The sequence below is a fragment of the Rhinichthys klamathensis genome, unplaced genomic scaffold (genome assembly GCF_029890125.1).
Source record: "Rhinichthys klamathensis goyatoka isolate OS25496 unplaced genomic scaffold, OSU_Roscu_1.1 h1tg000019l_1, whole genome shotgun sequence".
In the NCBI taxonomy this organism is placed as follows: Eukaryota; Metazoa; Chordata; class Actinopteri; order Cypriniformes; family Leuciscidae; genus Rhinichthys; species Rhinichthys klamathensis.
This window is the reverse complement of record NW_026606570.1, coordinates 5,459,987-5,531,097: the sequence shown is the minus strand read 5'-3', so window position 1 is coordinate 5,531,097 and position 71,111 is coordinate 5,459,987. Positions and strand designations below refer to the sequence as shown.

Here is a 71,111-nt window from a genome sequence, read left to right as displayed (position 1 = left end):
CAGAGAGATTCACGCTCGCGCATAATATTAATGTACTTTCGCGCTACAATAATGCGCTCTCGACATTGGACAGGATAATAACGCCATATTTGACACGGTCAAGACCATAAGTCATACAAATTACTTTGAATGAGTTGTCTTTTTGTTATATGGGTTTGTCAACCTTTGACAAAATGCCATAATGTACATCTGCTTGATAGTAATATTAACTTCTTCCCTTGACCCCGGGCCGTGTATCACCTCTGATATCTCAGAATAACTTTGTTTGTACAAGTGTGCCCTCTGCTGTTCAACTAATTATTTTCTTACACCCATATGTGTCTGATGCTTAATGCCATTCCCACCTCCAAATATTCTATGCAGGGCGATAGGGGACCAGATGGACCAGTTGGAGAAAAAGGAGTAATGGGAATGAAGGTAAAATGTTCAGCAATGGTTCTTATAGAGCTTAGTTACTGTGTGATATCCTACAGGGATGAGTTTGATTACATATTCTTAAACTATTGTTATTAATAGACACCTTGTTTTTGGTCCAATGACATGGAGGTGCACAATTTCACAATTCTTTATAAACACAATTAGAAGCTGCATATGATTATTTTGATATTGATCTTTACTGGCAAATTAATTTTTAGATTTTGAAACATTTAGTTTAGTAATTGTTAGCAATCTTACTCTCATGGGTTTGTCATACTTTGTTAACTTCAAAAAGTATATCTGGCTGTGCATGATACAGCTGTACGAAGTAAAATAGTGCATGTTGAACACAGCATTGTGATGCTATGCTGTTTCAAGATGAAGAAACTGACTTCTGCCATGCTGGCATGCACTGCATTTTCCCTACCACAGAACAAAACAACATATGAAACACATCTAAATCGTCAGCACAACATTTTTATCAACCTTTCAATGATGGAAACAGTGTGCATTGAAGGTTTATCCAAAACATTTCCAAAATACTTGGTTTTGGTTTAATCAAACAGAATAAAGAAGGATCATTTTATTTGTTTCTCAGTGTGTTGCATTGGAAAATAGTTGGTGACTGTTTTGGATTCTGTCCCTTTTTTGCAGGGTCCTGAAGGCCCACCAGGAAAACAAGGTTTCAATGGACAAATGGTAAAATTACAGGTTTTATTTGATTTATTTTGAAACTGTCAGTTTGATATCATTGCATACTGGACAAAGTTTAAGGTTAGCTGATGCTTAGCTCTTCAGAAAGCAAAACAGATCATGAAAGACCAATAAAACATTTCACAGAAGATCTAGTTTTGCTGACAATGTTCTTATAGGAAAGATGGTCATGCAGGTGGTATAGTGTTTAAGTGGAGCACTGAGATTCTCTCTTGTGTATTAGGGTAAAATTGGTGAAACTGGTGAAACAGGACCAACTGGATTTACAGTAAGTAAATGAAGTAACTGATATCCTTATTAGCATACATTTTTTTAAATGTTCACAAAACTCATCCATTTCTAGGGTATTCAAGGACAAACTGGACCTCCTGGAGCAAAAGGCATCTTAGGAGAACCTGTAAGTACATCTGCAAAAAGGAGTAATTCTGTCATAATCTCTCTTTTTTAGTGAAACACAAAAGAAGCAATGCTGAAGAATGTGCTGGTTGCTCTTTTCCATATAATGAATTGAGACTTTGGCTGTCAAGCTCCAAAACACCAAAAAAAAGCTCCAAAAAAAGCACCATAAAACAGTCAATTCCAAGTCTTCTAAAGCTATACAGTAACTTTGTGTAAGAAACTGAACATGTTCCCCTTCGCTGTTCAGATCAATTTACAAATGGTGCCTTCACATGCTATATGACATGTCAGGTTTGATGATGTCATTGTATTGTGACAACTAATGGCAGCATGTATTGTATTCTCAAGTGAAACAGGATTTTCAACAAGAAAAAAAATGTAGAAAAGAACGTCTCAGGTTACGACTGTAACTGAGAACAGGGAACGAGACACTGCGTCGAATGACGCTTTGGGGAACGCCGTCTGACAGGTGTCTGAAATCACAATCAAATCACGGCAATCACATTGACCGGCGACAGCCCGTGAATCATTCATGTGAATGATTAACATGCGACCTGGAAGTATAAAAGGGCGCCTTGCAAACATGACAATATCCTTTTGTCTGAAGGGACTGTTTGGTAGGCAGGCCCCGAGGCATGGCAAGGAGACGCAGTGTCTCGTTCCCTGTTCTCAGGTAGCATAGGTTACAGTCGTAACCTGAGATGTTCCCTTTCGAAAGGGAACTCGCACTGCGTTGAATGACGCTTTGGGGAACGATATACCCACGCCACCATGCTAAGGGGAGTGCATGCCCATTGGCAGTGACAACTGTCCGAACCAGCAATTCAATGAAATGTTAGAACCACTCACCCTCAGGTCACACTGGGCTGTCAGTGACAGCATTCCCTACGGTCATACCCCAAGATATAAGCCTTGCAGGAAAACCTCCATAAACATGGTTAAATGAAAGGCCTACCTGGGCCTGCTCAGGCCCTGGAACCACAGCTTCCAGTTAAAAGGGGTCCCTTCTTGGGAATGTGGCTAGGGAACCCGAAGGAACCCCAGCCAATCAATATTTAGGGAAACGTACTCACCCCGAAATGCCACCAGGACGGCCTGACCTGGCGTCAGTTACAGCCTGCCCGCAGCGCGTTCCATAACACCAACCAGCTCAGCATACACGGGGCAGGGTGGCTGAGAAGAAACAGGATATATCCTATTATCACCACCCTCATCAGCCATCTCCTGTTTGTCCGGGAGAGCACTCGCTGCCGGACTAAGTTTTCCTTTTTTTTTTTTTTTTTTTTTTTTTTTAAACTTCATCATCCATTTGCAGCTTACCCTCGTCAGCCGCCGCATCGTCCGAGAGGATGACACCCCTTTCAAGGCGATCGGCGCGCTTCATCTGGGAACCTGACATCCAGACGCTGAACCCTCTTCTCTCGAGAAGAGGGACAGACGAGAGCGGAGCGTTCACAAAGAAAAATGCTCACAATTTGTACAGGCAGTTCCCTCGAGAACTGCCTGTGCGCGGTCTTCCTTCCCAGACAGAAAAGTGCACAGTTCGTGTGTGTCACCCGGCTTCAGATATCTTGAGCACAGGTCTGCACACTTCTGAAAGCATTTCATAATTACCTGATTTTCAAAGCGGTTACAGACAAAACAGTCCCTGAAGACGAAAAGGATGTTGTCATGTTTGCAAGGCGCCCTTTTATACTTCCAGGTCGCATGCTAATCATTCACATTAATGATTCACGGGCTGTCGCCGGTCAATGTAATTGCTGTGATTTGATTGTGATTTCAGATGCCTGTCATAGTAATAGAATTTAAAATAACCGTTTTCTTTTTAAATATATTTTTTAAAAATAATTCCTGTGATGGCAAAGCTGTATTTTCAGCAGCCATTACTTCAGAGTCACATGATCCTTCAGAAATCATTCTAATATGCTGATTTGGTGCTCAATAAATTATTCTTATTATTATCAATGTGGAAAACAGTTTGTGAAAACCGTGATGCTTTTTTCAGGATTCTATGATGAATAGAAATTCAAAAAGAATGGCATTTATATGAAATCTAAATCTTTTGTACCATTATAAATGTAATTTTTGATAAATTTAATGCCAAATCTTACTGACCCAAATCTTTTGAATGGCAGTTTTTATATATGTCTTCTGTCTCCTAATAGGGTCCTCAAGGGTCACCTGGAGTATTAGGTCCATTGGGTGAGACTGGAGCAGTGGTAAGATTCTTTATATAATCTACAGATATGTGTCGATGTGTTTTATGGTGTTGCAACACGTTCTTACTCACAACTTGTCACATATTGATGCTTGGTCAGGACCCTTCGGCTTCACTATTTGACGCGCAGGGTACTCCATTGTTTTCAATGAGAAACCTTCTGCCATAGACGCTATACACAGCCACAGATTCAAAAATTGCCGCCTGAAGAAACGTAATATCAGCTTTGATAGTAAAATTGCATTGGCTTGTTCAACTTGCGCAGACCGATCGGCGGCTGACTTGAAGCAGTGCTTGCCGGTTAGAAATTTTGTCCGACTTGAGACAGCGCCGATGCTACGTAACTGTGACGTATGCCATTAAAGTACTGCGAGAGCGATTCGAGTGCAGCCGGCTGTTTCATTCTGGACAGCTTCTCAAGAGTGGCTGCACGAGCTCTGATGACGACACAGCTGTTCCACGATTGGCCGGATTCACCGCTTGACGATCACGTGTTTCATGTTTATTCTCACACCTTCAGGTTTAGTCAAGTCAAGACATCTTCATTTATATAGCGCTTTTAACAATGGAGATTGTTTCAAAGCAGCTTTACAGAGATAAACATACAATTTACGGTAACAGAGATTGTTTTGGCTTTATAGCGATTTTTAGCGATTAATGTTATTTCCAGCTAAAGTTGGTTTTGATTGATTCACTTCCAGCAAAATTATCATTTGTTATTACATTAGGGGCCACTAAGACGACGGCGTTCTCTCTAAACAGACTTTAACCCTCTGGTGTTCTTCGGTCGTTTCCGACCGGAATTTTTTAAATAAAAAAATGTTCAAAATCGTAGCTTCATCGGAATGGTACGAAACTTGGTGACTTTTATGGTACTTAGTATATGAACACACAAAAAAATTGGGGACATGATTTGAAAAGTCTAAGTGGTCGTAAAAAAAATAGTCACACTCATGGCCTTCGGTCAAAAATGACCGGCCATAGGATATGAATGGGAAAATGGCAAAAATATGAAAATACAGAGGTTTTTTGTGCGTTCAATCTACAAATCAGCCACGATGCAGAAAAAAAGCATAACACAGTGAAGGGGTGAATCTCTAAAACATCAAGAGTGCAAAACAGACAAATACACTCACACACACACACACTTATACACACAAAAACACACGCACACACAAATGAACGTGTGTCATTGCAAAAGCTAATTTTGGGAAATGTGTGAAATAAAAGCAATTATTCATCAATGTAAGGAATAAAAAGCACACAGATATGAAAGCATGAGACTGTAAGCCATCAAGGTTGCAAAATAGACATGCTCACACACACACACACACAGACACAGACACACACACATAGGGAAATATGAGACTGGTGAAACTGTAACAGAGAAATGTGAGAATATGTGAAATCAAATCAATGAATCAAATAAAGGGGAGACATTGGGTCCAAAATGCAAAGGTCACACACTATGTCTCTCTCTCTTGAACACACGCACACACACACACACACACAGTGTAAGATCAAACGATGGAATTCTTAGTAACCTCCAGGCCTATTGCAGCACATATGTGCTCTTTTGATGTGTTTATTAGAGGTTGAATTCAAATCAAATACTGTCAAACTACCCATACTACTTCTGAATAGGATGTCTACTTCATAAATTGTATGAAAATTATGGAAATACATGGTTCAGATCACTCAAAACATATATGAAAATGGAGGCGCCCTTATATGGTCAGTAAGGAAGCTTGGCGTTCCATGCATCTAGTGAAAAAGTTTGGTATGCGCCAAAATAAAATCTTGACTGAAAGCTTATTTTTTGAGATATCAACCTAAAATTTGGAACACAACTTCTTAAGATTTTTGGCTTTCATTTTCTTGCAGTTTTAGAGTAAAATATATTTTATAATATATATATTTTATATAAAATATAAATAATAAAAAATTTACATTGTTCATTTTTATTAACTCAAACTTTCATAACTTTTTTTCTGTTTCACTTTCCATACCAACCATAGGTCTATATTCCAAAGCATTCTTGAATTACAACCATTTAAGTTTGGATAGTGATTTTCATGTCTATGCGAAAATAATATAATTTTTATTTTATTTTTTAAAAATAAAATAAAACAACCAAACAAACAAAAAACTTGACAAAAATAGTCTTTGAGAATCACTTATTATAAATTAAAATCCACAACCTGAAAAAAAATAGGCAAATATGTGCAAAAACAACTAGAATTCACAAGCCTTTCTACAGAGGCTGTAAATCCATCTAGTGGTTAAAATATGATATTGCATGATAATTATGCTCACTACATCCACCAGATGGCTCCAATGTGATTTAAAAAAATGTTTTCTATAGGCCAAGGATCCACTTTAACCTGAAATACAGCATTAATTAAAAAATAATAAAAATAATATATATATATAAATTTTCTATTATATTCAATGGGAAAAAATTGATCATAATTATTGCATAAATATTAATTATTTTCATAAAATTCTCTCAAAACACAAAAAAGAAAAAGAAAAAATATTATTGAACAAAAATAAATTTCATTGATTTTACTGAAAAAAAATAAAAATTGATTTCAGGGGTCCGGTCACTTTTGACCGCGAAGGTCTTGAGTGTGACTGGAAAACGAAGAACTCCAGAGGGTTAAACGCGAACCTGTGACCGGATGGCCGTCACATTTCACATTAAAAATGTATTCTATAGTTATATTCGTTTGAATATGTGTGCGCAGGTTTGTAATTTCCCTACAAACCATGCCTAAACAAACTACTTGTCTTGCCTATACATTAGATAAAGAATTTTGTTTTATTTTATCACTTCGGGGTATGCAAACCGGATTTTCAACAACGCTTAATCTGTAGAGTGGGAAAGGGATCCTCCATAGGGAGAGGATAGTTGACACTTCAGCACTGCATTGTCATCGGGTCCAGGCGAATCTCCTTCGTCAGATCTGGATACGGCCTGGATCCGGCAGGCTGCGGGAAAAACCTCGGGATAAACAAAGACACTAAAGTTAGCGTAGATGCCATTCTTCTTATGGTGTAACGAGTACATCTGGATTTAAGGGAAGTGTTCCCAGTTCCGGCTGACCTAATCTATGCAGCCTAACATTGAATTATAGAAGTCTATAATGTATTATGTGTATGCTAGGTCAAAGAGATGTGTTTTTAGTCTAGCTTTGAACTGACAGAGTGTGTCTGCTTCCCGGACAATGTTAGGAAGACTGTTCCAAAGTTTTGGTGCTAAATAGGAAAAGGATCTACCGCCAGCAGTCGATTTTGATATTCTAGGTATTATCAACTGGCCGGAATTTTGAGATCGCAATAGACGTGAAGGACTATAATGCTTTAAAAGCTCACTCAAGTACTGTGGAGCTAACCCATTTAGTGCTTTGTAAGTAATCAACAGTATTTTAAAATGTATACAATGTTTAATAGGCGGCCAATGCAGTGTTGACAGAACCGGGCTAATATGGTCATATTTCCTGGTTCTGGTTAGAACTCGAGCTGCTGCGTTTTGAACTAGCTGTAGTCTGTTTATTAAAGGTATTGTAGGTCGGAATTTTATAAAAAAAACTTTTTTCCAAATTTGTTTAAACTTTCTGTATATATCAATGCATAATTAAAATGTAAGTACTCTGATAAAAAGAGTATACAAATCGAGTGACTCTAGACCGTTTAATCTGCACTAAACACAGCTCATTATTTCCTTCCGGGACGAAACAAAGGATTTGCTTAGGCGACTGTCACTCTCTCGCAACCATGGCAACCACCCTTTTGCCACACAGGCCCTGCCCACTTGCACGTTTCCATTTGATTTGAGAAATTCAAGAGGCACGGAACCTAGGAATAGCAAAACAATGGCAGAGAAAGACCAATCATAATGCAGTTCGCGAAGGCAAACCTTAACCAGGCAAAAAAAGGAAGACAGTAACGTTACTAAAAAAGGTAATGAACAAAAAGTCTTTGGATAAACAACGAAATAAAACGCGTGTCAATATTGGCGTGGCTTCCCAGCGATGGCGAGAACTGAGAGACCTCAAGGGGCTGAAAAGTGACGCCTTGTGACGACCTCCTCTGCTTCGCCCTCGACCCCGGATCTGTCCTCGAGCTGACGATGCGGTACTTGTCTCTGGAGAGTGATTATCAGATAGTCCTCATCAGAGTCAACAATACTTTCATCATGGAAACTCTTACATGCAGAACACCGTACGGTATGTTATGAATGTTACACGAAATTCATCTTCATCACAGTGTAAATGATGGCAATGGAAAAACGTGTATCATGCAACCTGTTTTTAGCTTTGCCTTATAGATAACTAGCTCGTTAGCGAATCAATAAATATATATATTAAACTTTACCAATATCAATATGCTAGCTTGATAGTGAGTACTAAAATACATCTTATTTGTTTATCTTCATAATGATAAAGTTAGATTTTTTTATTACATGTGATTCTGACATGATGTCACTACATGCACTGCGCTCCTTCCTCTCCGCTCGTCTCAGGTAAATAATGCGTCTTCAGCTCACGGTCGGAGTCGCGCGTTCATGTGTTTTTGGGGCGTGGCTTTGGAAGGAGCCCAGAAGGGAGGGGGTGGAGTGAATGGAAATAATGAGCTGTCTTTAAAACAGTCGTGAGAGGTCTACAGACACTTGATTTTTATACTTTCTTTTTCAGAGTACTTAGATTTTTATTATGCATTGATATATACAGAAAGTTTAAACAAATTTGGAAAAAAGGTTTTTTATAAAATTCCTACCTACAATACCTTTAAGCGTGCCGGGCAACCACCCAGTAGAGCATTACAATAATCTAGTCTTGATGTCATGAACGCATGAACTAATTGTTCTGCATTTGTTAATGAGAGCATATGGCGTAATTTAGATATGTTTTTAAGATGGAAAAATGCAGTTTTAAAGATACTTGACACGTGACTTTAAAATGAAAGATTGGTATCAAAGAGCACACCCAGGTTCCTAACTGACGACGAAGACTTAACAGACTTAACAGAGCAGCGATCAAGTGTTAGACAGTATTCTAGGTTATTACGTGTGGAAGTTTTTTGTCCAATAATTAGAATCTCTGTTTTTTTTCAGAATTTAGTAGTAGGAAATTACTGGTCATCCAATTTTTTATATCAGCTATGCATTCCGTTAATTTTGTGAATTGGTAAGTTTCGTTTAGGGTTGGAGTGGGGTTAGTAGTTGCTCCACAATATAGAGTCAAACCAAAATGTATTCAGACACCTTGCTATCCTCACTTACATAAATTAAGTATAGTGTCCTGCATCCACTAGAAAAATATCAAAAATTATATCTGGTGTCTGAATAATTTTTGGTTTGACTGTAAAAGTAGCTTAAAAATATTTATAAAATCATGTCTGCTTTTACAAATGCAAAGAATTATGCGTGTTGATCTGACACATAAGGCAAACAACAGAAAGGAATGGAGTACCCTGTGTGTCGAAAAATGATGCTAAAGGGGTACCCTGTGCGTTAAAAATGTGACGCAGAGGGATCCTCACCAAGCGCCAAGTGACGAGTTGGGTGTGAGAACGTGTTGCTTTTATATTGTACTTCCAGCAGTGTTAAGTCAGTTTGTTATTTACTTCTCCAGCTGTGTTATTTCCCATTATGACCCTCTACCCTACTCTCTTTATGTTTTTTTTAAACAAACAATTATCATTATGCCCAAATTTTGCCAATGCCAAATTAGTTTTGGTTCCTGTAAACAATTGTTGTCCTTAAGTGGCATTAGACAACGCTTAGCTTAGCTTGGCTTGGCTTTGCTAATTAAAATACTGTTCCAGAAATAAGAAACAGATTTTGTCCCACATATGCGCCTTGTTTCTAATTACCTATCCATTATTCCCACATGTTTTGTTTGCTGTGAGGGATCAAAGACTGTAGCAAGATTCAGAAAGCTAAACGCTCAGCGTTCATTAGTTTCCTGGTTTGTGTGACAGGGTTTACCTGGGAAGGTTGGAGAGCAGGGCTTACCAGGTGAACCAGGAGAGAAGGTGAAATCCCCTGTTTTCTCATACATGGTACTTAATGCTGATTAGTGTGCTGTAGCCGCTGTGCAATGATGTCATGTCCAACATTTACCATAGTGAGGTTACTATGATCATATGCAGATGCAAGGAAAGGCCAGCAATAATACAGTCATACAGAGTGGCTGCAGAGTGTGACAGTGAAGAGAGGGCATCCTTTCTCCTTTATAGTTCTTGACTGCCCAAAAGTTATCGCTCTAGGCCAATCAAAGTATTTTCAACCATACATGGACCATTGTTTAGACTTTGTTCATTATATTCTACCCTTGAAGGCAGAGGCCCCCCTATCAAGCACTCAAAGGACAAGTTCGGTATTTTACACTTAAAGCCCTGTTTTAAGATCGTTTCTGGTGAAATAGAACGGTTAAGATTGAAATTTGGACACATGCTGCTGGCTCGAGAATTTTCGGTTTCTGTGGTTGCATACCCCCCCCCCCTACCTCCACAATGGTTGCATAGGTGCACTGGAACAATCCTTCCTAAAACGCATTAAACTTTAGTTTACAAAGACGTGAAACTCACCGAGTGGTCAAGGGTGTTCACTGATATGCTCACACAAAAATCGCTGCAAAAGATCTTCTCGACTTGGACAAAAAATACGATAAAGTGTAAAATACCGAACTTGTCCTTTAACACATATAATGGTCACATTCCTTATGGCAGAGGCTCTCGTCACCCACACATATAATGGTCATATCCATAAGATCAATAACTGTTCTTTGTTCTATTACATCAGCAGAGAAGCATGCGGTCACATGCAATCCTCGGAAAAATTATTACTGCCTTTCTAAGCAATTACATTAATATAGAAAAGTTAAACAGAGAAAATGCAAACATATAGTACAATGTTCAATAAGGATAACATTTAATAAAACATATACTGATGAAATTTCTTCCACAATAATCTCCCAGTATTGTTATAAAATGAATGATGTTAAAATGTCAATACTTGGTCACAAAATGGAGTAACTTTTTTCCACACTTTCTAGGGTGCAGTTGGATCTCCTGGGATTATTGGCGAGCAAGGCTTGATTGGAGCTCGAGTAGGTTTCTTCATTTTAGCTGCAAATGGCTTTATTCAGGAGAGATGCCATATTTAATTTAATAACACTTAAAATACATACATATTTCCAAAAAAATTTACAATATACAGAATAAAAAACATTCTTTATGAAAAAGAAGTGTGCTTAATTATGAAACAACAAAAATTCCAAGCCACTCATGTTGTTTGCCATACATATATATGTAAGATATGTCAGTGCAAGTTGCTTTCAGTTTTAATTAAAACAGCTGAAACATGCATTTTAGTCATGGACTAGGCTTAAGTCCTTAACCGGGGGCAAAAGTGTTTCGGCTTTGCACAGCCTTCTTCAGAATGCACATCCATTGTTCACACAAACATTCTTTAAACTATTAGCAATCAGTGGATCATCAAAACAGTTGGGTAACCAGTGGAAGTGGCTATAACCAGCCAACTCCTACACAACACATTACAGTAATTTGTGCTTAATTATATTGAATGTGCACTTCCAGTATACTTCAAATATTACAAGTATTTGTTTTTTAAACAGTACTTAATAGTACTAAAGTGTATTTAAAGAGAGTACACTGTTAAAATGTGCACTTTGTAATTTTACTGTACACTTATTTTGTGTTGGCATACTAAAGCACATGTAAGGTACTTGTGTAATTTACAAATGTATTTAAATACGTGAAGTTTCAATAGAAATGACACTTATACACTTAAGTATAATTAAGACACTTAAGTATATTTTAGTTTACCATGAATGCATGTCAGTATATGTATACAGCAGTACACTTTTACCATATTTCAAAGACAATTATAAAATTATATATAAATATGTACTTAAGTCCTACTTCAGTGGGTCAAAAAAACACTGTAAAGTTCAGCTAATTGCATTTAATTTCAATTAACATGCAATTAAGTGTAAAAAACAACAACTTTACATTCAGTTCATACTTAAGTATATTTTTAAGGTATATTATTTCCTTACTCGTACTCACATACTCTTTTTAAAAGGAGGATAAAGTGTACTTGTTTTTCACAAGGGATGGTTTATTAGATGCAACCTTGAAACTACACGTTTGTCCCTCACAGCATTGTTTTCATTTGTGTCAAGTTAAATGTGGCATCTACCCAGATTAAAGTCCATATCTGTCTCTTTAAAGTAGTACAGTGAATTTATTTAAACAAATCTCTCGTTTAGGGTGACCCTGGGCTTGATGGAGAGGCTGGTCTGAGCGGTCCTGATGGAGCTAAGGTCAGAAAACTGACAAATCTTTTTTTTTTTTTTTTGCATGATCACTTAATTAAGATGTCTGTAAACATTGTTTAGTTCTTTGCTTGGATAGATAATATTTTATTGACCCTAAGTATCAACAAGTGTTGTTGTCTCTAGGGTGAAAAGGGGGATATTGGAATGGAGGGAGAAACAGGTGAAAAAGGAGCCATCGGATTTAAAGGAACGGAAGGGCGTCCTGGAGATCCTGGCTTAATAGGCATCAAGGTGCTTGCTCTTTTCTATTTGGAAATATCAGATCATTTTGTTGAGATATTCATGTGCGCCTTACAGTGCTATTGTTTTTGCATATTTAGCGGTAAGAAAAAAAGTTATTGATTGTGGTATTTTGCTTGTTATTACAGTTTCCTCGATTTCTAACATACTACCAGTAACTGATTCATTTGGCACATTTCCCAAAGCATTCTTTCAGTTCTCAAAACAAAGAAATATTTCTCAAAACGCTCAGCACATTTCACCTGTTTCACACACATTCAAATTGTATTAATGATTTCTGAAAAACTACATAAGAATGGCCTCATTTTACACGGGTTTAACCATGTTCTTATTCATAAAACACAAACACATAATATAAATAACTCAAGTGTCACAATGTGAACTCAAATAGCACACATTTATCCATGAGTAAACATGAAGTAGCAAAACTACTTTTACTGTAGTGTAAATAGTCACTGAGCTGTAAGTCACTGAGCTGTAAGTCAGAACCCAGTAAGATGTTTTTGTTACAGTGTTATGAATTGATCTCACTAGTGTTCACTAGGCAGGAAGATAGTCTGTGTATTTGTTAGGTTTTGTGTCAAAAGAGAATATAATTTTTATATAATTATTATTTAAAAATATTTGATTTTGACCGAAAAGTTTGAGGTATGTTAGTTGGTGTATTCTTGAGATCGTGTTTATAGTTTAGGAATAGCAGTGTGTTAGCAATTGCTAAAACTGTAAATTCTGGGATGGAAAATTAAGCAAATCTAAGCCTGCTAAAAAAAAAATAGTTTACCACTAAATTAGATTGTTTTGAGAAGTCAGGCTGGTTTGGTTTGCAGGTTTTAGAGAAGTTTTGGTCACTTACGTATAGCTGGTCAGGCTGGGTTAGAGTTAGGTTAGGGTTAACCACCTTAGGCTGGTTTCAGCAGTTTCTCTGCAGGACTGGTATAAACCATTTCACTCTAGGTCACTTTATATTGCTGTACCACATGCTTTAAAGTTTTATTGAAGAAGTGATGTTGGATGACAGCAAAGACAAACTGCACATCCTTGTGGTTGTGCTGAATGATCAAACTCTTAGAGTTTGATCATTCACTCTAGAGATATTGCTCTATTCGTTTTTGCAGTTTGTCAACTCTGTAATGTTAATTGCAGGGCCCTGAGGGTAAACCTGGAAAAATTGGTGAGAGGGGAAAACCTGGAGAGAAGGTATTTTATGTTTGACATTTCAGTTTACATGGTTACCCATCAACACTCTCAGTACATATCATTAGATATCAGTGTGTGTTCTTCCAAATGTAGAGTATAAATGATGCTTAAATTCATTTCAGGGCAGCAAAGGTCACCAGGGTCACCTTGGCGAGACTGGACCAATGGGAGAGCAAGGTTCCATGGGTTTCATCGGGCCAAAAGGAAGCAGAGGAACTACTGGATTTATGGTACATACATTGTTGTTTTCAAAGGGCTGTCTTCTGCAAAATCATATTTTAATGTGCTACGTCAATGCCGCCAACCGAAACGGCATGAAAAGAGGAAGAGAGAAATAATTATAAATGCTTTTCTCTGAAAAAGCCTTGTCAGAGATATATTGTTTGATTTTAAACATCTCATATTACATCAACATACCACAGAAAATGCTAATATTTGTGTTTCGTTTTGGCAAGAATGCAATGTCTTATTTTGCTATCTGAAACTAACTCAGATCCCATGGCTATCATTTTCAGGGTGCTCCAGGAAAAATGGGTCAGCAAGGAGAACTGGGTTTAGTGGGATATGAAGTAAGTGTTATTTAACATAGACATGACTTATAAAACTTTATTTTACCTCAGCATAAAGGGCTACAAAGTCGAAACATCTGCTCTGCATCATGTGAAGTTCTTCTGAGTTAATAGGGCTTGTTAGAGCTAGTTGACTTGTCTTTGAGTGCTCAAATGGTTCCATACGTCACTTCTTTTCTTTAATTTTTACTTTAGGGTCATCAAGGACCACAAGGTCCAATGGGATCCCCAGGACCAAAAGGTGAAAAGGTAAAAAAAATCTAAAAAGATTTCGGTAACAGTTATAAGAAATCTTGGTAACACTTTATTTTAAGGTGCTTGTAATAAGCAGTAATTAACAGTTAATAAGACACTTATAAGACCTTATAAGATGCATATAAGATGCATATAAGCATTAACTACTTCATATAAGGGTTAATTAAAGGTCCAGGCCCTGAAGAGATCAGGGAAACTACTCCCTCTTGGGAAGGTCAATTTTTAAGGGACTGGGAGTTTGTGTTACCATTTATGTTTGTTCGGCTGTTCTAAAAGTGCAATGTATTGATACTTGAGAATTTTTTTTATTTTTATTTATTTATTTATTATAATTAGTTAATGCTTATATGCATCTTATAAGGTCTAATAAGTGTCTTATTAACTGTTAATTACTGCTTATTACAAGCACCTTAAAATAAAGTGTTACCAAGATTTCTTATAACTAGAAGCTAGTTTCAGAAGCCCAAGAAATCTAACAGATGATTTCTTTGTTTTGGATAATAAAAACAAACATTGTATTTTCCAAAAATCTAAATGGACTTTGGAGTATAACCTTCTTTTAAATCACCTTCCAGATTTTTATCAACTCTAATTTATTGATGTTGTTTTACCTTAGGACGACATACACAGCACATGGCCAACTATATACAATATTTTAGGTAGAAAATTTCAGAAATTAATGCTTAAATCAATTTATACTATTTTCAGGGAGAGCAAGGAGATGACGGGAAGGTTGAAGGTCCACCTGGTCCTTCAGGTGACATCGTGAGTCAGTCCGCTAGATTTACTACACATTTATGTCTTGTTTTGGGAGAATTCTGGATGCCAAACTGATCAATGTGTTTGGTTTTCATTGGGATTCAGGGAACTGTCGGCAACAGAGGAGAAAGGGGAGAGCCAGGTGACCCTGGATACCCAGTAAGTTTTTTGCTTTTTATTTTATACACATATGTTTTTGAATAAATAGATAACTAATTAAATATACTTTGTATGTCAATTTTTGAATTTCAATTTTTAAATCTAAAAGGGTCATGAAGGTGTTCATGGAGAAAGAGGAAACCCGGGGGCTCCTGGACTCCCTGTGAGTAAATCTACCAATAATTACATCTTTAAACCTGTGTTATTTAATATCTTTTTGATATGCTATTATAGTTTTCTTCATATTTTAAATTAGATTTTACCTCTGTATAGTTTTTATTGTTTTATTAAGTTTATAGTAATTTAATAATGGTTTTTAGTTTTAGTTTATTTAGTTTTAGTTATTTTAGTACTTCAGCTTAAACTAAATGAAAATGAGAAATGTTGCTTTGGCAACTAGCTGAAATAAATAAAAAGAATGTTGAAGTTTTTTATAATTTATTTTATTTCAGTAAATGTTAATTTTATTTCAAATAATGAACATTTTTTATGGGTTTAGTTAACGATAATAACCCTGCTTTAAACTGAATTCTAAAATATAAATTTTCATAATTTTGTTCATCTTATTTTCCCTGTCTCTAACCACAGGGAAATGCAGGCCCTAGAGGGTTTCCAGGGCCTAAAGGATCCAAAGGCAATAAAGTAATATACCATGTGAACACAAACATTATGTTGATAATGTGCACACACATGGCCTCTATTTTAAATCATATACCCCCGGTTTCACAGACAATGTTTAAGATTATTCCCAGACTAAAATGCATGTTTGAGCTGTTTTAACTGAAAGCAACTTGCACTGACATATATCTTAAAATATGTCAGTGCCATTGTTTTGTCTCAAGATGCACACTAGTAATGTTTTTTTTTCTAAGGCATGTTTATTAAATCTACTTAAATGTCCTAACTGAACTAAGGTCTAATCCTGGCTTAATCTAAGCCTTGATTGTGAAACCAGGCCATTATATCCATCTCAACTGAATAACCGATTTTATTCAGGGTCCAAAAGGCAAAAACGGTCTTCGTGGTGCATCTGGAAATCAAGGGTCTCCTGTAAGTACGTTTCTTACACACTGAACTGAGTTCAGTGACATCATGATAAACCTACAACAGTTGTGATTCTCCCACAGGGTCCTGTTGGTCTTCCTGGTCCCAGAGGAGTTGTTGGTCGTGAGGGTCTTGAGGGTTATCCTGGGGTTGATGGAGCCCTCGGGAAAGATGGAGCTAAAGGAATGCCAGTAAGACAATGAATGTAATTCTCAATGCTCTCAATGTAACACTTTATATGGCCCAGGTGCTTTTTGTGGTTTGTGATGTTTTGGTTTGTTTTTCCTCCTCTATTATGTGCGTTAGGGTGAGCATGGTAGTGATGGGGAGGTTGGTCTTCCTGGAAAACCAGGTCCTCAAGGAAATGCAGGTGTACCAGGTTTGCCAGGAATTCAAGGCTCTTTTGGCCCAAAGGTAACTTGCTTATATGGATAGTGACCTGCTCTTTGTGTTTGTGTGTCACCCCTATCTGCACAATATATGCTGGTTTTAGCTTAAACATTCCACTATGTTGTGACTTAGGGTGACAGGGGCATCCCTGGCCAAACTGGACCTCCAGGCAAAAGAGGTTTTAATGGGGGAATGGGATTTCCTGGAAAACAAGGTGACCGAGGAGTCAAAGGGCAACCTGTGAGTATCGCTTGTCCGTTATCGATCCATTACAAATAGGACAACCACATCAACAAAATATTGCTCCAATGATGTCAGATTGCTTAAATGATGAATCTCTAAAAATCAAACATAATTGCTGCAATCAGGCAGTAACTTCTTACACAACTCTCTAAAATACTTGATTCTGACTGGACAATTACAGCATTTTGACTTTTTAACAATGACACAGTGCACCTACCTAGATGATATACTGTACCCTACCATTCAACACTTTAGGTTTTTTTATGTTTAATTTTTTTAAACAAGTCTCTAATGTTTACATAGGCTCAAGAAACATTATTATTTTATTATTATCACTGTTGAAAATGGTTGTGCTGCTTAATATGTTTGTGGAAACTGATACAATCTTTCAGGATTCTTTGATGAATAGAAAGTGCAAAAGGACAGCATTGAAATATTTTAACATTTATTTTAACATTTTCTTTACTTTCACATTTGATCTATTTAATGCATCCTTGCTACATGAACGTGTTCATTTAAAAAAATAATTAAAATCTTACTGGCCCTAAACTTTTGAATGGTAGTGTATATATACACTCACCTAAAGGATTATTAGGAACACCTGTTCAATTTCTCATTAATGCAATTATCTAATCAACCAATCACATGGCAGTTGCTTCAATGCATTTAGGTGTGTGGTCCTGGTCAAGACAATCTCCTGAACTCCAAACTGAATGTCAGAATGGGAAAGAAAGGTGATTTAAGCAATTTTGAGCGTGGCATGGTTGTTGGTGCCAGACGGGCCGGTCTGAGTATTTCACAATCTGCTCAGTTACTGGGATTTTCATGCACAACCATTTCTAGGGTTTACAAAGAACGGTGTGAAAAGGGAAAAACATCCAGTATGTGGCAGTCCTGTGGGCGAAAATGCCTTGTTGATGCTAGAGGTCAGAGGAGAATGAGCCGACTGATTCAAGCTGATAGAAGAGCAACTTTGACTGAAATAACCACTCGTTACAACCGAGGTATGCAGAAAAGCATTTGTGAAGCCACAACACACACAACCTTGCGGCGGATGGGCTATAACAGCAGAAGACCCCACTGGGTACCACTCATCTCCACTACAAATAGGAAAAAGAGGCTACAATTTGCAAAAGCTCACCAAAATTGGACCGTTGAAGTCTGGAAAAATGTTGCCTGGTCTGATGAGTCTCGATTTCTGTTGAGACATTCAGATGTTAGAGTCAGAATTTGGCGTAAACAGAATGATAACATGGATCCATCCTGCCTTACCACTGTGCTGGCTGGTGGTGGTGGTGTAATGGTGTGGGGGATGTCAGGGCCGGCCCGTGGCATAGGCGGTATAGGCAAATGCTAAGGGCGCCACCACTCAATAGGGGCGCCAAAATGAGTGAACGAGTGAATTTAAAAAAAAAAAAAATGTTTTTTTACTAATACTATTTTAAAACCATTAATTCGAAATACTACAAAATAAAGCAAAACAACTCCACAAAAACTTAACTAAGTCCCCCGACTCCGGTCCGGCGCATCAATCTTCCCCCGCCCAGCGAGTGCTTGAAGTGCGCCAGAAACAGAGCGCGCGCGATCAGTTTACTGTTGGTCATTTGTTGTGTAGCGTCGCCCCTCGCCGCATCCAATGTAGACAGCATTGCTTTCGTTTGAGGGGGCTTAACACACTCAAGCACTAGAAACGGGCCTGATAGCTCGCGCCAGGTCTAGACACGGTGAAAGTTTCCTCATTGTGACGGATGGCCGAATTTTCATGACACATTTAAATTAGCATTATAGCCTGCGATAGATACAGTGCCAAAAAGAAGAGGACACAACAAGGGGATAAAGACAGAGGTAAAGTGATGTAATGAATGAACAGTTTATCTAATTGCATAGTAGTAAGATACTATAATTTAATGGCAGTTATTTTTACCTTATAACTTATGCTAACAGTAGTTCTGAGTTCTTCAGAGCCCCCAGACAATGGGATTTGTAACAATCATTTCAGTCTTATTTAGACTCATTTACTATCACTTTGATTATTTAATATTTTACTATACAGTTGTGCAGTTTTAAGGGGGATATATGGCATTTTTTAAAATTTATTTGCCAAAATTATTAACGATATTTAGGCTATAGGCTACAGGTTTATTATGTTTTATATAAAATTCACATTAAAGCAGACATTTCGCAGTTTCATTCATGTTGAAAACACGAACCGTGCCATAATTTAGTGGAAGATTGCTGCCATCAACTCCCAAACAAACACTTTTGCTAGTGCTGAATGAGTTTGTGCATGAATGACATTTGGACGATGACATCACTGTTTTATCCAGAGCGGCTATATATAAATTAGATAAATTAATATTTTTTTTTACAACAAAATAAACCATCACTGAACATACTTAAGCTTGATTATGACACTATTTTCTTCTAGATCTGGTGTACAGGAGAAGCAAACTTTGTTGCATTATTTTCCTGTTATCACTGTAAAGCTGCCTTGAAATAATCTGTATTGTAGGCTAAAAAGCGCTATATAAAAATAAAGGGGACTTGACTTGAATGCTAGATGTAATGCTCTTGCTATATATATATATATATATATATATATATATATATGACTAAATAATCACCAACACAATGATGGGGTGAAATGGGCTGTAATGCATGGGGCACCAGGTAAAATCTTGCCTAGGGCAGCAAATTGGTCAGGGCCGGTGTTGGGGGGTGTTTTTTTGGCACACTTTAGGCCCCTTAGTGCCACGGCCTACCTGAGCATTGTTTCTGACCATGTCCATCCCTTTATGGCCACCATGAACCCATCCTCTGATGGCTACTTCCAGCAGGATAATGCACCATGTCACAAAGCTTTCTTGAACATGGCAATGAGTTCACTGTACTAAAATGGCCCCCACAGTCACCAGATCTCAGCCCAATAGAGCATCTTTGGGATGTGGTGGAACGGGAGCTTCAAGCCCTGGATGTGCATCCCACAAATCTCCATCAACTGCAAGATGCTATCCTATCAATATGGGCCAACATTTCTAAAGAATGCTTTCAGGACCTTGTTGAATCAATGCCACGTAGAATTAAGGCAGTTCTGAAGGCGAAAGGGGGTCAAACACGAGTATTAGTATGGTGTTCCTAATAATCCTTTAAGTGAGTGTATATACATGTTTTCAGTCTATTTATCAGTTAATGAATGAATGACAGTGACATTTCTTTAACACTTATTGTCACAAACTGTTGTTGACACTGTTCTGTTTGATTTTCTCTTTAGGGTGATACTGGTGAACAGGGATTTCCTGGAGTTCTTGGAATGTTTGGACCACAGGTAAACACACTTATTGTACTACTGTTATCACATAAATTAAAAATTTCATAAGAATTGTCGTGTTTACTTTAATATGTGTTGCTGGGCTTTTTGTGAATGATCTGTGCATGTTACAAATAAAAAAAAGCTTGTCTTCGTAATCTTTCATCCAAATGTAATAATTTCCTCCACATCCTTTTTAAAGGGTTAGTTCACCCAAAAATGAAAATGTTGTCAGTAATTACTCACCCTCATCTTGTTCCAACCCCGTAAGACTTTCGTTCATCTTCAGAACACAAATTAAGAAATTTTTAATGAAGTCTGAGAGCTGCCTGACTCCTTCATATGCTGCTGCTAGGTAATTGCATCTGCCAGCCCAGAAAAGTTAGTAAAGTCATTGTTAAAATAGTCCACCAAGTGACTACAGTGGCTCAACCTTAAGATTATCAAGCGACGAGAATACTTTTTGTGTGCAAAAAAACAAATAAAAATAACGACTTTTTATTCAACTATTCATTTTCTTTCTTGTTTTTTTCCTCTGATGTGAGTTCACGAGAGCGCCACGACGCATGCGCGAGAACTGAGAACCTTTAACTGATGTTACCTAACCACCTGCCATATAGAGACCACAAGAATTCCAATCAAGTCCCTTCCTTGAATACCCTTTTTCACATGGAAATGTCCTCTTTATTCTGAGTATCTGAAATGATTTCCTGTTTTACCAGAGGCTAAAAAAGGGTAGATTTCACCACAGTTCAAATCTATTTCATAAAGTAAAGCTAGGTGCTTAATAATGTTTAATGATGCTTACATAAAACCAGTGACTAGTCTTGTGATTAATGAACAGTCTAAAAAGAAAAGGAAGAGCACATTTATCTGATTCGTCAGAATCCAATTAATCAGGCAATCAGTAATTGTTTACTTCTCATTTAAATGCTAAGCCGTCAAGCAAACAATGCAATCTACTGTAGCATTTCATTACAGCTGTAGAAGCACTGTTGCGTAAGATGAAAAATAGCTTCTTTAAGCAGCTTAGAGAGATCTATTCATGCAGTATAACCAAAAGCTTTGTGCTGACATTTGTTTTAGTTTAAGGCCGAACAGTTTTGACCTCTAAAGTGTTTCTGTCATTTACAGGGGCCACCCGGAGACCTTGGCTCTGTGGGTATCCAGGGCCCAAAGGGTCCTCTGGGTTTAATGGTAAGTACCACTGTGAGAACTGTTGTGAAAACACCAATGAGTTGGATGAAGAGTTCTTGATCAGCAACTACTGTAGGTGTTTCTTCTTTTAAGGGGATGCAAGGAGCCATTGGACCCGTTGGTATCATTGGGCCTAGTGGTAACCCAGTATGTATGAACCCTGAATCACTCAAGATGTTTCACAGGTGGCTTCTAATTGGGTGCATAATCTAAAAAGATCCTTCTCTTCCTCTCTTTGTATTAGGGACCACAAGGAGATAAAGGAAATAGAGGGGAAATGGTAAGAATCTTTTTGAAATGCTGAACTTCTAATACGTATGGTTCCTATATAATCCTGTTTTAGACTGGCATTTGCATAAGCTCACTTCCTGCCTTATCATATGCGTTCAGTGACATTACTGAGATGGGAGTCTAAGGGCCCCGATTTACTCGCAGCAAAGTTCTTTTTCATTCTTTGCTAAGGGGTAAAAAGAAGTTGAAATGTTCTTGCAGCGGTAGAATGTTAGCTAACTTTCAAATGCCGCTCACGCTGCTGTGTAGATTAATATATAAATATGTGCTGGGCGCTTTGCTCTAAATAACAAAATAAACATACAACACAAATGACAGCAGTGAGAAAACAGCAGTTAAGAAAGCATCTAAGCATAGGGATGTGGATATGTTTGCATGAGCTCTGCAATTTGGCAGTCCATTTGAGTAGTCATGTTTATTTATAGCACTTCATAGCAAAGCAATCAGCTTTACAGCATTAATAACAGTGTCACTTTCAATTAGAATTACAGCTTCAATTTCTACTGTTAAGCAGTGCTCCAGTGTGTTTTTTAGTTTATTTTTAGTTTATTTTTCTTGCGCCTGACCTCAACTGACATTACAGAAGAAATAAGACAGGAAAGATTTCCACTTAAAAGAAGGTGAAGCCCCAGAGCACAGCTACCTATTATGTAATCACAACGTAATTACGTAGTTCAAAGGTGTTTACCAGTGTAACGTTTCTGGAAAGATCACTTAGGCAAGGTGTTTAGAACTCCTGAAATGCTTAGTTGTGGCCTAATTTTGTTTGAAATGATATCACACTAGTTCGTTCTTCGATTTCGCTTGAAGTATATTGGGGTCTTAGGGGTGTGTCTCAATCTCCTCAAGTGCACTTCCCAGGGATTAAACCATTTCTAAGGCTGTTGCATTGTCAACTCAAAATTGTTCCAAGTGCACTCAAACATTCACTTCACTGGAATGAGACTTAGCCTATGACACTTTTAAGCTACATTCAAATTAGCAGGAAGAACCATTTCTAGTCAATTTGAATAGTGAATAGTCAAGTGAATACATGTTTGAAAAGGGTTCGCCACTGAAAATAACATTTTGTGTTTCTCCTTTTATTTTAAATAGGGTGTTCAGGGACCCAGGGTATGTTTCCCCAATGTCCTTCAATGTAACTACCCATGTATATTCAGATACATTAAGTAGTACTATTTAACCAACAAAAAATTTTTCTTTTCGCCAACCTTTAGGGACATCCAGGTCCTCGCGGACCACCTGGACCTCCAGTAAGTAGTCTTAATGCATTTTAACAAACAAATGAATAGTATTTGTCATGCTCGAATTGCATTTAGCTGAAGCTCATAGTAATCAGTAGCCTGGCATGCCAGACCTACATCAAGATGTTAGGTCTGGGAACTCTCCATTGACATACCTCAATCCGAGGGGCGGGATAAACGGTTACCTTTCAAAATCCCTCTGCACGCAATAGGATAGCGCTACAACCAACCAGAGCAACGAACGGTTGTGGATGAGTGAGTCCCATGCGTTTTTCCACCAGCGGAGCTAATTGATGTATTAAACTTTTGCCGTATCAGGTCGGCAAAACTCCGAACACATCTTCCTTTTTTAAGAATGACTTAAGTGACGTTCTCTTAACTCCAAGTCCTCCAGAGTCGCGGCCAAAGCCGATTCGAAAGACCGCTGCATCTTCATTGTTTTCAAGTAGCAGGAAAATCACCTATGGAAATCACGTGGAAGGAACGTCATGAACAGCACATGTTTCGTGCAATGAACAGCACGTCATTGTGTTAAGCCCGCCCGCCGACTCTATACACGATGTGATTGGCCTGACCAGTTTTTGGTTTTTACAGCTCAAAAGCCTATGGAGAGTTGCTAGACCACACTGGCTGCGAAATAATTTTCGCTGCCGCTAGGGTGCGTCTAGATTTCTAGGCTAAGTAATCAGTGCTTTCTGTTTCTTTATCTCTCATTGGTTTATAGGGGCTTCCTGGTGTATCTTTTGCTCATGTAAGTATGCCTAGAATATATTAAGGTATCTTTGTCAGTCTTGGCCACTTGAGAGTATGTGCATGCGACAGGAGGTAAGAGCAGAAGACTGTCTAATAAATGCCAAAGCTTAGTGCCCTTAATGCACACTGAATCCACATTATCTCTAATACTACTTCTGAGCAGCATTTGAGGCTAAGCATATCCCATCATTCATCACGTTCAGAAACTTGTGTGCCCCGAAATCACGAAAATTTGCAAAAAACTTTCCAGTGTAAGTTAAATTAATTAGAAATGACATATAATTTATTAGGAAAATGTGTTGCACATTTTATTGGTACAGAGATATTTTGCTACTTTTATTTGCAACTCCCTTTATCACTTAATTAGAAGCAATTCAATTGTCATCTGTTACTTAGAGACTACTGAACGGACATTTAAAAGTTTATTTTAAAATTCAAAGTATTTAAAACAAAAGTGTGTAAATAAAGCTCTGTAAAAATGCATTTATACAACACTATGATGTAAATGTGTCCCATTGACTAATCAATAGTTATACACCCTCTAGATTCTAGAATACTTGGGCCAAATACAGGAAAATACATAATGTAAATAGACAAGTAATCAAGTCCAAAGACCGCAAGTGTAGGTATTGGGACAGGCCCTCCTTCTCAAGAAAAAGGTTCTCACCCAAAGCATGGGGGTGGGTGCAGTAGTTATTACATAACGGATAGAAAAACATGTACACAAAAAAAATATGCTTTTTCATTACCAAAGAAAAGTAAATAAACAATTTCAAAGAAAGGGACTGAAGTCAACCCCAACCACATTTATTTTTTCCTGTTTCTATTGCTTCCATTATAAGAATATTGCTGTTATGAGCTACCTGAAAATGTCTCACATAGGATAGTACCTATCCTTCATTCAAATGCTGCTTTGTTCTCCTAAAAATAAAAAACCACTCACACTTACATGATAGCCGATACACCACATATTGTGTTTGAATATAGGAAAGAATCTTTTTCTCTTAAATCATTGTACCGTTTACCTTCCTTCATAGTCGTACTCTACTTTGTTTTCTCTTAGGAAAATGAGGCTCTTGGTGCTCCTTCACATGTTTTTGATTCCCGCTTTGCGTTAAGGTCTGAGGTAGGTGCCAAATAGTGTTCAAAATGTTCAAAAGCTTCTGTGTCAGAGCCAAGTTTTAGTTTGCGATATCATTGACATTAGCAAATAAACTTGACCGCAGAGCAGTGAACTCGGTTGGCATCCTCACTTAGCCTAATCAGGTAATTACTACTGTTAAAGGGGCTATAGGTAAGAAGTTTCATGTATTAATCGCTTTTTTTTTGCCAATGTGTGAACAGCTTGTAGCAAAATTTAAAAACCTCCTTCTCTGACTTCCTAGTTTGTCTATGGCCTGTAGACTGATTTTTATGTGAAAGACTTTGGACATTTTTGCCAGGAAAATCAAAAGGATTTTGTAAAGTATTGTCTACGGAGGAGAGTTGCAGTGAGAACCCAAGTGCAGTTTATTAAACAAAACACAGATAAACAAAACAAAAAAAAGACTAACTGACTAGACTCAACAAAAGCGTGTTAGAACCAACAAAACTAGACAAGAGACAATGGGAACATGAGGGCTATATTCACACAAATACTACTGACTAACAAGAAACACCTGTGAACAATCAGTCAATGAACCAATAGGAACATACACATGAGACTAGGAAAGCACATGACATGATCACATGACGGGATAAGGGAATCACATGACAAACAGGAACAGTGACGATGGCTGTGTCCGAAATCTCCACTCAAACCACTACTCCCTTACCCCTATGTAGGGGGTAGGGAGTAGAGCACTATATAGTGAGCTCACAAGCATAATAGAAACACCACTTTCGGACACTACTCGATCGTCTCTCGGCGCCGTTGATTAAACGCGCCATCATCTGTCAGCTGTTGCCGAGCCAGCTCTGGGCTAAATAGATTTTTTTTTTTATATAAATACATTACATTATATTGAGCTTATTTCTCCAAAATTGTAAAATTAAAAGTCATTTCTGGCCGTTTCTGTTATAATGCGTTACTCCACACATGATTATAACTTATAAACATAAATAAAATTAATATTTCATATATTTTCATTTTCGCGTCATACCGTTTTCTCTTGCCTGTCGACATTAGGGAAAAAAAAAACAGATCTACGTTATCAAATATCTTGCTCATAATACTCTTAATAAAACAGCTTTTAGACTCTGTGAAGATGCCACTCAATTTATCTTTTCTGTTTGTTTGTTCTCGTGATTCAGAAGATTTTGCGGATTAGCAAAAGAAACAGGATTTCTAGACACAGAAAACAACGTGCTGTTCTTGCTACGCTAGCGAGACGTCGTCAAATTGTAAGTTAAAGATGAAGATGATGCTGATAGGTCTTTTACGATCAGCGCAATGCATGATGGTATGTAGGGCTTGGGTTAGTGACCATCGGTTGTACACTACTTTTCAAAATGCATTCTGGGATACATTGAGTGGACTATATAGGGTATAATAATCATCACTATACATTCGGACAGCACTACAAAATGGCGAGCTCACTATATAGTCCACTCTATAGTGAGTAGTGGGAGATTTCGGACACAGCCTATGAAAACCACTAAATAAAAGATATGAAAACATGACCGTGAACCAAAACCAAAGCGTGACAGATGTGATGTTTATGTGAGCTCCCAAGACCCTGGCTTCCATTCAATAACACATGAAATGAATGCTTATACAATGTTCAGGATAATGCCGAAATAGATATTCTGTTCTGTTAAGTCAATGTAGCGTGCAAAGAAAAGGGAGTAATTCAAACTATAGTCTCACATACTCACAACTTTTTAATGAAGTAAAATTAACCTGCTCATGCGTTATAATGACAACATCATTAGTTCAACAAAATACAATGTGGGGATGACAGTGGCGATGATTTACATTGAATACGAGCGAGAGTGAGCGTGCAGTGTAATCGTGCAGAATGAGTGAAATCTGAGCAGCAAATGAATGCTTAGCTCACAATCCGCTGTCTCCTCAAAACAGTCCAAAAGGGTCCCGCAGCATGTGACGCACATATAGTAGACACAAGTGTCGTTCACTCTGCTGCTCATAATAGCACAGATTAAAAATAATACATATTGACACGCGTTCTGTTTTCTATCATGCGCCATTCACGTTAGTGATGACGAAAGATGAACACAAATGCGCCAGGTAACGATTGAATCAAATGAGTGTGAAACCAGACCATCGCTGCCGGACGGACACCAGGAACAATCATACTCGGATTCAGACCTCAGCATAGATGCCCAGTGTGAAAGCCCCTAGTCACAGATAATCTGCAGTGCAAACATCAGACCATTTTGACTTTGTTTCATTCTATTCCACAGATGTATCAGGATCCTGACCTTCCAATGCTGGACCAGGGGACCGAGATCTTTAAGACTCTCCACTACCTCAGCACCCTGATCCACAGCATCAAGAACCCGCTGGGCACCCAGGAGAATCCAGCCAGAATGTGCAGAGATCTGTTTGAATGCGAGCAGAAGTTGAATGATGGTGAGTACATTATATTCATTGTAAATTTCATTGGCGTTCGCTATCGCTATAGCTACATTAATACAACCAAATATGTAAAATAATAAAGATAGCTAATAGCCAATTGCAGTTGTAGTTTGTCATGAATGATAGGAATGGACTCATTCATTTTATTTTTATCTTTTCTTTACTAAAGGCACTTATTGGATAGATCCCAACCTGGGCTGCTCCTCTGACAATATTGAAGTGACATGTAACTTCACCAATGGAGGTCAAACCTGCCTCAAGCCAGTCGCTGTGTCCAAGGTCTTTAAAGCCGGCAACCAACCGTAGAACATTATGAGCAGGATTACGCTGAATTTAAACAGCCATATTTCAGGAAGCTCTGCTTTTGTGTCCATTTCTCTACAGAATAGTTTAAAATCTGTCAGCATTTCTTCCCCCTCATGTTGTTCCATTGTTCTAATTTATCGATTATATTGTTATTTGTTTTCTAAAGTTGGAGACTGGAGTGAGTCTGATCCAGATGAACTTCGTTCACCTCCTGAGCTCAGAGTCTGTGCAGATCATCACCATCCACTGCCTGAACGTCTCTGTTTGGGCAGCGGGGGATTCCAATACTCCTTCCTCTAGTGCAGTGTACTTTAAAGCCTGGAACGGACAGATAATCGAGCCTGGCGGATTCATCGAGCCTGATCTGATAAAGGATGAGTGCTGGGTATGCATAAAGTAATACAGGTTTTTCCAAACAAGGGTTTGTGAGGAAACTGCAGGGAGTTTGTGTGCTGATGAAAAGCTCAAATTAAAGTATATAAATGGGACTGTGCAATAATCGCGATATAGCTTTGTTGATTAAACATCGATATAGTCTGATGCATTGCGTGTTTCACAGTGTGGCACTGTTTTATGATCCGGTGTCTCAGAGCGCCTCAGTTCATAGTAAATGCACAAACTCTATCTCTGCATGCGCTGCGATTTTAACGTGCATTTGGGAAAGAGACATGTGCCATTGTTTACTTTATTTACACATTCGCATAAATTCCAACATTGCGTAAATTTCGAACGTTTATAGCATTTCATCAGTATTCCGCCAACATAAAAACTGGAGAATTTGAAATGTTAAAAGCTCTACGGTTTGATTGTTTTGTAATAGTATTTGTATTGTAACTTGCAATGTAATATAAAATGATTCTAATTATTCTCATATTTATTTTTAACTGTAATTTACAACAGTAATATATTTCTGTCTTCATTTTTTGCAAAGTTAAAACAATAACTATTATTAGTATCATTCAATTTGATAATGTTCTTAAAACAGTTTACATTTAATGTGGACTGAGACACTAAAAAGAGATTTAAAGGAACACTCCGACTTTTTGGGACTTTAGCCTATTCACCTTATCCCCCAGAGTTAGATAAGTCCATACATACCTTTTTCATCTCCGTGCGTGCTATAAGTCTGTTTGACGCACCCACCGCTAGCCTAGCTTAGCACAAAGACTGGATGTAAATGGTTGCAGCTAGCATACTAATCCAAATAAGTGACAAAATAACGCAAACATTTTCCTATTTACATGTTGTGATTTGTATAGTCACAGAGTGTACAAAAACAAAGTCACATGAGACAGACATATTTTAACCGTATAAATACTGGGAACTATATTCTCTGAAGGCGAAGCACTGCTACTCGGGCGGAGTGATAACCGCAGCACCTGAGACGCGCCGTGGTGAGGAGCAGAGAGCGCGTCTCAGGTGCTGCGGTTATCACTCCGCCCGAGTAGCAGTGCTTCGCCTTCAGAGAATATAGTTCCCAGTATTTATACGGTTAAAATATGTCTGTGTCTCATGTGACTTTGTTTTTTGTACACTCTGTGACTATACAAATCACAACATGTAAATAGGAAAATGTTTGCGTTATTTTGTCACTTATTTGGATTAGTATGCTAGCTGCAACCATTTACATCCAGTCTTTGTGCTAAGCTAGGCTAGCGGTAGGTGCGTCAAACAGACTTATAGCACGCACGGAGATGAAAAAGGTATGTATGGACTTATCTAACTCTGGGGGATAAGGTGAATAGGCTAAAGTCCCAAAAAGTCGGAGTGTTCCTTTAAGTCCACTTTAAAGTAAAAATAAAGCAATGTTGTTGAATGGGTGTTCTCCTTGAGCTTTTGACATACAAGAGGTCATCATTATAAGAATATCCTGTAAGTTTCAGAACTGAAAACTTCCTTGTAAGTCCAAAGCGAGCTTCTATTGTTATATAATTTAAATATTAACTTCAAATCTCAGGGGGTACTTCGAGTAAATATTTTACGTCTTAAGGGGTTCAGCCTTTTTGGCAATGTAAATACTACTATTTTACACATGTCATTATTAGGATAACTTATTATTACAACTGATCCTTCCACGTTTTATCCTCTCAGATCACAGATGGACGATGGCATCAGACACAGTTCATTTTCCGGACACAGGACCCAAACTTACTGCCCATTGTGGAGGTCTACAATTTGCCCAGCTCTAAACCTGGCTCACATTACCACCTGGAGGTGGGCCCTGTATGCTTTTTATAAAGAAAGCTACAATGGAAGCCAAAAAAACCCTGATCAACAGGATTACAGAGTTTCTGTTAGCCTAGAGGCCAACAAAACTGGCCTGAGTTTTGTACCTTTCCTCTCAAGCATGGACCTCAGCCTTTAAACATGAGGAAAGAGGAATCGAGAGCAGCTTTGGAGGAAACAAGACTTCTTATGCGAGCAGCTCGAGATGAGAGATGCTGTCTTTTCAGAGCAAAACAAGGCCTGGATATGTTGGAGGTGGTAGAGGTGCTTATTAAACGCTGTTAGAAGTCTTAATTTATTCACAGTTGTGTTTTTCGCACATGATCCATTTTGGAGAAGCTATAATGAGCTTAACATTTATTTGTAATGAAGTACTTATTTTGTATTCTATAGTTATACATGATCATGTGTATTTATACATGTACATGTATGTGTGTATGTATACTTTCTGTAAAGTGCAATATGAATGAACAGATTGTTTTTAAAAGATGAATCTTCTGTTTGGCTGTTCTAAGGAAGTGAGGTTTACTGTCACTCATATCATTCAATTCAGGTTTATTGTCGTGCGTACTTGTGTATATCTGCGCGTCTGTTATAAAAGCCTCAGATACCAACACACTTATGCATTCATTCATAGCCAGAATATGAGTCAAGGTGAATCCAGACTTGAAAAGTAACATGTAAACATCTACCTCCCATCTCTAATTTTTTGGTGTTTTGGGAACGTACGTTTTAAAGAAATGGATTCACATGCATTTAACTCCTGTGGTTAGATTTCTGTTTTTAACTGAAGTGCCTTTCATACCTTAAAAGGGAATATTTTTGTAAACAAAAATTGAAACGAAAGTTAAAATGATCTCTTTTTTCCACCCAAAAATACTTTTTATCCTCTATTATGCCTTATTTGTACAAATATTTGAACTTTAAAGGCACAATAACTATTTTATTATAGCAGACATGGTGTTGTCATAAAGCATTATGCTTTATCACTTAGCTGTAGGCCATTCCATCATTAAGTACATTTATGCAATTGAATACGCCCTATCTGACTGCAGAAGTAATTGTTTGACATGGAAAATATGCTCAGCTGCGTCAAAATTACTGATTTTTGTGTCTTTGTTGAGGTGTGTGCTCAAATTACAAACCTGAGTTGTAATATTGCTGTTGCTGATCAAAATGAGAGCACTAGAATATTCCACTATATTACGTTTGTCATGAGCAACAGCTTTGACATCATGGTGAGCTAATTATTTCAATATCTGTGACCAAAAAGAGTTAGGTATGAAATTCTTGTGAAATATTTGTTTTGATCAAAACTGTCAGGAGCCATCTTATCTTGCCACAAGAGGTTGTTAAATATCTGTTCTTTGTATGTGTAAATTTGAGGTCTCATTGTAATGCATGTTGTGATTTCAGAGCAAAGAAAGAGGTGGATATTCTTATAATGAATATTTTTACATTACCTTCAAAAAACCAAAGAACAAAGATTTCAGTTTTGTGTAAATTAAATCACATTGATACCACAGAAATATGAGTATGGAGGACAGCAGTCTATCTATATTTGTCTATCTGAAGTTGTTTTGGCCATTTGAATAAATAAAGAATGATGAAAACATGCTGACAATGTTCATACCCACCCTCGTTTTGTTCCAAACCCGTATGCTTTTGTTTTATCAATGAAACACAAAAATAGCTTGAAGAATCTTTACGACACTCTTGACCATATGATGACAGTTCAGATTGACCGTGAACCAATAAAAAAATTAAACGTATTTACACTACAGTAGATTCATTGGGCAATGGACACATCTATTGCCCAATGAACTGTCGTTGGTGGTGTTTGCTGCCAAGTCATCAAGCTCCATCAAAGGACGTCTCAATTTGAAGGATGCTTGGAAGGCGGCCTTCGCTTTGCTTCCTTCTTTCGGCTTATTTTGAAGGATGCATCAAGTGTATCCTTCACATGCCTTCGATCATTCACAATACTTTGCACACATACCAATTCATGGGGAAAAAAAAACAGATGATAAATGAGTTGGCACTGAGCTTGTCTGGGTTTATTATGAAGGCATATGTTACCTTTTGTTTTGCTGCAAATTAAGCCACTGGGAGACCACAGACAGTTGTCATTCACTATATTGCATTAAAGAAAGCCAGTTGATATAAAGATTTTTAATACAAAGTATTTTTCCTAAATTGAGTTTTAATAGTATTTTCCATGACCATGGGGGCGGGAACATGTGTGACGCAGCCATGCGCACTTACTAGACCGTGGCGTGGCAGTGTCTGAAATCACCCCATTTGGCATTAAATAGCCACTATTTGAAGGGAAAGCCACAATGGACTGCAATAACCACTCTCCAACTGATGTACGCTCAACCAGAGATGGTCTTATTATTGGGAAATACGAAGGTCCGGGGTGACTCTACCATTGGAGAAAGCGTAACGCTAACTAGGGTCACGTGTGCCTTGATAACCAATCACACAACCTTGACGTTATTAGCTGCATCCAAAAACTAAGGCAACTGACTTGTTGCCTCGCTGCCCTATCAACCAATGACTTTGCAGGCAGTGGTCGCGCATGAAGGTAGGTACCTCACCTAACTGATTTCGGACAGACTTCTGAGCAGTGGCGCCTCCAGAAATTTTTCATAGGGGTGGCCTGATGGGGCTACTTAAAATCTTGGGGTGGCACACCAAAACTATAAACCATAATTTCAGAATTTTATTCTACTGTTGTAGTAAACCGACCTGTAGAAAACTATCAGAAAGACTTAAGGAAACTCCTACTGATATACTTTGGTTTATTGTGTTATATTTAATGTTAGCTTACTAATGATATTAGTAGGGCTACTAATATATATTATATATAATGATATATATATTATATATATATTATATATATATATATATATATATATATATATATAAGGGCCCTCGCCCCACGGCAAATTTCCAGATACTTACATAATTGTGATGAATTTAATCCTTTTTAAGTTATTATTTTGCAGTGTAAGATTACAGTTAACACCTTTAAATATTACATAAATGTACTATGAATTTTTAATAAACTTAATGAGTGTATAAATCAGCAGCAAAAAGTAATTCTTGAAAAAATCTGCACAGTAATTTTATAAAATCTAAATATGTTAATAAAAACAAATTACTATTAGTTCTCTTATAAAATTCAATCAGGCAATCATACATTTCACAATTTTATATATTAATGTCAAGAATTCAGAAGTGCATATATAACCTACACTACAAAGAAATAATATACAATTAAATTATGCTTATTTTAAATGTATTGAGCAGGCTAGGTATAACAAAATATATTGGCTTTTAATAATATTTCAGAGCTCAAACCCATGATAACATGAAAAACAGAGCGCACACAGCGTGTATGCGCATCTCGGGTGCAGAATGATGTGCTCAAAGCAACATGGTGACTCTGTGTGCAGCGCTGCGCTGCATAAAGCCTTGTTTATACCTTTCTTACGGTGCAGATCCACTTGTCCGTGCGACACTTCTGTTGCGCCGCGCTCCACTTTATTCCTATGGGTGACGTCACGCGACTTTAACGCGCCCGCAAAGCATCCCGGGAAGGCGGCGCTTCATTTGAAAAAATGCTGCGCGTCCAAAAGCTGGCCGATGCCCAGCTTTATGCAAATGAATCCGTCAAACACGAAGCGTCTATCCAATAGAAGTAGAGCAAATGGAGACGGGGGGAAGTCTCTCGCAAGTCCTCTGTTCTAGACTGGCCGCTGGCTCAAAACCACGCCCATAGCGGTAAACACGAGGAACGCCCATCAATGTACAAATGTGGGGAGGCGTCGCGACACCACGCTTCAGTCGTGTCGCAAAAGTGGATCAGTACTCTCAGGGCCCGTTCACATATCGCGTCTTTTGCGCGCTCAAGTTCATTATTTCAAATGGAGGCGCGCGGTTTGCGCGCTCATAATGGAAGCGACGCGGTCGCGGTGCGACGCGCTCGTTTTTTCCAGGCGCGTCCGCGCCGCATCGAGATAAAAACATCTCAACTTTTCAGAATGCCGCAAGCGCACCATAAGCGCACAGTAGGTCACGTGACAAGAACCAACCGGAGCGCAACCGCCCTAGCGTTTTGAAAAAAAAGAATGCGGCGCGCCCAGCGTTTTCTACGCGTTTTTAGGCGCGATATGTGAACGCAGCCTTATACTGTCTATGGTTTATACTCGACGCGTCCGCACGAGCGCGAGTCTCCGCTGACTGCGCGCGCACCTCTCCAAACGGACGAGGCGTTTATACTTGACGCGCTCGCCGTTGTGCTATTCTGTGAAACGACAGGGGGCGACTCGGAGTAATTCTCCTCTAAACCACCAGGAATCAGCAGTGAAGAAGTAGTTTGCCGTTTGTAGTTTATTAATAGCTGATTCATATTAAAAGAGTAATAAATGCAGTAGGTGTATTGTACTTTCTTGTACAAACTCGTTAAACAACTGAAGCCTTATTGAAGAGTGTTTAAACCTTAATTTCATCAGCAGGGCTTACTTCTGCTATTGTAGGCTTATTTTAGAAATGTAAGCAGTTACTTTAGACAAATGCAAACTGGGTGCTTAATGCAAATGTGTTCCTATTCACAAAATGAGAGGCTTTTATGGTCGCCCATCAATGCAAATGTCTCTGTGTATAGAAGGATCATGAACAGGCTGGTACAGACGTACCAGTTCGGCCTGATTCGGCTCGAAGTCGTTCATCTTCGGATGCGGCGCCGCGCGCGATGTTACAAAAAGTGCCGTGCACACCGCCAGGCGAAATGGGGTCTTGCGCACCCAACGCGCACGACCGCCCACACCGCAATTACGTCATTTTGCCGTGCGCACCTTCGCGCTCTTGCGGACGCGTCGAGTATAAACAAGGCTTTAGTGCGCATTTATAAGTTCACGTCACAAAGCGAAGAAATGTCGAGCGCACAAATCCTAGTGCGATTTGTTCCTTTGTTTCAGTTTTATATTCCAGTTATTGTGCGTTTGATGTCGATTCATAGTCCCTGCAATGTGTGTGTGATGATCTAGCAAGCACGCGGTAGTGAGTCGTTTAAAAACAACAGGTTACACCTAACAACAGGGTTAGGTGTAAGCACTAAAAATAGATCAATCCAAAAGGAATGTTTAAAGGGGTCGTGAACTGTATTGGTTTATTATTGTAAATGTTTCCTGAGGTGCACTTAAATATTGTCAGAATTTAGACATAAAAGGCATTTTTCATACCCTGATTTTAGCCTCTGATTTGAACCCTCTGTTTTAAGGGGCATGTCTGGTGACTTCAATGTAAACGCCCACTGCTGTGATTGGCTAACATCTTTGCATATAAAATAGACAAGTATTACATGTGGAAGTCTGTCGAAAACGAATCGGTTACCTAACGTAACCTCGGTTCTCTCTAGATGAGGGAACGAGTATTGCGTAAGCTAGCTTACGCTGCGGGAAAGATTAATCTTTTCTGAGAAATTGAAGCCAAAAAATTATCCTATAATTTTGTATCCATTGTCAACGGAGTTCAGCTGCAGCAGACCATGAGCAGGCTAGCTAGCAGCTCATTGGTTCGCTCACAGGGAACTGCTTAAGCCTATGAGGAGACGCGAATGAACTCTCGGCCAATGAGAGTCTGACCTGCTCTCATTGCGTCAGAGCCCGCCGAAACGGGCGTGGCCAGAGAGTATAAATTCGCCTCTCAGGCTGCAAACTCTGGTTTTCATAGAATGAAGCGAGAACGCAAGTAGCACAAGCACGGCCAGGAACGCAATACTCGTTCCCTCATCTAGAGAGAACCGAGGTTACGTTAGGTAACCGATTCGTTCTCTTACGAGAGGTTCTCTCGTATTGCGTAAGCTAGCTTACGCTGCGGGAACACCTGGTCAACGCCGTGCGTGCTAAGCATCCACTATGAGACCCAGGGGGGACCCCAGGGAACCCTTATGAGTGGGAATAATATATGTACATGTGACAAAGGCCAGCAGAGCGGGCCGGGGATTGTGAAGTACATAAGCACATGGTAGAGAGGGACAGAGCGAAACCGGTCTGAGTGAATAACTCCCTATAGTGCAGCTCAACCAGAAGAGCTGTAACATACTAGACTGCTAGTAGTTTAGCCTGCAAGGCGGGAACTTCCAGATTGTAAAATCTGACAAAGGTGGAGGGGGAAGCCCATCCCGCTGCCACACAAATGTCATGAATGGAAATTCCGCTGGACCACGCCCACGATGAGGCCATGCCTCTAGTGGAATGGGCCCTGATGCCCAGAGGGCATGGCAGGTCTTTTGATGCGTATGCGGCTGCAATGGCATCAACTATCCATCTGGACAGAGTCTGTTTCGAGGCGGCCAACCCTTTGGTGCGCCCACCGAACGAAACAAAAAGCTGCTCAGCTCGTCTGACCGGAGCAGTGCGAGTAAAGTATAATCTCAGGGCCCTGACCGGACACAGGAGATTAGAGTCAGATTCGCTATCGGATGCAGGCAGAGCCGATAGGGAAATAACTTGAGCCCTGAACGGGGTACCAATCGCTTTTGGGACATAACCATGTCTAGGTTTGAGAACGACTAAGGAGTCATTGGGCCCAAACTCCAGACAGGAAGCGCTACTGGACAGCGCGTGAAGGTCTCCCACACGCTTCACTGACGCAAGCGCGAGCAGAAAAATGGTTTTGAGCGAAAGGTATTTGAGGTCCACGGTGTTTAGCGGTTCGAATGGGGGGGCTTTCATAGCTTCGAGAACTATGGAAAGGTCCCAAATCGGCACCGAAGGAGGGCGTGAGGGGTTCATCCTTCTAGCTCCCCTGAGGAAGCGGATGACTAAGCCATCTTTGCCCAGTGACTGGTCGCGCCGGGGTTCAGCGAACGCCGCGACGGCTGCCACATACACCTTGAGAGTGGACGGGGACCTGCCCTTGTCCAGCATCTCTTGGAGAAAAACTAGCAAGGAAGGAACCTTGCATGACCGTGGGTCCAAGTTTCTGTCGGTGCACCACTTAGAGAACACAGACCATTTAGACGCATAGAGCCTTCTAGTAGAAGCCGCTCTAGCCTGCATGATCGTGTTTAAAACTCCTTCTGGCAAAGCAACGGGTAGTCGTTGATCACCCACGCATGAAGCGCCCAGCGCTCTGGGTGGGGATGCCAGATCGTGCCGCGAGCTTGGGAGAGGAGATCTGTTCTGACTGGAATGGGCCACGGGGCTGTCTGTGACAGCTGAGTGAGCTCCGGAAACCAAGTCTGACCCTCCCAACGCGGGGCTATGAGGAGCACCGAGTGGCGTGTTTCCCTGATTCCCTGAAGCACCTGGGGTAGCAGAGAAACCGGAGGGAATGCATAAAGCGGGCGGCTGGGCCAGGTCTGGGCTAGCGCGTCCTCGCCTTTTGAGAAAAATATTGGGCAGTGGGTGTTTTCTTCTGAGGCGAAGAGGTCCACCTCTGCTCTGCCGAATATTCGCCACAGCTTTTGGACTGTAAGAGTGTGCAGGGACCATTCCCCGGGGGGAATGGGGTTCCTGGACAGACTGTCTGGACCGTCGTTTAGATGGCCCGGCACGTGCGTCGCTCTGAGCGAGAGCAGGTGACACTGGGACCAAACTAGGATGCGTTCTGTCAGCCGGAAGAGATTTCTGGATCTGACTCCGCCCTGACGGTTTAGATAGGAGACCACGGCCATATTGTCCGAACGGATCAGCACGTGGTTACCGTAAATGCGCGGCAGAAAGCGCGTGAGCGCGTTCTCGACCGCCAGCATCTCCAAACAGTTTATGTGGAGGAGACTCTCCAGAGCCGACCAGGGGCCGAAGGCCGGTGAGCCCTCGCAGACCGCACCCCAACCCGTGTTGGATGCGTCTGTCGAAATGACTTTTCGGCGAGAAAAGGTCCCCATGGAAACGCCCCGCTGAAACCATTCTGTCATGGTCCATGGCTGCAGAGCTGTGATACAGGTCTGCGTTACCTTTATCAGCTGGCGGCCCGTGGTCCACGCGCGGTGAGACACACGGCTCTTCAACCAGAACTGAAGCGGGCGCATGCGCAGTAACCCCAGCTGGAGCACTGCGGAGGCTGAGGCCATGTAACCCAGCGCCTTCTGAAAAGTTTTCAGAGGTGTGAGTCTGTTCATCTGAAAAGATGCGGCGAGACGCTGAACACGGCGCGCGCGCTGTGTAGACAGACGAGCCGTCATCGAGACCGAGTCTAGCTCTATACCCAAGAAGGAGATAGTCTGACTGGGTTGAAGTGCGCTCTTTGTCCAGTTGACAGAGAGGCCCAAACTTTTCAGATGGTCGAGGAGGACTGTACGATGAGACAGTAGCTCTCTCTGTGATTGTGCCAAAATCAGCCAGTCGTCCAAATACTTCAGTATTCGCAGCTCCTGACTCCGCAGGGGGGCGAGCGCCGCATCCATGCACTTCGTAAACGTGCGGGGTGCTAGGGATAGGTCGAACGGGAGGACGGTGTATTGATAAACCTGGCCTTCGAAGGCGAAACGTAAGAATGGCCTGTGAAGGGGATTTATCTGAATCTGAAAGTAAGCATCTTCCAGATCTAGTGAAATGAACCAGTCCCCCTGGCGCACATGCGCGAGGAGTTTTCTGATAGTGAGCATTTTGAACGGTCTCTTCATGAGAACTTTGTTCAGAAATCTGAGGTCTAAGATTGGTCTGAGGCCGCCGTCTTTCTTTGGAACCAGAAAATAACGGCCGTAAAACCCCGATTCGCTCATAGATAGAGGAACTCTCTCTATAGCCCTTTTGCACAATAGTTTTGCTATCTCTGAACGGAGCAGAGTCACTGCTTCTGGGTTCACAATAGTTTCTAGCCGCGCTCGGAAAGTGGAGGGCGCCGGTGAAACTGTAAGCGATAGCCTAGCCTTATTGTGTTTAGCACCCACTGGGAAATTCCCGGAATAGCTTCCCACGCTTTGAAGCGTAACGCTAAGGGGTGAATGGCTACATGGTCCCCGTTGCTGCACACAGCGTGCCGCGCGGGCGCGCTCATAGTCTTTACGACAGCGGGACTTACACTCAGAGAGGAGTTCAAGGGCCGTGTAACAGAGTGAGCAGAGGTGGAGCTTATGCACTCTGAAACTCGAGCGGGTTGGAACCGCTTTATGAGAGTGGGCTCTGTGAGACACACGGGAACTGTGAGTGAACACAGTGTTGTGGGCACATTTTCTACACGTGAGGCTTTTATGCTCTTTTTGAGATTTCTCTGGGTCGCCGTGAAAACGGCGTTTGTGCTCATGCAAGCGGGAAAGGGGACCGGCTTGGTAATGGCGGGGTACACTGCTGTAGTAGCCGCGTGAGCGGGGACTAACAGAGGGCGAAACTTTGACGGCGGAATATTTGATATAATTTATGTCTTTTAAATCAGTCTAATGCATTAAGCCATGTTAGCGTTTCAGAACATCCACGAGGAGGCGGGTTTCGTGACATCATCGCGTACAATAGAAGTCCCATTTCATTGGCTAGGCGCCAACCAATAAAACGGTTCCTTCGAACAACCCCGCTCCCGCCCCCCTTCCGCTCTCACCGCCACTGAGTTACAAGTGCACAAATCAGTTTTGCACCTCATATATCGCGAAAAGAGTAGCAAAAGTCAAGGCGCGAAATTTGAACTTGCAGTGACAGATTTGAGAAGTTGCAAGTGCCAATTTGAGGTTGTACTGCGAATTTGAATGTTAGAAGAAGTGCAAATATATTTTACATGTTTGTGATTGTCATTGTATTTCTGTGAATGGCATTTTACACATTTGTGACTGCTTGTCTGCAGCTTCAGATTCAGAATACAGTTTTGTGACTATTGTCTGCGAGTGCAAATCTCAGCGTTCAAGTTCAGATTTTTATTTTACAGGTTTTCACATCGGAGCTGTGAGTGTAAATGTTCACATACAAGTACGAATATTTATTGTACAAGTTCTCAAATTCACATCTACGTGCTCTCGAGTTTAGCTACTGATTCACCTTCATAGAGTTCATGATAAATCTTTACTTACTACTGGAGCCGTTTGCTGTTTAAAATAATTATTAAACAGCAAGCACAAAAAGCGGCAGCCCGTCCGAATTCGCTCACTCGTTTTCATTCACTCCCGTTTACTGCCTCAATAGGTCAAACTGAACGGAATTTATTTTATGAAACAATTTGTTCGAAACCGATAGGGGAACAAATCAACATACGCATTGCGATATGACTGTATTGGTAAAGGTAAGTAGGCCTAATGTTAACCACAGAATTAATTACTAAATAATCGTCAGATATTGATGTTCAGCAGTTCTCTCTCTCTCTCTCTTAAACTTACTCAACACTGCTTTTTTTACTGCCAGAGTATTTCTGAGAAGTCAACAGAAACACATTTCCTAATAGTTTGTCATAATTTCGCCTAACCCTTGATAAGGTCTCAATCTCTATGAGTCATTTATAGGCCCGCCTGTGTAAACATTTGCAGTTGAGAGACGTGACTGTAGGGCCCTTACTAACCCAACCACAGGGACACACACAAGGCCTACAATACCCGGAGAAAGATTCATCAGCATTAGCTATCATTCATCCCAAAAGAACGTGCTCGACTGGCGCAGAACCCCCCATAAGTATTTTTGAAAAGTTTTTTTTTTTTTTTTTTTTTTTTTTACAGTCTATGATGGATAAAGATAGTTTGAGAACCTTTAGAACCAGATGGTGTATTTACGACATCGCCAGCAGGGGGCAATACTAATCAGTACTAATCTTTGAAATCTTTTTCCTGTTTAAATACAAAGCTATTTTAGTAGATAGTAATTAAAGTATAATTATCTCCTTTAGCGTTTGATATTTAATAATTATAGACAACACTTGATGAACCAGACAACCAGATGGTGTATTTACGACATCGCCAGCAGGGGGCAATACTAATCAGTACTAATCTTTGAAATCTTTTTCCTGTTTAAATACAAAGCTATTTTAGTAGATAGTAATTAAAGTATAATTATCTCCTTTAGCGTTTGATATTTAATAATTATAGACAACACTTGATGAACCAGACGTTTTCTTTTACAAAAGACACTTTATTGCTATTTCAGCCAGTAGTTCACTTATCTATCCATATAATAATACAACACTGCCACCTAATGACAAGACATGAAAACAACAATGAAATTTGGAATCATTTTTAAAAAAAAATATCCCCCACGCTTGTGATGAGGTATGACTAAGAGGAAGTCAGTCATTTTTCACTTGATAACTTCCTAAAAAAAAGAATTAAACGTACACTAATGAATCTCATCCTCCAAAATTCATCAGCTGAAATATAAACAAATATTTCACATTACAACGTCACATGCTGTCTGTACGGTTGATGTGCCATAACTTATATTCACTTATGTGGAGAGGTATACGCACTCCTAGACAGATTTCTCATCTTTGATGATGTGGTGTGTGTTTTGCGAGGGACCAAACCCAGGTCTCCAGTTTCGAAGTGAGAAAGATTAGATTTCTGTTGGAGTTCACTTGGTCTGGAGTTGAAAGCAAGTACAAGAGTCATAATTAAATCACATTGCCATAATCAATTCTTCATACTATATTATGGTTATGTTTTCCATGTCATTGAAGTACATTTTGTACCTTTTCATGTCAGAGACTTTTTTAAGATCACTTCTGCAAGCCAATTCAGTAAGAGCAGGACCTTTTCCTAAAGCTGCAGCACTGTCCAGCACAGCCAGCAGCTTTTGCATCATCTGATTTCGTCTTACAATAACCTTCAGTTCAGAGTCTTGCTCTTTAGGGACCTCCTGTAACCAAAGCAGAGTAAGACTACTGTTTATTTGCTTTTCTAAAGCACAAAATGACAATGTATCTTTACGTTCACTCTTACTGTTAAGGCCTCTTTCAGCGCTATAGCTGCTTCTTCAAGAACTGTCTTTATCTGTCCTCTCAACGTCCTTTCCTCCTCAAGCTCTCTCCTGTGTGTCTTGGCTTCAGCTTTTGTTTGGTTCAGCTCTTCTATAACTGTTGCATGTTTCTTTCTGTAAGTGGTGGTAATACTATTAAAATACATGTAATAGAGTATTTCAAGTCATTTATTTAACTCATAAGTGACTTCAGGAGTCCTACCTGAGAGCTTCAAGCTCTGTGGATACTGCAGAATGACTGTCCAGCAGCTCTTGGTGCTCCAGTTTAAGTTTGGCACATTTCTCAACTTCAGACTGCATTTGCTTGCACTTTTCTGTCAACTGATGGACCACCTTGAGAAAGAGTTATGTTTCATCTGAGCATTAGGCTATATAAAATACACGTTTCAAAACAGCAAAGAAAAAAATCACTTAAATGCATGAAAGTACCCAGCTAACAAAAAATACACTATGTTCCAGGAATGTTTTGCTATCATTCCCAATAAATTATCCTAACATTTAAATTGTCCATTTAAAATAAATAAATAATAATAACTTATGTTATTAGGGGGTTATGTGAATGTTTCAGATTGTTCAGAGAAAAAAAATTAGAACATCCAACTAACACGTTTTAGGACATAACCCTTCCATGTTTGTTTTGAGAACAAAACATTATTAATCACAGGATAACTTTGAAAGAATGTTCTGTTAAAGTTACTGGAAGAATGTTTGTTTATAGCTTTGAGATAACCTTGCCAGAACGTTATCCAAAGTTCTAAGAACATTTCCTGTTAGCTGGGTATTTTTTGGCTAATTTGGCAACCTTTTGATTAGCAACATTCTTCTTGGTTATTTCATGCAGCAGTGGTTCTGTAACGCCATTCTCTATTTTGAGTTGCCTTTCTCTTGCTCGTAGAGCATCATTCTCCTTCAGCAGCTCCTGGGTCTTGTCTGAGAGCAGCTGAAGTTGTGCCGTCACAGAGAGGTTCTCTTGCATGGCCCTCATTGTCGTCTCAGGCATCTTTTGGTCTGACACCCGCCGGAATTCAGCTGCTACGCCAGCAACATGTTGCAGCATTTCTTTCTTTAGCCTGTCACCATAAAATCAAAATGGGTAATTCTGTTTAATGTTTTTCAGTATTTATTATAAATTATTTATTTCTACACATCCCTCGTAATCTTTAATTAAAATAACTTTCCCTCCCTCTTGCAGCAACTTATTTCTCTTCTCTGATGATGCGTTTACTGGCGTGAGGGAAGGCAACCTGTCACTCACATGACATCACAGCAATAACAAACCACAATGATCCAACAATCCAATCAATTCCTAATGGGCAATATCAAGTCCCGCCCTACATTTTTTTCTAGTGCGAAAAGAATATGTGTCACAATATGGAAGAAAAGACTATTACAACTTCTGTTTCATGCTGACTTTAATGTTTGTTAATGCATTAACTAATGGGACCTTATTGTAAAGCATTACCATAAAATATTTTTAAAGATTATTTATTGCATGTCCACATATTTTTAAAACTATTAATTTTATAATTTATTTAATTATTTTTTTGTGTGAGAACTGAGTTGACAAATCTATGCAATATAGTGAGTCCAAAGATTTGAAAGAACCTTAGTGTCTTTTGAATGCAGTACTAAATACATACCAAGCAACAGATCCACTTGTTTACTAAACAAATGCCTCTTTGTAATGCTTTACATTGCAATCATTCAGTGAAAATAGATGATGAGTGTAAGATGAAACAATCTCCCGTTCTATACTGATGGTTTCAGACATCAAATAATGCACAATATTTATAAATAAGAGTTATTGTTGATCAAGTCACATTCAGTTAGGAAGGCACCTCTCATGACCACCTCTCTGAACGATGAGTATGAACATGCTCACCTGTCATTGTCCAGTATAGCTTTTTTCTCCAGATTATAGATTTGTGCTTGATGCTCCTCTTTTTGATTTTGAAGCTGCTGTTCCAACGACCTGTGTTCAGCCATTAGCTTCTCTCTCTGCATAGAAAAGTCCTCCAAAGACGCCAGCTTACCGGCTAAACACAAAAAGGTAAACGTTTTAATTATGGACACTGGCAATCTTGATAGGTAGAAAGGTGCATTTAATAATGGTCAGTTATATGATCGTGCCTCACTCTCACATAGCAGTACAGCTAAGACCCAAAAAAAGGTTTCTATTTTTTTTCTTAGTGTGAAGAACCTTTTCCCAATACAAAGAACCTTTTGCGCAATGGAAAGGTTCCATGGATGTTAAAAGTTCTTCATGGAACCGTCATAAGGAACCTTTATTTTTAAGAGTGTATCACACACTTAGTGACAATTTGTTATATGTTTTCATTTTATTTGAAATTTGTTTTGTATCTATGCAAATATGTGACTGCTCAGAAGCTTGTACCAAGCGTCATGTTCTCAGATGTGAATTTTTCCTTAGTTTCCTGAAGTTCATGTCTAAGCATGCTCAGTTGTAACTCAAAGGATTCTCTCTCGGCCTCTTGGGCTTGCTGGTGTCTTGATAAAGTCTCAGTCAGATCATTCACTTCATCCTCTTTTTGAGTCAGTGTGCGTTTCATGTAGAGAACTATGTCTTTCTTCCCTTTCTCCACATTATTAATCTTAGAGGATAAGTCCTTTTCTTTAACCTCCAATTCATCACATTTAAGCTGGTATCTGCAAGAAAAAAAAGAAAAGGTCACACATATGAGGCAAGTACTTCCTGTTGAGGGTATGACATATTTGGTGAAGTATTGTCAGGTTAATTATTAACACTATTATAATCCAAAGTCTACTTCATTTTATTTCCCTCTACGGCAGAGACATGAGCTAAACGAATTAAACAACTAACTGATTTCTGAAGATGCGATTATCATCTCATATCTTTAAGTGTACTGAAACTTCAATCAAGTGGTCAAATCGACATCGTCATTAGGTGAGTGTTTCCTCCTGCGTACATTGCTTTAGGTTTTTACTGTAGGCTACAGAATGTGCAAATGCGTTTTTGTTTTTGGGTTGTTGTTTTTCTCAAATTCTGAGGTATTTGAATATCGTGAAAACCTCTAAAAACTCGTATGTAACCAAAATAAACAACAATGTCAGTGGTCGTGATAACTTGCCAGAACTCTCACCTTTCCAATCGCTCCTCCAAATCACGTATTTGAGCCCTAAAAAAGTTTTTGTCACTCTCCGTTAATTCTTCGTGTTTTTTCTGCTCAGGCTCAATACCTTCCTTTTTATTTGATAGCACATCTCCGCGCCCCTTTCCATTCTTTTTGGGAGGCATTGCACTTTTACGTGCTTTAAACTAAACAGTCTGAGAAGTAAAAACTTAAACAATTGCAATTGTTTCTTGTTGCCATGGACGTGAGGTTCGAGTTGTGTGTCATGCGCAGAAACGTGCGCAAAAAGTATAGGCTACATTTTGTGCTGTTTCGCAAAGCCTACTTTTAAAACCTGAAATTGTGGAAAATATTATACTAATACCTTTGGACATATAAAACAACAGTTTCACTTTCATTTCTGATTAAAAGTCGAGTTGTACCACTCCTAATTCTGCCGATAGTCTCATTCAAATGTTTTATTGCTAGCCTATTTCTATTTTTTACTTAACCTGTTGGCCTCAGAATATTTTACATTTACTATATACTCGTTTTTAAATGTAATTTGCAACAAAAATCACTACAGCACTTTCCTAAACAACTGTAATACTGTAACCAATTATTTTGCATAATGAGGAGGACAATTTGCTGTGCGGTTGTGTAAAGTGTTCATATCGACTGCAATTGGAAATTTATTTTGTGTAATACACATTAGTATTGTAGCTCTAATATTTTACACCGTTCAACAGAATTTAATACAAAAGATGTTCAATAATGCACAATGTTTTTCAGGAAAAGGGATACTTTTTATACTTTTTAAGTTGTAGGCTATCCCACAAGTTATTTTACAAAATTGTGTTACTCCACCAGTATTCATTTAAATGTTTAACTTTTTTACTTACAGCACATAATACACATTGTGGTGAGATAAAAATCAATTTTAGACCCGTTTACCCTAATCAAAAATTTCTTTTAATTCAATGATGTTCATTGTGGGTCCAATTTGGATAAGGCAGGGTGCAGTTTCCTGGGACCATTCAAAACTGTTGAAAGACTCATTGACATCTCATTGTTCACATCCTCTGATATACTGAGAATTTGCACTAAGCCCTCTTGTATGCTGCAATGTCCTTATTAACCCTTGAAGAATTTAATAGCGAAGTTAGGCTATAACAATCCATGTGTTAAAATTACAGCTAGTCACACTTTAACTGTTTTAACTACGTATTAACATTAATCATTTGATAAAATGTCATTATTGTGTGCATAGCCTATGTTTTACATTGCACTTAAATTTAAGTAAAAAAAAGGGCCAGTTCAGATCCTTATATTTTAGATAACTATCGCCCAATTTCAAAATTACCATTTTTATCAAAAGTAATGGAAAAGGCTGTCTTCCACCAATTGACTGTATATTTAAATGAGAATAACTTATTAGATAAGTTTCAGTCTGGTTTCAGACAACATCACAGTGCAGAATCAGCTTTGCTGAAGGTGTTGAATGATCTTTTGTTGGCTGTGGACCATGCTATTCCTGAATTCAAGGTACCGCATTGAAGTGGTTTAAATCGTATCTTTCTGATAGAACATTTTCTGTGGAGGTTGGGAATTTTTCTTCCTCTTCTGTACCATTAACTTGTGGTGTACCTTAGGGGTCTATTTTGGGCCCGCTGTTGTTCTCACTGTATTTGCTCCCAAGGCTTGATTTTTCGAAAGCACAACATTCCATACCATTTTTATGCGGATGACACCCAGGTGTACCTCCCTTTGAAAAATGGGGATAATTATGCCTTGAGGAAGTAATGCTGGCTGGCAGCTAATTTTCTAACACTGAGTGACTCTAAAACCGAAATTGTAGTTTTTGGACCAGCAGATTCTATTATACAGATAAATAACCATCTGGGTCATTTAACTGTGAAATCTCATGCTTATGCCAAAAATTTGGGAGTGATTTGGGAGTGATTAAAAAACGGCCTTAGATTCGACAAACAAATCAATTCAGAAGTGAAGAGTGAGAAGAGTGAACCAGTGAAGCGAAGCAAGAACAGGCGAAATATGTTCCCTCTTTCTAGTTCCGGTAAGAAGCCTGGCGGCAGCGTTCTGTAACATTTGTAGGCGGGATAAGGAGGACTTAGCCACATGGTACAGTGAGTTACAATAATCCAGCCTGGAGGAAATAAATGCACGAATCACTGTCTCCAAATCATTTACTGTTAAAAACGCTTTTAATTTTGCAATGGATCTGAGATGATAAAAGCTACTCTTCACTACTGAATATATATATATATATATATATGTGTGTGTATATATATATATATATATATATATATATATATATAGGCCTATATATATATTTATTTATTTTTTACAGTGAGCAATGGTGCCAACTGTCCCTTTGCGCCATCTTGTGGTGATTTATAAATAATAGAGTATTTTTTCTGTATCAAATTTTTCTGAAAGTGATAATTTTATGGATATTGTTTTTAATTTTACATAGTTTTGAGTAGCCTACATTTTAAAATAAAGGAAAAGGACTGTAAATTTGTTTTGGTTTTTTGTTATTTTTCGTAAAAAGTAGTTTTTTTTACAGCGTAACCATACTATGAAACCTGCCCCTAAAAATACTCGTATGCCACCAGCAGCAAAAGTGTTTTGCAAATTGCAATGCAATGCAACATAAACATGAACGCCTAATATAAATTACGACCTTACCTTTTTCTTTAAATCTCCATACATTTCTGAGGTTGGTGCATATGGCTTGATATTTTCATAGTAAATAAGGTTTATAACCGTTTTGGGTATTACGTTTTTTTTTATTATTATTTTTTTATTTTGGGGCATTTTTAAAACCTCACCGTTAAATTCACTTTATAATGTTTCAGAAAAAAAAATAGTTTGACCCACAAAAGTTTCTGTGCTTTATGTGCAAGCCGTGCCAGTCAGAGACTGGCTCAAGGAATAAAACAATGACCCGAATGACACATGGGCATCTGCGAACTTCAAGTTGGTTTTACTGAACTGTCTAAACAAAAGCTTGTTGCGTAAAATAACAGGCATTTTGTGAGTATGATGTTGCCAAGTTGGAGGGGGAGGGGTGAGAAAGATACAGAAAGAAACGACGTCATCATGAGACAGACACTGCAACATTGTAGCAAAGAATAATAGACGCGCTGCGTGTCAATATACTGTGACAGTGATGGACTTCCTCTCACCAGCTGGACCAAATCTCACGACCCTGTTAGTAGTGGTTATGACAGTTGAAGTTAATTTTTAAAACATGGAATTAAAGAGAAATTATATAGCAATGAGTTTTACACTGAGCGCTGAGGTGAGACATTTGAAATTTTGTTAAATTATTTATTGAAATGTTGTTGAACTGATCGTCTTCTGATTTTGGATCTAATCGTAGAATTTGCATTCTGTGTAGGCTACAGACCACTGTGTATTGTCACATCATCATGATAGGGTAAAAGTTACAGTGTCTGTAAATGTTTGTGTTTATAGTGATAGATTGTGCTTGTTTATGGATGTCTGAGAGGAGAGAGGTTTTTCGGTTCGGGGAGGGGAGTCAGTCTGCTGCTCATTATGTAACTGCTGTTTGGAAATGTGTTTTCGCGCTCCGCTTTTTGAGTCTGACATTCCTACAGTTCCATTGGGATTCCGTTATAAACATCACAGCGAGAACAGATCACAGACGAAAACAGAGAGACAGCGTGCGTAGAGTTCGTGTTCATCCTCAGCCTGTCGTGTCGACCCTCGTAGGCTTGAACAAGTGAAGTGTCTGAGTCTAAGAAGTATATGAGGATGACTTTGGTGAGAATCCCTTTCTGGTAGGAGGTTATTTTATGGTTGTTAAAAAGTTGTTTATGGGACTGCTTTATAATGTAAACGAATTAAATTATTGGAGTATAAGACGTTAAAATGTCTTCTGACATGTTTAATTATGTGTTTTCATATAGGCCTACTGCAAAAATGTTTAATTCTCATAATGATTTCACAAAGGAAAACACCAAAACACAGTACGTGCTCATCCTCATTCTGTCATATTGCATGTTGTATTTGTGTCTGAGGCTAAAAAGTGCTTTGTAGAGAAGAATGACTTTGAGAATCCGTAGGAGGCTATTTTATAGTTGCTGAAAGGTTGTTTTGAAGACGGTGTAGGGTGTTAAAGTGTCTTCTAATATGTTTATTTATGCCATGTTCATATATAAACATCTTATACCATAAAGAAACTATAAATACAAAGCAGTTTGCCGTATTGCCAACTCTCTCTGTGAACACCATGTGTTGAGGAATGTTTTTTTTTTTTTTTTTTTTATGTGCTGTTTTTTCAACCCAGAAGGGTTACATTTTTGATTGTGAAACTGTGAGAGGGAATTGGTGTTGTAATCTCTAAGATATTCAGGCTGTCTGGCATGGAGGCTTTTTGTTTGGGAATGGACGTTGCAGGCTGTTACTGGGTGTTGTCAGATGTGTCTGTGGTCCAACAGTTAATGTTCTGAACTGTGTAACGGCATCCCTATAATACACAGAGGATATAGTGGTCATGGGAAAGAGCAGCATGTGTTTTTCCTCTGACAGTTTCCTGCCTTGGAGCCACTTTACTATAATGTGAAGTTACATTACAAAAAAAGTTTCTTTGACATAATTGACATTAGTTGCCACACTGGTATAATTTGATCCTTTTCCTGCATTTACAGGCATTCGGGTCCCATGGAAAATGGTGTTGTTTATGTAAAGGTAGGCTACTGCATGATATGTAATATATTAACTTTGACAAATTTCAGGGTGACATTGTTAAGGGAAACTCTGCTGCATGGCTTTAAATCATGCAGATCATCCACCCAAAAATGAAAATTCTGTCATAATTTAGTCACCCTCATGTTGTTTTAAACCTGTGTGACTTTCTTTCTTCTGTGGAACACAAAAGAAGATATTTTGAAGAATGATGGTAACTAAATATTTTCGGGTCACATTGACTTCCATTGTATTTTTTGTCCATACAATGGAAGGCAATGGGAAACAAACTGTTTTGTGTTGCCCGAAGAAGAAAGAAAGCCATGATGACAGAATTTTCAATATTAAGTTTATTTTGCTTTTCTGATGACATTCCCTCACAAAGCGGTAGTCACAAAGGAATCTGAGAGCTTGGCCATAAACTCTAATTGAATTAGGATGGGTGACACAAAAGGGCTTAGACTGCTGCCCATGTCTTCAGAATGGTTGAGGATAAACAGGGTTACTGTAGGCAACCAACTGTGCCAAATGTTGCTGTTTAGGGCAACTGAAAATGGGCTCACATTTAAATAGAGATGCTTCACATTATACCACTGGTAGGTCTGTTGTAGCCTCTAGAACAAAGGCAGTCTTTTCACCATTACTGTCGTTTGTCTTTTGCACAATGTTTATTTAACATTCAGGACATTTTCCCATCATTTAAGTTCACCTATATCAGTTTTATTGCTCCAGATGAACATAAATATATTGGATAATAGGGCTAGTTGATGCTTTTAAGACTCCACACTGTTGTTAGTGATAATATATCGGCCTATTACAAACTGTAAACACAGTTATGTCACCTTAACAACCGACCAGAACTGCTCTAGATGTGATCCACCTGAGTCAGTGGTTTCATAGGAGGTTGCTAATGATTTCTTTATTGTTATGGTTTTTCATCATTGCTGTATTTCCTTTAGTTTTCTAAAGAGACATGCCAACTGAATTCCCCATCAGACAAACTAAAGCAGGAGTTGGAGAAAGAGCTGAAATTGAGCAGCAGTAACTTATCAAGTCATGGCTGGTACCATGGTCGTATACCTTGGGAGGTGAGATTGTAAAAAGAAAATGTATAATATGTTGTATCCTTACATTTTTGCAAGTTCTTGCTTTGACTAGTATTTCATCTCAAAATACATATTGATATAATAAACCATATGACTTAATATTTGTTTCTCACAGGTGTCTGAGTCTCTTGTGCAACAGAATGGGGACTTTTTAGTCCGTGACTCCCTCAGTAGTATTGGAGACTATGTCTTAACCTGCCGCTGGAACCAGAATGCTCTTCATTTCCTCATCAGCAAGGTTCTGATCAGATCTTATGACGTATCTACACGAGCGCAGTATATTCTGGAGGAGGAAACCTTTGATTCTGTGCTGACGTTGGTTCATTCCTATGTTGGAAATAAAAGGCCTCTGACAAAGAAGAGTGGTGCATTGATTTACTCACCAGTTTACAGGACACTTCCACTAAGATACCTAGAAACCATGTTTGGGCTACCAAGTGTGCAGAGCAGCCCAGTGAACTCACCAACCAGGCAGAAAGGAAGCCAAAAGAAGAGGGAGAGCATAACTGTGACAGAGGCTTTGGAAATTGAGCTGATAAGACCACAGAGGTGAGTTGTATGATAGAAATTGTTTGTATTTGAGGTGAAGTGTTTAATTTCTCAGCCTTAATAGGATACTTATCCCAAAAAATGAAATGACTTATCCCATTTACTCACCCTCATGCCGTCCCATATGTGTATAACTTTCTTTCTTCAGATGAACACAGCTTTTTTAAACTCCCTCTCTGTGAGTCCAGATAATGCAAGGATGAGACTTATAAACCAATGCTTCCAGCTAACTGTCAAATGGGTTGACTCAAGTGGGAAGTGATGGTGAAGCATGCGTGAGTTTCACAATCATGTGACAGTTAGCCAGAAGCAATAGTTTATTGTTAAATATTAGTATTTTCCTTACACACACCCATCGTTTCACTTCAAAAAGTAACATATGGATTACTGTCGTGTTCTCTTGGTTTGGTTTTTGAAGCTTTAAATTTGGAGGTCCAGTACACTTGCATTATATGGACTCACAGAGATGATTTATATTTCTAAAAATCTTTGTGTTCATCTGAAGAAAGAAAGTCATAAACATCTGGGACAACATGAAGGTGAGTAAATGATGAGATAATTTTCCCTTTAAACAACAACAAACAGATCTGCAAAAATAATGAACCCTATTATCCCCCCATCTGCCATTGGTTAGTCAAACACACACCCACGCCTATTTAAAGGTTTAGTTGAATGAAATGAAAATTCTGTCATTTACTCATCCCCACATCTCTCCAAATTGTAAGACATTCGTTCATCTTCGGAACACATATTAAGATATGTTTTATCAAATCTGAGAGATTTCTGCCCTCCATTGACAGTTATGCAACTGTCACAATCTCAGTGAAAGTCCACAGAAGAAGTATTTAATCAAACAAATCGAGAGGTGACATAACTGTTACGAACTGCTCGGAGACAAAAAGGTTGAGATCCAAACGCAGCTTTTATTGAGTAATCCATAATCGTAATCCAAACACAGGCAAAGGGTCAAGCACAGGAAGGCAGGGGACACAGGCAAAAGGGGAATCTAAGAAACTGGCAAAAATCCAAGAACCAAGAGACATGAAACCAGAGAGAATGCTCAAAGATGCAGGGTAGGCAAGACTTCACAGGGAATGAATGAGAAAACCAGGCTTATATAGTGTGAGCTAAACAAGGTAATTACACACAGGTGAATGTAATCATGGCTGATTAGTCATGGGCAAAGGATTGTGGGGAATGGAGTCCGTGAAAGTGTGGTGCTGGTCTGGGGTGGAGTGGTAATTTCGGAGCACTCTCACTGGTGATCGTGACAATAACAGTGTGTTCTCATACAAACTCGTAACACAAGTAATAACTGACAACTCAGGCAGAAAAATGAGGAAATTAAATATACACAGATAATGAAAACGACTAGCAGGTGCGATGATTAAACGAATTACCATAATAACAAATGAGAGAGGGAAACATGAACAAAGAACACAGGAAAGACACAGCTTCTGTTTATGTTCGCTGATCAATGTTTATATGTGTATAAAAAGCCTAAATTCAATCTGTTCTCCATATAAAGTAATCATGTCTCTTTGGAAATTTTTGACTAAACCGCTTAATTTTACAAAAATTTTTACAATTTCTTGATGAACTTTTTGAAGCATCAAAGTAGTAGTTGCCTAGCTGTCAATGGAGGGACATAAATCACTCAGATTTCATTAAAAATATCTTCATTTATTTTTCCGAAGATGAATGAAAGTCTTAGGGATTTGGAACAACATGAGGGTGAGTAACTGATTTTCATTTTTTGGGCGAACTATCCCTTCAATATCACACATTTCATCTTTACGGGATATACATAAATCTCACCCTTTAAATGATTAGGTTTTGTTTTAATAATAATTGATTGTCCTGTACTGTATTCCACAGTGATGTGGTGAGGAGTTTTGATGGCACTGTAGAGCAGCGCCTTGTAGTGTCGACTTCCCCCATATTAATGAGCACATGTAAGATTCAGTTCCCATCAAATCAAGTAAAACCAGACAATCAGAGAATAGCATTGTGACTGTGCACCTGCTTTTTTTCTCTAGTGGCCAGGCGGCGACGGAGCCCCTCCGAAAACAGGAAGTTTGTGATAGTCCCTTCATCACCTGTTCTGCAAAATTCCAGTGAAATACGGCTTTGTTCATCCCCCCCTGAAAACACTCTCATTTATTTGGAACCAACAGTACATCTTCTGTCCTCCTTGACACATTCCCATCAAAACAACAGAGAAGCGAACCATCCACAAAATGACCCAGCGATTTCTCCAACTGACCCTGTTACTACAAATCATCCCTTTGTAAGACATGAGATACAGACTTTGGATCGCAGAGAGGAGTACGATGAGGATTATTTAGTGCCTTTCGCCATAGACACAGTTTCCTGTTTCAGGCCTTGTATGTACCAGTCACCACTGTTGCCCCCAGAAAATAAACCTCTGGAGACCAACATGCTAAAAAAAGTGAAGGATGTCCTGTTTAAAGTTGACATAAAGACAATGGCAATGTATATTACCAAAGCTGACTGCATGGTAGGTTTGATTTTATAAACTATTTTATAAACTAGATTACTTTTCATGGATTCAAATAACTGACAATAGGACTGCACGATTTATCAAAATAAAACCAAAATTCCAATATGGCTTTTATGGAGATTATCAATGCTGCATTTGCACACAGTTGCAGTTACAGTTGCATAATTCAGTGTTTTATTATTAGCATTATTGTTTCTTAAATACTGATTTTTTTATTTATTCATTGAAATATTACAATAGCAATTTTATGTTTATTATTATTATTATTATTATTATTCGATAGTCAGATCTCCAACCAAATTGTACAGCCCTACAAATAAGCACAGTAAAACTGGAACTTAAAAAAAGGCATTTTAAATCACAATCACAATTTTTATCAGAAATAAATTTGATTTATAAAAAATGTCCCCAAGTAATGCTGCCCTAATATATTGTTAATTATTGCGTTTGTTGTTGCTGTTATTATTATTCAAAACTTTTTTACATTTAATCTGGATATTCTAATATAAAAAAAATGTTCTATAAAAAAAATCACATTTTAATTCACATTGTAAATCACCATTTTTATCAGAAATAAAAACTTGATTTAAAAAAAAATCCCCAAATCGTGCAGCCCTAATATATATAACCAAAGTTAAAACCATAATAATTATATATATATATATATATATATATATATTTTGGTTTTTCCCTTGGTCATTATTATTCAAAACTTTTTACATTTGATCTGGATCCTATGAACGATTTAATATGATCGTTTTTCCAAGTAAAATATGCACTGCAATATGCTCTTAACAAGATTGCTCATCTTCACTCTGCAGGTTGCTCGAATTCTGGATATGTCTGATGATATGATGAAAGGGATGGGGGTGAGTTCGGGAATGGAGCTACTCACCCTCCCACACGGACATCAACTCCGCCAAGATCTGCTTGAAAGGTTGGTTACCACTGTGTCCAATAAATGCTTCCTTTGAGATGACAGCCTCTACATTAAATTAAAATAACCAAATAACTCTTCCTTGTCCCCCCAGGTTCCACACCATGTCCGTAACGTTGGCTGTAGAGCTGCTGGGCTGCACTGGCAGTGCTGATGAGAGAGCCACCCTCCTGCACAGAGCCATCTGTCTGGCCTCTGAACTCAAGAGCAATTTGGCCAATTTGTTTGGTTTTGCCACAGTTATGAAATTCCTCGAATTACCACAGGTTAGAAGACTAATGAAAGCATTTCTCTTTCTCGCAAGTTTATAGTTTATATTAAGTTTAAGCTTACAACCAGGTGCTTCTATCTCAGTGTTATTCGTTTATAATTTCCCTCTGATTTTAGGGATATGTTATGGGTAGGGTTAGGTTTAGGGGTAGGGATAGGGTTAATACTAAATTTTCAGACAGGAATGTTGTTCCAAGAACAACATGTCTTACTTGGAAAATCACGGTGACCTTTTATAATGTTCTAATAAGTCAGTCTTCTGCTTTTTTTTTTTCAGATTGCTCGATTGGATGAGACATGGACGGTTTTACGTCAGACGCATACAGAAAGTGCTGTTCTTTATGAGAAAACCCTTAGACCCTCAATGAGGATGATGAATGATGGAGAAGGTATACATTCACACATACTAATCATCTAATGTAATTCATAATCTGGTACACAAAGTTCATGGACTGACTCAGCTATGTTCTAAAAAACATTCAGCTGATGTTCGCATTAAATTATGAAAATGTAAAAAAAAAAAAAATGATAAGAACGTTAAGGGAACATTCTATTTTTAATAAAAACATTAAAGTGTTACTTTTGAATACTCCCTCAACATTTTTAAACAAATTAAAACAATAAGCCCCAAAAGGTTGTGGTTTACAGTGAATTTAGAACAGCTAAGAGGCATTGTTAGGCACGAAGCGGAGCGGGAAAAATATGAATGTAGTTCTTCAGAAAGAACTTAGACGCTGCAACACACAGACACAGAGGCGCAGTAATACTGATGAGTATGTTTAGAGTATCCTCTTGTTTCACAGGTCATACACATTGCATTGTGGTTCTGGAAGCTGTTCTCCGTAAAATGTGCAGCACACAGACAAACATTGAGGTTTTAATGTTCAGGAGCAGTGTTTAAAATAAATTGTAACCACTCTCATCAGCCTTAGGAAGGTCAAACAAATGAGTTTTGTAAACGGGGTGGAAAAAAACAGCGTCTCTTTGAAATAACGACAACACTGCCTTCTCTAATGCAGCTCAACCAGGCCTCGTCCCCTTTTGTGTGTATGCCGTGGGCACGGATATTTAAATGGGTAACATTGTGACTTCATAAGATCCGGAAAAATCGTCCAAATGAGTAGTTCGTTGTAGTTCTTGGACAGTGGATTCTGTTAAATAAAATATCTCCCTTTGGAGTGCACTTTGAGCTTTGTAAGCTTGCAGGTCTTTTTTTTATGTTCAAACAGCTACATTACACACAAACTAAAGTTGAAAAAGTGAAAAAGCATAATAGGAGCCCTTTAAAGATTCTGTGTGCTTACCATTTCAAATTCTCCAGTGACAACCTCAAACTCTCTTTCAGAGATAAGTGAACCCACAGAGACAACGTTTCCCCATGTGCTTCCCCTGCTGTCTCTTCTTGAAAGGAGTGTCGTGACTCTTGATGAATCCGAGTCATGGGAAAGTGCAGACACTGGAGTGGCCATGGTCTTGAGCCATCTGAATGCTGCACGTACGATTGCGTGCAATGGCAGGATCTTCAGTGCTAATGCAGAGGCCAAACTGCAGGGTAATGCTTTATAACATAAACAGTTTGTAATGGTTACTGAATTTTAGGGCTATTTAGTATAGCTACACTTTTATAAAGACAATAAATGGTTGCATTTATATTTCTTGTACCTTGTGACTTTAAAAGTTACATATAATAATGTAAAAACATTGGAATTAAGAACAAGTCCAAAGTTAATAAGTATTGTAAAACATACAATTTGCATGCTATTAATAAAAAAAGTGATTTAATTAATTCAATACGCCCAGTGAACGTGTTTCAGGTCGTGTGCAAATAATGTTGCTTATTTCAGATTTTTTTATTTGCAGGGTTTCATGAGGAAGCGGATGTTCGGGAGGTCTTCCTCACAGAGTTCCAGATGCGTCTCTTGTGGGGAAGCCGTGGAGTGGAAAGAATTAAAGATGAACGTTATTCAAAATTTGATGAAGTGCTAACAGCTCTGTCCAACAGACTTGAGCTTTCTCACTCACCAAAATGACAGAAGGGATGATGGCTATTCACATATTATTTACAATACATACACTGTTTTGTGAATTTATTTACAGTTAGACTGTTTGTTTTTTTCCCCACCATGAATATGGAAGGCATGTATGTACATAAACTGAACACATTTTGCAATTTTAACTTATTTGATTTTGGTTGTTATTGGGTTTTTGTTCTTTTGTTTTATGTAATGTGTTATTATTTCAAGAGGAAATAACTTTAACTTTGCTAATATTGTTAGCTTTGATCTTTGAAGTATTTAATTGCACTTGTTATTGGTTATGTAATCAATGACCGAATAATGGGTAATATTTACTCGTTGGTAAACTTTTTGGAGATTTTAAGTGTATACATTTAACGCTACTAGGCTATTTCATACTCACATCATTTATAAATGAATTTAGTTATTTCAATTTACTGTGGCACTATATGATATTCAAGTGAAATGTTTGTTTATCTGATTTACAGCCTACTTGTTTGAAATTGTAGTATGTACTTTGATACCAGTCGCCACATCATACTCAAATAAAACTTGGGTCAAGTGAATATCTTATGCCTATAATAGATTCAGAATCATACTCATAACGACCAATTTGTAATTCTTGCATAGGTAATAGGTTAAGAGAATTTATTGAATGTGCTGATCATAAACACCGAACACAGTTGTTTGTGAAAAATAGGCCTAGTGAATACAAACAGTGTATAGCATTTTAGTTAGCTACTTCTCAGTGGCGTAGCCAGCCAGGCCTAGGCCCCCTCATTTACATGTCCGGCCCCTCAGATTTCTGATTGCTTAAAACAAAACAAAAAAACTTTAGGAGGCAAAATATTTTTTTAGTGATTATGTGAATTACACTGCGCAAACCAAAGTAATAGGCCTACTACCCACCGGATGAAGAAGGGTTTCCTCTCAGTCTCCACAGTAGCCTACATAAAATATTCATTTTATTTTATTTTTCGTGTTCGCATTTATGAGGAAAAAACAATGTTATGGACGTGAGCCCTCTGAAAGCGGCACTAAAAGATGCTTTAAAACTTTCACAGAGACATCAAACAGAAAGCACAAACCCTTTTCTTTAACCTGAATTTCGTCTGGTATTAATTGTATCTTAATTTTAATGAATGTTTCATCAACCAATTGCCTGGATTTAATAAATAAGAAGTAAATATAGCAGACGATAGATAATCAGAAACGGAGGCGCCGGCGCGTGAACTGGAGCTCGTCTCATAAATGAACCGAAACTCAGCATAGGCCTATAAGGTAGCCTACTTGCCTCACATGTCTACTTTTAAACAGAACAATTCAAAACGAAAGAAAACAGACTACAGACTGCTCTCTGCTTATGTAATCCTTATTAAAGCTGCAGTCCGTAGCTTTTTTAAGTTAAAAATAATCCAAAATAATTATATTAAAAAAAACTTATTCTGCCAGTGGTCAAAACTATCTGCTTGCCATAGCTAGATTCAAAACGGTTAGCTTGTAATAATGATTTTAATTCCAGTGGTACTGGTGGGTTTCCGCGGGAAATTCAAACATGTCTTTGCGTCATTACGTCACACCCGTACACATAAAGAAGGAGTTTCGGCTAGCCGGCTATACTGCGCGTGACGAGATGTTTAGATGTATAGGCTTTTCTCGCAGCACTTTACATGATTAAATTTATGGCATCCAGAAAGATCCAAACAACAATCATCAGTGTCAACTGGAGATTCAGCAGTTATAAAACCCAAAAGACTTCGTACTTCGGATTTAAGGTGGCTAGAGAAAGAGAAAGAAACCGTCTCATGCGAACACAAGGATTTAAACATCGGCGGGGCTTTTGAAAAGTGCGTGAACTCCGTGTTTTGAAGGGGTTCAAAACGGAAGAAGAGACGGCTTTTTTCTGCTGAACAAGTAAGTTAAGACATTTCAACAGTTCAATCGTGTAACAGAGTTAATTCACACAGTTATGGAGTTTCCTTTGTTGTGCCTTTCTCGTTTTGCTATTATGGAGAATATGAATTCTGAACTACACAGATAACCATAAAACACATTAAATTTAACATTAGTCACGCAATGCTGATGTGATGTTGTTAACATTCAATTTGAGAACAAAGTAGGCTATAATTTGCACGGTTGCTGTAAATCGCGTTGATTAAATCTAACGAAGCTTATCATGTCGAATGCTTTTTCCCCCTTAGTTGGTCAGAACAAAAATGGATGTTACTTACTTGTTCAGAAGACATTTTCTTATGAAAATTCTTATGTTGGTCTTTCAAACTTTCAAAAAGTGAATCTGTGATTCTGTATGACAGTATCCACACTGACAGCACCACTCGCCTCAAAACACTGTGTTCATCCGCGCTGTTTCATGCCGATTTACAACCCACGTAAAGATGATAATTCCGCGAATCACTGCAGTTACAGATTTCGAACAGAGAGATGGCGACAAAGAGGAAAAGCTACGGACTGCAGCTTTAAATGTGCATTTCTCTCTGGCGCGTTCACTACTGAAGATCGCGAGTCATTCAGCATCGTCAACTTCATCTTAGCCGACAAAGAAAACACTTGTTTATTAATAAACAATTAAAATATCTCCTTGCTATATTTTACATATTCATAATAATAATAATCACCGGGATTTGCTACTTGGCACACAGTTTATCAGCCAGGAGATAGAACTAATTAGTGAAATCAGCTGGCTGAGTTCATGGGTGTAATAAACAGGAACTTTTACTTTCTGACCCCAGGACTTTACACCTCTGCTAGCCTACTAGTAGTAGCTAATACTTAATATCATTATTTTGAATGGATTGTTTTAATAAAGCTTGTCTGACCAATTCGTTTACGAACTAAATCAGTCCAAGCGGTTCACGAGTCACTGAGCCGAGCGTCTTGTTCGAACATGTCTGATAACCGTAACGAGCCGAAAAGGGTGAGCTCAGCTGGCTACACTTCAAAATGGTGCAAAAAAAATTGCATATTAGAAATGTTTAGGCTACGACTTGATGTATCACACATACGGAAAATGTTTGTATTTGATAGCGTTTTATTTTAAACGTGCAAAAGTGCAAAGTGATGTAGCCTTAATGGTGTAATTCAAGTGATATTTTATAGCATCTAAATTGTTTTTATGACATGACTATGGCTGCAAATTGAACTGGAAACCGTAAAATTGCAGTTAATACTTTTATTAATAAAAATTTTACCTATTGAAAAGAAAACGCAATGCCAAGGGGGACAGAGGAAAGAATTCGTCTACATATATTTTGATGCTTTTAAAACATTACATGTTTTCAGCGCATTTCTGTTTTTAGTTTGTTCCTAAATGTTTATGTATAATTTCAATCATTTATAAAATGTGAAAAATTTGATTTGCAATTCTATATATTTTCCTAATAAAATAAAACCGCAAAATAAATTGTTCTTTACATTCAATTATCATCCTGATCATTATCATTATCATCAACAAAACACATCAAATATTCACAAATTTCTATACACACCCCAGCTGTCTATCAATATAAATTTGTAATTCTTTCCAAGATAAGTATATACAGTGAAAACGGAAGCAAAACAGTTTTTTTTTCTTCCACAAAATTCACAAGTATAAGCATAAACATGTGCTTACAGTTTTTATTATTATTATTATACGCCGGAAGTTTGGGATCACGCAATGACGCAATTACGTCGCGACGTAAAAGAATCAGTGAATTGCCTTTTGAAAGAACTGCTCGAAAGAACCGATTCGCGGAAATGTGTGAAGTCAGCCCAGTAGTGTCTGTGTGGAGCTGTAGTTGCGCTTCCGTCATAGTACTCATCTTGGAGCTGTGCTCCGAGGCTGTAGCCATCATGATATTTATACTGTTCTTAATTTATTGTACTCCCTTAGGTACTGGTTTCGAGATAAAGTCTATTTTTTGTTCAATATCTGAGAGCTGCGAATGTGACTACAAACCAGACATAAAAGGTAAGGTGTGTATGATATAAACAGCTGTCTCTTCAGCATATAAACAGTTAGCGTTAGCTTCTGTAGTACTACTCAGTAGAGTTGCCAGCTTCCGCAGAGGAAACTACGGAATTTCTTTCAAAATAAATATGGGATCCATTTCTTTATACCGAATACAACATTGGTGGTGGTGGTGGTGGTAGGTGACAGGCTGACACTGTAAACATAAACAAAACGCTACATAGTTTACAGTGTGTACGCAGCTTTAATGTGGATAAAACACATTACTGCTTGACTGGATGAGCGAAAATGCATTTGAGAGATAATCCATTTGATGTTAGCTTACTTACAACTTGCTAAAAAGCCACACTAAAAGTGTTACACATAATTATATACGTCAATTTAGCTGGAAGTGTGACTATATACATATTTCAAATAGTTGCACAAATTACTTTCTCATATAACAGTAAAATCATTGAAAATGTGCACCAATAAAATTAAAATTGTTTATGACTGACATTCTGATTAATAGTAAAAAGCAATCTGTAAGCATTCCCCTTCATTTTAATGGCAGTCAATATTTGCAGACCTTAATGAATTGCTTTGCAATGATGTCATTCAATATATCTGTCAAATGAATGAAGATCTTGTGACATATGCACATATGCTCCAGTGTAACAGCTGTGAGTAAAAGCAAACTTTTAATTTCAAACCCCTGTGTCTTGTGTTTTTACAGGTTTAGAGTGGGACCTTTATAAAAACCTTTATGGTCAGCATATGGCTCAAGACATTGTCTCAGAAGCAGTGATGAATTTTTTACAGAATGAAAACCCAGACAGACCACTAGTGCTGTCTTTCCATGGAGCATCCGGGACTGGAAAAAGTTTGGTCAGCTCTATGATTGGACGATATATCTATGGAACGGCTATGGGCAGTCCGTACATCCATCAGTTTGTTCCCACATTACACTTTCCTTTAGCCAACCGGGTGCAACAATACAGGGTAAGTGTATATTTCTTGATGTATTGCAGAGTTGCCAGGTTTGCGTAAAAAAACAACTAGCCCAAAACTAACTTAATGACCCTATATCCCAAATATCAGAACTCACTACCTAAAATACATATTTTACAGTTATGTGTTTATAAACAATGAAATAAACTTGAAATTCACTATATAATAGGAATCATAAATGCATTTTGTTTTCATAAAGGACCTTAAATGGAGACCTACCAGTCTCCTTCCCTCACAAAACTCATCTAGTACACAAATGTAGAAATGGGCAAAATATTAAAATTTTGCAAGCATTCCAATCGAATACAATGTTTTCAATATGTTAAACGTTAAACCCGTGGCAACCATTTAAAAGAACCGCAGACTTGGCAACTCTGGACATTTGTTGTACACTTTAATATTTATATCCTGTCAATAGATCCCGGATGAATACAGATTTATTTGTTCTTTTCTTGCTTTGTGCGCAGTCAGATCTAAAACTCTGGGTGGAGAGAAACCTCACCGCCTGCGCTCGCTCAATCTTTATCTTCGATGAGATGGAGAAAATGCCTCCTGGTGTGATTGATGTTTTGGAACCGCATTTAGGCCCCTTCCATGTTCTGTTCCAGACAAACTACCGGAAGGCGATTTATATATTTATCAGGTAAGTCTGACTGATTAGAGTAACATCTGATATGCTTATTTTGAACAGGCTTTCATTTTCAATCTTCAATATTTGTTTTCCCAGTACTGTAGGTCAGGAGGTAGTTAACAAACTTGCGTTGGACAGTCGACAGGCAGGAAGAGATCGAGAGGACATTCGCCCCGATGAGCTGGAGGACAGTATCGCTGACGCCGTGTACAACAACAAGAACAGTGAGTGTCGTCGGTCTTCAGCTCAATCCTGTTAATGATAGCTGCTAGTTACAGTACTTCATATGCGTGTTGCACAATTTTCAATCTAATCTGTGGATGAACTTTGTTTCCCAGGTGGGTTCTACCACTCCAGAATAATTACGGAAAAGCTTATCACTCGTTTTGTGCCTTTCCTTCCCTTGCTTCGGCGCCACGTGGAGCGCTGTGCCCAGCGGGAGCTCTGCCAGCGCGGGGAGTGTCAGCGTACAGATGTGGCATCGTCAGTAGGGGGCGCCATGACTTACACACCAAATGACAGACAATATTTCTCCAGCACTGGCTGCAAATTGGTGCCGGGTAAAGTTAACCTGTTCCTTTGAGGATCCTCTTTAGGATCTTCACAGCACAAAACCTTTTGGGGGGTTGAACTACAGTGAAGCAACATGAATTTGGGATTTTGGGACATTCTTTCAGTATGTTTCAGCCATGTGGATGAGTTCTGATGAAGAATGAACAGGATCCGAGAAACATCTCTGGTTTTTGCAGTTTTGAATCAAGCGAGAATAAGCCAGTTGCTAGTTAATACAAAGGCGAATTCAGAGCTGACCTCTTTTATACATTAGAGTTCTCTGGGACACTGAAACAATCTACAAAACACTCATTTTCAGTGTGGAGTTCATTACAAACGAAGTGCTCTCTTAACTTCAGTGATTATTTATTTTATCATGGGGTGACTATGAAACTAAGTGCTGTATTTCTGATGCTGACCACAGGGTGGCAGCAGTGCCTACTTGAAGCTGGGGGTTTTTGTCCCACAATACCTTTTGTTGTAGTTTTTTCCCTTTTAAAAAAAATCATATTAAATTTGTAAATGATGTATAATAGCTTTCTTTTATTATTTAAAAAGTAAATAACGATGTCTGAAAATGATATTTACCCCAATTTTTAAATTGTCATCATTTACTAACCCTCATTCCTTATCCCAAACCTGTATGACTTTATTTTTTTATGTGGAAGTGGAACATAAAAGATATTTTGCCTCTTGAGAATTTTGTAGTATCATGTCAAGATTGCAAAAAAGTTAATAGATCAATTTTTTTCTCTTATCTGAAAAGCCATGTTGTCTACTTTGATTAATTTGAGACAAATTGCCAGATTTTAAATATTACTTAAATAATTAAGGGAAAATACAAGATTGAATCATGAAGTCCCCTGAAATTCAGTGGAATGCTATCCATATCCAATTACAGTGTTATTCATTATCGTTTACATTGTACAGTTATTCTGCACATTCGTTTAGAATACTCTGCAATGAGATGTAAATATGTTTTAAAGACTAAACTATTTTCGTCATGCACTTTTCTATTCATTGATCAACCATTTTTACCAGTAATGTGCCATGTTTTTTTTTTTTTTTTTTTTTTTTTTTGAAAGATGTACATGAATACAAAATGAAAAGAAGTAACACTACATCAAAAGCAAGGCAATAAAATCAACTTTCATTTTTTTTTTTAAATTGTGTATTTGATCATTTTAATCCACAAGAACATTTGAGCATTTGAGTTTAAATTGAGCTTTTCATATATTTCCAAACCCCATATATGACCATTCCTAGTCCCTCACTGTGTGAACGTTGCATATGGACTGAATGACACAAAGCCTCCCAACTCCCTCTGACAGCCCTTCTTCCACCATCTACCAAAGGATATTAAATGTTTCTCAGCAGGAAATGTTAGCAGGTGTTAGGTGGTCTGAAAGCGACACCGTGACTGTGAGCTGGACATTAAGCCCTTTGAAAACATGTTGAATTTTAGTGGATAAGCTCTTAAACTTTCCCTACCATTTCACCTGCACACAAAGCAAGCACTAATACCCACTTTGATGACTTCATCTGTCCCATCCCAGAATACCAAGAGGAAGTGTAGCGACAAGGCCCTCACCTTGGGTGGCGTCAAAGGAAGGATTTTCAAACGTTGCGTTGTCTGACTGTTACAAAAAGCAAGATAATAGCAGACTGACCCCCTCCCTCCTCCAAACCTCTGCTCTTAGCTTGACCCCTGTGCTCCCGTTCACACGCTCTCCAAGGCGGCTGCCCTCGCCTGGCCGCTGGCCCCTTCAATCGGACACCTCTCCATTCTGTCCCAAATCAGGTCTAAAAAGGCACAACATCACCCCCTCCGCTGGTCCCCTCTGGCCTGGCTACAATGTCCCCCACCCCCCTCAACATCTGTGAGCACCCCTCTGTCTCCTCATTTTCTCTCTAACCACCCCATTATTGGCTGTCTTTCACTTGTAAATGTGCCCAGCCACAGTGCTGATGAGTCTTTCATCAGCATGGCCAGGGTCAGGCCGGAGTTAGCGGCCGGCGGAGGGGTGGGACGGAGGATGGAGCGGGCCTTGTGTGGTCCAGAGATGAAAAACAATCAGCACACTGAGCAAAGTCCTTTTGAGGTGCATTCAGCTGAGACGCTCGGCTAAACCAACTTTTGCCTCTTTCTGCATCAGTTATTTGGTTTGTGTATTTGTGAGACTCAGTGTCATTATTAACATTATGCTTATGGTATATTGCTTGTATGTTTCGAAGACACTCGTAATGAATTTGTAATGTACTTCCAACACAAATAAAGTACACTTTAATATCACTAATCAAGCATGTAATTAGTCCCTACACAGGCATATACTTAAAAGTATACTTGAAGTTGGTCCAATGTAGTACACAAAAGTACACTAAATACACTTTATGTTATGCTTTACTGCAATTTAATTACAAAATATACTTAGTTCAACATTAGTTGTTTCAAAATAGCACACTTCAAGTTAACTAATCATTAACACACTAGAGGTATACTGATAATTAGTCTGGCTGCAAGTATACTTAGCATATTCTTTTTTTCACCAGGGCATAACTGAGGGGTGGCTCTGAAACCAATTAATCTGATCTAGTTAAACTCAACAGATAGCATAGCACATGCTAAATGTAACTTGTTTATTACATAAATGTATGTGACATTATAGACCGGTACGTTTACACGACAACGATGCAAGCTACTAAAACTGGAAACGTTTTTCCTTCGCGTTTTTCACGTAGACAACGTTGTCAAAACGATTCCCATTTACACAGATCCGCAAAAATAATTAAAAGCGCTGTATTATGCATGGCATGCCAGGCAACTAGTTGGTGATGTCACTTTGTAAAGAAAAATGTGGCTTTAAACTGAACATGTAATACGCATGTGCATGACGTCACCGTTTTCACAGATTCACGTTTTTGTAGTTTACACAGAGATAACAGTATCGCTTTCAAAAACTTGCACTTTCAATCATCTTTTTTAAACTTCGCGTTTTAGGCCCCCAAAACGATGTTGTCATGTAAAGGAATGGCCAAAACGCATAAAAAGTTGTGTTATCCCTTAGTCAGGTTATTGAAGTGAAGTGACATGAAGGCCAAGTATGGGAATTTGTCCTCTGCATTTAATCTATGCAAGTTAGTGAACACACATTAGGAGCAGTGAGAAGTGAACACACACACTGCAAACCGTGGACACACGCAGTGGGCAGCCATTCACTGCGGCGCCAATGGAGCGATTCAAACAAAATAAAAATAATTTTAAATGACACACAATATTAAGTCGATGTATGATCATAGTCTAACAGAAATAATCCAAATGTTTTCAACTTAACTATTTCCCCGCCAGCGTTTTTGAAAAATGTTGCCAGCCACCGCCAGCATTTTTGCTAATTTTTACAAAAGTTTAATGGCCCCCAGAATATTTTGTTGTATGAATCTCTGAATGTGCAATTATCAAAAGAAAAAAAGACCCCCTGCTTTTAAACAAACAAACACACACAAAAAAATGATTATCTTCATGCATTCTTTTTTTAACAATAGCCTACTTTAATGTGGGTAAGTTTCATTAAAAAAAGCAACATTTTGAGCAAAAGGCTGAGAAAATCGGGTTTTGTACGTCTTGATCTGATTCAGGGCCGGGTTTCCCGATAACGATGTATCTTAGCTCTTAAGAGCGCTCTCTACGTGCAAGGTTACGAACGCTCGCCGCAATTCCACGCGCGTTTCCCAAAAATGCACTTAACATGAACGCGCGAGAACGCGTTCTACGTGCTACTTAAGCGTCGCTGTCCATTAGCGAAGTGCTGAAATATAACCTTATATGGAATCGTATTCTGAACGTTTAACCTAATAATCGTCATTTGTTGTGGATTAGAAATCAAGACAAGTCTATATGGATATAAAGGACCTATACAGGCTGACAAAATGGCTGAACAAAAACAAAACAAGAGAAGATACCTTTCAAAAAGATAAAATTAATGTCTGTTTAGAGGAGATAGAGCGAAACAAAGATTTTATTTTTAACAGATTTAAAGGACACCATACAAATAAGGAAAAACAAAACATCTGGAAGGACATTGTCACATTGCAAACTAACTGCAACCGTGTTCAAAGATCAGGGAAGGAGGTCCGCAAGAAATGCCCAATACATGGCTGGTTTTAATTCATCCCTATTTTGCCCGGTCTTTAAAGCATATTTCCCAGATTACTTATTTTATGATTTTTTTGTTTTTTGTTCATTCGTTTAATTTAGATACGTGTATTTCTATTTTTTTCTTCCCTTTTTAATTATTTCATTTATTCATTTAAACAAAACACGAGTACAACAAAGTGTACAATAAAGTACAATCAAAACCTATATATTATACTCACGTTGCAGTGTAATCTGTTAAATCTAGATAAAAGTGTAATCTGCCGGTTGCCCTGCAGGTGACCACATATAGCCTAACTCTGTCTTCTTACGATGCACTTGGGGATTTACGATTACTCCAGAGCACTCGTAGTTCTACGAAGATTTTCAAGTGCTACTTAAGTTACGATGCTTTTGGGAAACAGACCATAATATTAAGATCAGTCGTACGATCGTTTTTACGATCAATTTAGGCTTACGATGCTTTTGGGAAACGCACCCCAGAACGATTATCAAAACATATATGGAGTAGACCGAGTCGCACCCCTTAATGCGTCACAGTGCTGGGTCGACGTTTCATGGTAACGTTAGGCAGTTTTTATTTACACTACCGTTCAAAAGTTTGGGGTCGGTACGATTTTAAATACTTTTAAAAGAATTCTCTTCTGCTAACCATGGCTGCGCTTATTTGATTAAAAATACAACAAAAATCAGTTATAGTATTAAATATTATTCCAGTGTAAATCAGCTGTTTTCTGTGTGAATATATAGTAAAGTGTAATTTATTCCTGTGATCAAAGCTGAATTTTCAGCATCACCAGTGTCAGTGTCTTCAGTGTCAAATGATCCTTCACAAATCAGTATAATATGAGGATTTGATGCTCAAGAAACATTTATTATTATTATCAATGTTGAAACAGTTGTTGGTCTGTCAGTTGTACAGTTTTTTTTTTGTTTTTTTTTAGGATTCTTTGATGAATAGGAAGTTCAAAAGAACATCATTTGTTTGAAATAGAATCTTTTGTAACATCATAAATGTCTTTACTGTCCTTGATAAATAAAAGTATTGATTTCTTTCCTCCAAAAAATAAAAATAAAATTCTCACTGACCCCAAACTTTTGAACGGTAGTGTACAGTATATGCTTAATGTTGATGATCGCGTTATTTTAAATATACATCTGCTTACATACGCTATACCGCTTGTTTCTACTTCATAACGTGTTTTGATCTGGACTGTAACATTACTCTTACAGAAGATGCAAAATAGCACCCCAGTGAAAACACGGAAAGCCGGAAAATTCCGTCAATGGCGGAGAACGAGTTAACTTAAAAGGTTTAATTTAATTAATACATTTGAATAAAAGTAGTAATCGTGCATTTGTTAAATTGTGGTAATGGGTCTCCTTAATTTCTTTTTAGGGTACCGTTTACTAAACTTTTAAGATGGTGCATCCTACATCCCACTTTCTGTCATTCCGATTTCAAAAATCAATATTGCTTCATATTATGCTGAATCATTGTGAGATTACTTGTGGACTGTGTCTCTTCATCTCTGTTCTCAACCAAACAATAGGGTGGTTACCGCGGCAATGGAGTCTCCAGGACAACAGGTGAACAAAGGGCGAGAGGAGGGGGAATGCTGGGAGAGGGGTGGAGGGGGCACCGGGGATGCCCTTGGCCTCTGTGTGGTCAGTGGGGGACATGGGCCTCTGGAAGATGTATACGAAAATGTCTGTCCGAAATCTGTCCCTCTTTGCAAGCATGAAATGATTGATAATCCTCTAACTTACTAAGACTCTGATGCTGACACTGTCACGTCACGTGACACGTCTTCCCTCTACTGATGTATGGCCTCATTTGCTGCATGTGAGATAGTTGCAATGATAAGTAAATTCCACTAACACAGCCTATAGCCTAGAATTTCATATCACCTCAGTGACTCTATTCTGCTGGGGACGTGAAGCTCGGACAGCAGTGCATGGAGAGTTAGTCTTCTATAAGACCAGTGCAGTTCATTTGAGGGAACTGTTTATAATTTTGTAACCATTTAAATACAAGTATATTTTTAGCCTATAGCAGAGGAATGTGATTAATTTTAGTAGAATGCCTGAAATAAACACATTTTGTATATTGATAGCCTATAGAAAAAATTTGCCCTGAATTATCCAAATAAACATTTAAAAATGTGTGCTAAACAGGCTAATAATATTATTATTATTAATAGGCTAATAATAAAGGATCTTCTAAATTGACGCATGTGAACAGAAGAGTCCAATGTTCCTCGAAGTTAATTGCTATAAACAGAAACTGTATTTTGTTTTCTATACCTAGGCCTACATTATATTTTGATAATTATTTTTTAATTTCAATTTCATGTTTTTTTTAAAGTGTCCTAAATCCTAATGTCCTAAAGAAAATATTGCTATGATTTATAAATTCTTTATTGTAACGTTGGATGAAACCAAATCTTTATTTTTGATGTGGTTCAAATCTAAGAAAATTATTTAAATTAGGCTACCATTAAATAATTAGGCTACCGTATAAACTCGTCTTTAAATGAATTCCAGCAGAATTAAACTAATATATGTAGGCTAGAAAAAAATATTAAAATGTCTAATGCAAATGGATGACAACTATGTATTCGATTAATGCTGCTCGTGCTGATTTCAAACAGATCAAAAGATCTGACCTGTGTGTAAAACTAATCTTGTTTAATCCTATTGGATTAACATGCCATTTCTTTGTTATCCTTAAGTCTGTAGCAGACACCTCAAATGTGACAAAATTCTAAAATCCTGTCACCTAATTATTTAAACGAGTAAAAGAAAAAAATAATATCACAAATGAAAGCTTTATTAAAGTTAATCGACAGATCATTTAACTAACAACTCAATTTGATAAACATTTCGTTCTGCTTTACTAAACAATAATGCAGGCAAAATCTCTTTTCTTGATGTGGATTTATTTTATTACAGGCTATTACTTAAAAACATCTGATAGTGCTGAATTTAAATTATTTTAGGTTACATTTATGTTATGGTAATGTACCAAATCAAATAAAAACAAACCAACATCTGATGTGAAATAAAAACATATAGCTATAATAAAACACGTGTTTACGTCACATGAAGTTAACGTTCAAGATAAACTATTTTCTATTGTTAATTCAAAACAATACCAACACATAACGAAAAATACAACAAATGCAATCTTGTTTATTAAAAATTAGGCATAAGACATTTAGACAAAGTCAGCTAATCTATTTTCTTCAACACTTGCATTTTAAATCATCAACTTCTTCGTTAGAGTTCTTCGTTATTTAAAATAAAATACGCATAAATCCCATGCGGATGTAACAGAGCTGATGATCAGAGCTGATTGGAGACGCGTGGGAGCCTCCAGCAACAGATGTCCAGGCACAATTCTCGACTGATCGCTTGACATTTCACAAGAATTGCGTTTGGACAATCAACTGCTTGAGCTCATATTTCCTCAAACAGCAGCACAACTGTGTGAATATTTACTGTAGGATCCATGCGTTTGGGTCCTCGTGTGTTTTCTGCTCCTCTGTGGAAAAAGGCCTTCAAGCACATTGTTTTTTCTTTCTTTACATAATTCAGGCGTGCTGCCTTTCATTATATCGGCTGTATTTCACAAATTCATTGGCAGTAAAAATTACATCCTAATATTTGTTCGGTCCACTTTTCGTTATAGATAACTAGCTGTAGATCTAATGCCACAATAGCACGACACTCAAAATCCTACTGTCCGTCTAAGCCTGTAATGTTGCTTTAAGACTCGAATGTTGTTATTTCACCAAAAAATAATAGC

The 71,111-nt window shown here is 38.3% G+C and overlaps 4 protein-coding genes across 8 annotated transcripts in view; 3 read left to right on the top strand and 1 right to left on the bottom strand.

Moving 5' to 3' along the window:
• The window catches only part of col27a1b (collagen, type XXVII, alpha 1b), a 115,004-nt gene extending 83,509 nt beyond the window's left edge, over positions 1–31,495 (top strand). The window contains exons 29-61 of the mRNA XM_056236916.1: positions 364–417; positions 1,072–1,116; positions 1,355–1,399; positions 1,475–1,528; positions 3,696–3,749; positions 9,737–9,790; positions 10,813–10,866; positions 12,052–12,105; positions 12,244–12,351; positions 13,504–13,557; positions 13,680–13,787; positions 14,073–14,126; positions 14,322–14,375; positions 15,090–15,146; positions 15,246–15,299; positions 15,409–15,462; positions 15,888–15,941; positions 16,296–16,349; positions 16,427–16,534; positions 16,650–16,757; positions 16,866–16,973; positions 20,248–20,301; positions 21,418–21,480; positions 21,574–21,627; positions 21,725–21,760; positions 22,867–22,884; positions 22,989–23,024; positions 23,740–23,766; positions 24,832–24,894; positions 27,174–27,342; positions 27,518–27,627; positions 27,821–28,039; positions 29,746–31,495. Coding sequence (XP_056092891.1) covers positions 364–417; positions 1,072–1,116; positions 1,355–1,399; positions 1,475–1,528; positions 3,696–3,749; positions 9,737–9,790; positions 10,813–10,866; positions 12,052–12,105; positions 12,244–12,351; positions 13,504–13,557; positions 13,680–13,787; positions 14,073–14,126; positions 14,322–14,375; positions 15,090–15,146; positions 15,246–15,299; positions 15,409–15,462; positions 15,888–15,941; positions 16,296–16,349; positions 16,427–16,534; positions 16,650–16,757; positions 16,866–16,973; positions 20,248–20,301; positions 21,418–21,480; positions 21,574–21,627; positions 21,725–21,760; positions 22,867–22,884; positions 22,989–23,024; positions 23,740–23,766; positions 24,832–24,894; positions 27,174–27,342; positions 27,518–27,627; positions 27,821–28,039; positions 29,746–29,892 — 2,385 coding nt within the window. The 3' untranslated portion in view covers positions 29,893–31,495. The remainder of the gene's footprint in view (positions 1–363; positions 418–1,071; positions 1,117–1,354; positions 1,400–1,474; positions 1,529–3,695; positions 3,750–9,736; positions 9,791–10,812; positions 10,867–12,051; positions 12,106–12,243; positions 12,352–13,503; positions 13,558–13,679; positions 13,788–14,072; positions 14,127–14,321; positions 14,376–15,089; positions 15,147–15,245; positions 15,300–15,408; positions 15,463–15,887; positions 15,942–16,295; positions 16,350–16,426; positions 16,535–16,649; positions 16,758–16,865; positions 16,974–20,247; positions 20,302–21,417; positions 21,481–21,573; positions 21,628–21,724; positions 21,761–22,866; positions 22,885–22,988; positions 23,025–23,739; positions 23,767–24,831; positions 24,895–27,173; positions 27,343–27,517; positions 27,628–27,820; positions 28,040–29,745) is intronic.
• Positions 31,496–41,067: 9,572 nt separating this feature from the next.
• Positions 41,068–45,173, bottom strand: cfap157 (cilia and flagella associated protein 157). Its single transcript, XM_056236904.1, has 9 exons — positions 44,900–45,173; positions 44,173–44,444; positions 43,660–43,813; positions 42,580–42,847; positions 41,980–42,110; positions 41,741–41,891; positions 41,491–41,657; positions 41,247–41,381; positions 41,068–41,114 (listed from the first exon to the last, which is right to left on the bottom strand). The coding sequence occupies exons 1-9, from the start codon at positions 45,052–45,054 to the stop codon at positions 41,093–41,095; spliced, it is 1,455 nt and encodes a 484-aa protein (XP_056092879.1). The 5' UTR covers positions 45,055–45,173; the 3' UTR covers positions 41,068–41,092.
• Positions 44,612–57,092, top strand: sh2d3cb (SH2 domain containing 3Cb). Of its 5 annotated transcripts, XM_056236871.1 has the most exons (12): positions 48,659–48,699; positions 48,829–48,888; positions 49,570–49,609; positions 50,566–50,694; positions 50,828–51,261; positions 53,140–53,216; positions 53,301–53,782; positions 54,607–54,722; positions 54,817–54,988; positions 55,270–55,381; positions 56,338–56,544; positions 56,853–57,092. In XM_056236871.1, exons 1-12 carry the CDS (start codon positions 48,668–48,670, stop codon positions 57,020–57,022), a joined length of 2,031 nt encoding a protein of 676 aa, XP_056092846.1. In that variant the 5' UTR covers positions 48,659–48,667; the 3' UTR covers positions 57,023–57,092. The 5 variants fall into 5 exon arrangements, with proteins under 5 accessions (XP_056092861.1, XP_056092870.1, XP_056092840.1 ...); XM_056236886.1 differs by lacking the exons at positions 48,659–48,699; positions 48,829–48,888 and adding an exon at positions 44,612–44,703; XM_056236895.1 differs by lacking the exons at positions 48,659–48,699; positions 48,829–48,888 and adding an exon at positions 48,075–48,197.
• Positions 57,093–60,763: 3,671 nt separating this feature from the next.
• On the top strand, positions 60,764–63,643 carry tor2a (torsin family 2, member A). Its single transcript, XM_056237922.1, has 5 exons — positions 60,764–60,977; positions 61,693–61,958; positions 62,435–62,610; positions 62,695–62,822; positions 62,937–63,643. Exons 1-5 carry the CDS (start codon positions 60,764–60,766, stop codon positions 63,179–63,181), a joined length of 1,029 nt encoding a protein of 342 aa, XP_056093897.1. The 3' UTR covers positions 63,182–63,643.
• The last annotated feature ends 7,468 nt before the right edge of the window (positions 63,644–71,111 follow it).

Coding starts and splice junctions, on each gene's coding strand:
- sh2d3cb (XM_056236865.1), top strand. CDS start 48,474: ATGTGTTTTCGCGCTCCGCTTTTTGAGTCTGACATTCCTACAGTTCCA. Junction 49,610..50,565: donor ATGGTGTTGTTTATGTAAAG/GTAGGCTACTGC, acceptor TATTTCCTTTAG/TTTTCTAAAGAGACATGCCA. Junction 54,723..54,816: donor CGCCAAGATCTGCTTGAAAG/GTTGGTTACCAC, acceptor TTGTCCCCCCAG/GTTCCACACCATGTCCGTAA.
- cfap157 (XM_056236904.1), bottom strand. CDS start 45,054: ATGCCTCCCAAAAAGAATGGAAAGGGGCGCGGAGATGTGCTATCAAAT. Junction 43,814..44,172: donor ATCTGAGAACATGACGCTTG/GTACAAGCTTCT, acceptor TTTTGTGTTTAG/CCGGTAAGCTGGCGTCTTTG. Junction 41,892..41,979: donor ACAGAGCTTGAAGCTCTCAG/GTAGGACTCCTG, acceptor CACCACTTACAG/AAAGAAACATGCAACAGTTA.
- tor2a (XM_056237922.1), top strand. CDS start 60,764: ATGTGTGAAGTCAGCCCAGTAGTGTCTGTGTGGAGCTGTAGTTGCGCT. Junction 62,611..62,694: donor GCGATTTATATATTTATCAG/GTAAGTCTGACT, acceptor TTGTTTTCCCAG/TACTGTAGGTCAGGAGGTAG. Junction 62,823..62,936: donor CGTGTACAACAACAAGAACA/GTGAGTGTCGTC, acceptor TTTGTTTCCCAG/GTGGGTTCTACCACTCCAGA.